The 70,132-nt window shown below is 41.8% G+C and overlaps 1 protein-coding gene across 1 annotated transcript; it reads left to right on the top strand.

Moving 5' to 3' along the window:
* Positions 1 to 12,476: 12,476 nt before the first annotated feature.
* On the top strand, positions 12,477 to 67,485 carry pcloa (piccolo presynaptic cytomatrix protein a; the record flags this gene model as incomplete). The annotated part of the gene is made up of 27 exons (XM_080051047.1): positions 12,477 to 12,691; positions 14,710 to 15,916; positions 17,654 to 18,649; positions 31,836 to 32,033; positions 35,244 to 39,306; positions 39,665 to 41,208; positions 42,275 to 44,333; positions 45,978 to 46,025; positions 46,789 to 46,871; positions 48,045 to 48,120; positions 49,569 to 49,694; positions 53,379 to 53,487; positions 53,993 to 54,057; positions 54,882 to 55,069; positions 55,693 to 55,743; positions 55,988 to 56,118; positions 57,928 to 57,954; positions 59,061 to 59,154; positions 59,743 to 59,814; positions 59,917 to 60,157; positions 60,770 to 61,018; positions 62,206 to 62,394; positions 63,463 to 63,604; positions 64,177 to 64,238; positions 65,086 to 65,220; positions 66,124 to 66,269; positions 67,342 to 67,485. The coding sequence occupies 27 exons, from the start codon at positions 12,477 to 12,479 to the stop codon at positions 67,483 to 67,485; spliced, it is 12,660 nt and encodes a 4,219-aa protein (XP_079907173.1).
* Between the last annotated feature and the right edge of the window lie 2,647 nt (positions 67,486 to 70,132).

The following is a 70,132-nucleotide window of genomic DNA, read 5'->3' as shown; positions in this document are numbered from 1 at the left end:
TCCCCAAACTGAAAACACGTTAGCTGTGAATCTCTGTAAGAAATAGTGGAGAAACATTTTAAATCTAGTCTGAAGGAGAAGGAGACGCGTTCTAATGCATGTGAATGCTAACTACGGTATGTGCATCTTTTTTTATCGTCTCTTCTATGTGTTTTGTGTGAGAGGTAAAAGTTCCCTTAAAGCAAGGTGTGAATTACTTCTGTCCTTTTGCCAAAACAGTGATATTAATAACTCTGGCCCAAAAGCTGTTTTTAAGATCCGAAGCTCCTTTAATCTTTCGACTCAACAATGGTCTCCCCCTGTCCTTAATACATGACAAGAGTAATGTGTCAATGCAATAAATGACAGCAGACAGTGTTCTCTACCGAAACTCCAAAGTTTGGTGTGTGTCCCTGATCTAGGTCTCTCCCTCAGAGTTAGAAGAGTGAGAGAGCTGAAAGTTACCGCTGCTGTAACACAGTTCTTTCTGGCATGCATTCAGTTGTCTAAATAAACATCTCCGTTACAAAAAAAAAAATGTCCCTTTGTTCTCATTTCAGTCAAAAAAAAAAATTCTGCACATGGTGTCCTCAGCCTCACTGTATGTTATCTAAGGTGTTAACACAAAGGCTTTTAACCATTTTTATACTTGCTAGTCCAGTGATAAAACACAGCTGTACAGACAAGATCCTACGATGTGCAAATAAAACACACATTCCGTACAAAGAAAATACATCCATGGATCAAGGAAGAACATAAGCAGATGCTTTAAGTCGGTCTTACAGGGGGTCCAGCTCTATATGTATTATGGAAGACAGCGGCTGAATCCAGAGGAAGCAATACTGTGGAGCGACACAGGCGTCATATGTCCCAGGGCTCAATGTTCCAAGATTATATGGCACCAAATGAGATGGTTTATTAATGTCATGTCTAGTTGTGTGGATAAAATACAGCTGTGTAAACAATACTGATACATTCATGATTTGTTACCCGATCGATTCATCTCTATGCCACTTGGTTGAGTAATGTTATGCAGAAGAAGAAAATCCACTAGATATCACTGTGTCTTTAAAAAGTAGGCCTTTGCCTTTTCAGTCCACCGGCACCTCCTATCAGGAAGTTAACAACAAAAACTCTCTGGAACTGTGTTGGAATTTTTCAAAGGTAAGCCTAGTTTTTCCACCTGACATATTATCCCATTCAGCGCTGGGCACATTGATACGCTCCCTGTGACACAGGTTAGAGATGTGTTCTAGGAACGTGGTATGGAGTTGAACATAGGGCCCTGGAACTAATCAGTCCCTGATAAACCTTTTGAAAAGTTAAAGTATGTGTGTTAACAGGATTTTGAACTGGGAAACAGGGCCCTGGGAACATACACTCCCCTCAGCATGAAAACATACTGTTAAGCAGGTATAATATTTACCATGTTAACCACCTTGGTTTAGCCTATTAGCAGGCTAACATGTGCTTGTTAGCACCAAACACAGCATGGCTTAACTTTTTTTCCCAGTTACCATGGATATTCCACAGAACAACATAGGGAATATTTCTCTGAAGGAAAATAAATTCAGTGGCCCTTTATTGCAGTAAGCTACTGTATATCACAAACAACATACTTTCTTCACAGCAGGCATTTTGGCACGTTGTGTAACAGGAACGCACAGGTGTCTTTTTTATAGCAATAAAAACTCATAAGTTCCATTTAGGTGAGCTTGTCTCAGGGATCTAGTATTGTACATGCTCGTCTCTATTTTGGCTTACTTACTGGGACTTTGGATGGAACTGATCCATTGTGAACACAATTAACTTTCACCGGTGTGTTTTGTTCTATTGCAAGTCAAGATGTCCAACGGGATGGATATCTCAACAGCTGGGCTAACACACGTGCTGAAATACCAGTAGAGGTAAGCAATTTTTCTTTTAAGTAGTCTAGGGTACACTCTGAGCTACTTTTACTGCATGAACACTGGCTCTGTAATACGAAGGCGTATGAACTCCAAGCAATAAAAGGTGAATCTTGCCGATGGAGAATATTCTTATGAAGAACCACCACTAGAGGTCACTATTGTTGACATGCCTTTGCAGTCAGCAGAGGCTTGCAGTGAGGCCTGTAAAGTGGAGTGATATTTTTACAGAAAATGTCCTCCTTTCACAGTCGAACACAATTATTGCCACTCAGACTCTATGTGCGTGCTTGTACATGCGTGTCGGCTGAAGTGATTAGAGTGCTCCAATCATGTTCCCCTGTCATCAAGTTTCTCACATGCGTTATGAATTCGCTCAGGCCTGTTACTATGGCGATTGTCCTTGAATGTCCCTTGAGTCTTAAAAACACAAACATTTTCGCTGTGCAATGGACTCGGCTTTACCATTATTACTTTGTCCTCTGGCAATAAGGAAGCTTCCTCACTGTCTGAAGTGTTTTCCTCTTTATAACGCCCCCTCTCAAAATTGCTCCTCAGAGCTACATTTGTTTTGTGCAACATTTCTTTTTTTTTTCTTCTTTTTTAGAGAAGATTCATTCAATCAACCACACGAGTCAACCTCCAATATTAGTTGCTACAGGATGCATGAACATATAGGCGTTATTAATATTATTCAATTATTCCAAATCATATGCTCTTGATTTCAGAAATGTTTTAAATCCATTCCCCCAAAACCAGTGGGCAGCATACAGAATTTGGTTGGTTGAATTTATTTAACCGAATTTATTAACAGTTCAGAGGACATGAGTTCCCTTTTCATAACCTGACTGTTTACAGTATTTGTCACAGTGTGTATATATGTGTGTGCTCATTCGGGTGGAGGTAAAATACATTGGAGAGAGAGAAAAGAGAAAAAAAATGGTATTGGACATATGTACATTTTGCCTTCAGCCCGACACACATCATTCAAATGGTGTGTGTGTGTGTGTGTGTGTGTGTGTGTGTGTGTGTGTGTGTGTGTGTGTGTGTGTGTGTGTGTGTGTGTGTGTGTGTGTGTGTGTGTGTGTGTGTGTGTGTGTGTGTGTGTTTTATCCTGAGCTCCTCACGACTCTTCTAAGTGAAAGTTGTCTCTACAGTATACAGGAACTCTGAGTCTTTCCTTCTTTACCAGGAGCTATAGCCCAATGGATTGTGGGAAGTCTGTGGGCAAGGAGAGAGAGGAGCAGATTTAGGTCAACGGCAGGACATCACACACCCCAGCCCACCCCCTCCGCACACCACCACCACAACATTCAGCTTCCTCCAGCTCACTGCACTCTGTATGAAGACACTAGCCTACGATTTTTCTTTATTCTCTCTGAATTTCTACTGCTTATACTGTAAAGTGCCCTGTACTAATCCTCAAGTCATCCCATGATTGGAAACCTTGCAGGTGAGTGGCAGGTGCCTGCAGAAACCATGGCAACTGGTGAGAGATCTAACCCAAAGCAGCCCCCCAAATGAAAGATAACTTTTTCCATCAAGGCCGAGGCCCACTGAGTCACGTCAGGTGCAGCTTTCTTTTCTTATCACCTCACTGGATTTCTCCAAATTGTATAGAGAATAATGTATATTGTTAACACACTGTACTTTTTGGAGTACAGGACTTTGTGTGAGTGAACCCAGTGGTGGGTCAGATACGTTGAAGCAGTTTAAATTTGTTCACACACTCACACACACACACACACACACACACACACACACACACACACACACACACACACACACACACACACACACACACACACACACACACACACACACACACACACACACACACACACACACACACACACACACACACACACACACAAAGTGGTTACAATTGATGCAACAGAGGCTTTGATTTTGTACTGGATAACTGCCATAGATACAGTATATTTTTATTTGAGTACCAAACATTCCCTCCTCCTTGCTAGTATTTGCTGCTATCCTTTATCTTTTAATATCTGATGACGTCATTTTGAGCTTTAGGAACCTTGTGACGGGCATATTTACAATTGTATTGACCAAATAATGTAAAAAATTATCTGAAAATGAATTGATAAATGAAACAATCATAAGTGAAATCCTTACTATAGTAATGTTGTACAGTTTTTAAAATGTTTTATTTAAACACATGGTTTGAGGCTCCCTCTTCCCACACTAATCACTTGCATACAGTCCCTTGAAATAACATTAACTAATCCACAGTTTGACTTCCAAAAATAAGAACAGCAAATAATGATCCATGACATTTCAACACATGTTAATTTGAACTCAAATTAAAAGCTACTCGGCTCATGTTTACCTATTCATTTTAAAATATCAATCACATAATCAAGCGCTGCGTCTCGTTGCACAGAGTGTATATTCCAATGGGTTTCACTCTATATACAGTTCCCTCTGGGAGTGCTGTTTCCCTGTTCTGTCGTTAAGGAACCATGATTTATGGCTGTGATCCCGCCTCCTCAACACCGAGTTACAAGGATGGCGGTCGTAAAAACGGGGAGACACCTTACACAGCTGCACGGCCCTGCTAGTGATGTAGGGACGGATATATACACCCACTCACAGCAGTTTGACCTCACACACTTCTCCATTCACTGATTGCTTGGGATTGACGAGGTGATCGATGACCTATTCCTGTTCTGTCTCTGGAGAGAATACTGATTCACACACTGGGCTGCAGCAGCAGCAGCAGCAGCAGCAGCAGCAGCAGCAGCAGCAGCAGCAGCAGCAGCAGCAGCAGCAGCAGCAGCAGGGTTGGTAAATGTTCAAGGACTGCCAAAGCTTTTGTGGTCGACACGTCACCTTTAGTATAACATTACAAGCCAAGAACAACGTTTTTATTAAAGCTAAAGGGCATTTGGAATAAGGCCTACAGAACAGAGACACTTGGCTTCGGAGTATTTCTATGTGCTCCCCTTGTTAGCCTCCTAAAACCGTGAACACATTTGAAATTAATAATAATAATAATAATAATAATAATATTTATATAGCTAAAATAGTAGGTCAAATAAATAGCATAACCTGACCCCCCCCCCCCCCCCCCAATAAAAAGCCCTGCAAAAAAGTGAGTGAGGAAGAGATTTAAAAGAGGATATAGACTGAGCCTGTCTGAGATCTCAAGGCAGGCAGGGAGTTCCACAAATTGCCTTCAGTGTGTGTGTGTGTGTGTGTGTGTGTCTGCTGTGTTAAGATTAGCTAAACTCAAGGGACTTACCCCTTGGTTGCGAGGCGATGACGCCACTGGCAGTGACGCACTACCTTGACAACAGGTGTGCACTGTTCCATGATTCATGAACCACAGAGGGTGTGTGTGACTGGATTGGCATTCAAACCCACACAACACTGACATTATCTCTCAGCCTCCTCTTTCTAGAAATCATTTTTTCCCCCGCTTAATCCCACAGTCCTCTTCCGCTACTGATGACTCAGCCCATGAGATACCAGAGCAGCATTCGTTAGGATGTCAACTGCTGTCAATGTGCTAAAGAAAAATTAAAGTGGAATGCAGAGTGAGAGTGAGAGATGGGGGGAGAGGAGGAGCCATCACAGATCCATTATACCATATGAGCCATGACCTCTGAAGGTTTTATTTTTTTCGATTGCCACGCATTTCTCCACAGAAAATTAGATGCGTGAAGGAATGTGTGTAGCACGATTCAGGTGTGAACTACAGCGCCATGACACATCGGAAGCACAAACATGTAGTTGCTATTCAAGAAAGATGTTGCTCGACTATAGAATGATATGAGAATATTTAAGATTTTAAAGGTATATTTATGCTACACTCGAAGGGATAATCAACCTTTTCATATAACTTTTTGTAAGAATGGAAAAAAAAAATCCCAAACTGTCAATCTGTTCATATACAGGTACTAATTCACAAATATACCTTAAGGCAAGGCAAGTTTATAGCACAATTCAGACACAAGGCCATTCACAGTGCTTTACAAGGGCATACAATATATCAAGATTAGACGTTCGAAATTTCATTTAAGAAATAGTAAAAACAGAAAATACATCAAGATTCAAGATTAGCCTACATTAGACATCATGTTGGCTGATCACATCCATGTCTGTTCTGACTAAAGTCTCTTTCGCCAGATTGGAATGTAAATGACAGTTGGCAGCAATTATTAAATATACCAGTTGACACAATTATTCAAGTTTTCAAGTATACTCTTTGTGTGTCCCAGACTTGAGGCTAATGTCTATTCATGAAAAAAGGTTTTTAACTTTCTCTCAAAAAACTTCTGCGGTGTGTTGTGTGTTATTTCTGGCAGCAGTACATTGTTGGAAAAACCTTCCTAATTAGAGTGAGCCGTCTCTATTGAACAAATTGACAAGGAAAAAGAAACAGCATAGGCCTCAATACTCACAGGAGTTATAACTTCCAAGGAACGAGATATCAGAGAACTTTCGCACTTATCTGAGGGATCTCTGTGAAAACAAAGGGTCGACCGAGCACAGAATGGAAACTGCTAGGATCTTGGGGGGGGGGGGGGGATGTCACTGTGGCCATTCACTTATATAACCATGATTATTAGCTATATTTGTTCGCCAATATTTTTTTTTTTTCCTTTTTCTCACCTCAGTTATACCCCCTTGCTCCTTTCATTGGCTCTAGCCTGAGGGGGTCATGCTGCTGTTACATCAATCAGCCACTGCACTGGTGGCTTTGGAGATTGGCTTCCCTACACACTGTGACCAGTAAATCCTATTAACAGTCTTGTTTTCCAGTTAAAGTCTCCTTCCGGTGCCCTTCACCCCTTGCACCATAACAACCTCTTTGAAATAAATCCTACAGACAGTGATTTCAGATCCCAAAAAATCTAAGGTGATAAAAATGTTCCCAGAGACTGGCATTGGAGGTGACTTAGTGACTCAATGCACATTAAAAAAAAAAAAATCCACCTCATAAATAAGAGATGCAAATGAGGACAGGTGATGTGTTACAGAGAGACCGTGTTAAACCATCAATCAACCTAAGCATGTCAAATAATGTGGGATTGAGGTATGGGCACATGTTGGTGATATTTCACTCATGATGTTAAATCATGAGAGGCATACGTTAATTTGAGCTCCTTGCCAGTCCAACGCACACATAGATCTTAGTCACTCTTAGTACGCTCTCGGCTTTTGTGTTTGCGCCGCTGACTGTGTATTTGTATGGAGGAGGGAAAAAAAGGGGACTTGTGTAACTCTGACATTGTGTGGAGTCTCTGAATCAGACGCCTTTTGTGTGTCTACAGGGAGCGAGGAACATTATTCACAGACTAGTCAAGCTTGGAAGGAAGCTGAGAGCGAGGAAGAAATGAGGCCCTATTTCTCAAACACTGCAGATAAATCATATATGTCTTGCTGTTATATCATCCACACTCCCCATTGTTGGTGTTTACTGGCTCCGACAGATGCCTGTGTTGTTGCTTTTCAATACAGCTTAAGGCGGGGTTTGTGGCTGTTGTGAGGGGAGAAAGTATTCTTGGGGTAAAATGTGGTTTGACGAGGGATGAATCAATTTGATTGGTAGGCCTTTTTCTGCTTTTTTGGACTTGTTTCAGTTGTGTGCCAGTGATTTGCCATAGCCCAGAGTTACTGCAGGACCTTCATGCCCTGTGTGTTCACAAGAAAACAGCTTACAGTGTCAGAGCAGTGTGTGATAGGCCCATCTCTCAGGAGAAAAGAGGATTAGAGAGAGGCCTCTTTTACTGTATGTCTGTGCATGAGTGTGTCTTTGTCTGTGGCAGTGCTTATGTTGGTGCGTGTGCATGGCAGCAGGTGCACACCAGCACACTTATTATGCCTGCATGCCCGTACACACATGCATGCAGATACCAGATAGTAGGACTGAGTGAGTGAAAAAAAGGAAAGGGGGCCTCTGTGACTTTAAAAGGTATTTATAGTGCTCGGCGTCTCCGTGGTCAGGAGAAAATTGGCGTTGAGTGGCGGAATTAGGCACGTGCCAAGACGCTAATAGGGATGAGGGAGGCTCAGTCGGAACTTACCAGAAAATTAAACGTCACATGCAAGTACAACAGCACAGGGGAGCTCCCTCATCACAAACTGACTTCAAGGATATCACCACATACAAACTACACCACATTAAAACACCAATGTAAAGGTATGTAGCTCTTTTTTTGTGCTTGTTTTTTCCTTTTAGGCGATTATCGAGTTAAAGCTCTTGGGAAGGTTTTAGTAGTATGTTTGTTTGGACAAGAGCTCTCACTAATGGCAGTGGGGGAAAAGGGCTGCCATGGTTCATATACTGCCATGTCTCAAACGTATCATAGGTTCATTGAGGTGTCTTTGGTGAATTGTTTTATTGTGTAAAGCTGCAACTTGATGTATTTAGGAAGATATTCTTAGTACTTTACAGCGGTAAAGTTTTGTATTCCTATTGCAACTGATCTGTGCAGCAAAATGCCTTTTGTTAGTGCCTCTGTCTCGCACCCTAACCGAGTATTCAAATTTAATGAACACAGTGCAGTGTGCGTTATCTGGTTACCAGACTCAAGTTACAGTGGCAGGCTGAACAGCACACTATCTCCCACACACTGCAAATGTCAATGGTACACGTTATGAAAATGGGAATTCAGTGGTGGAAAGTATACTAGGCATTCTAAGGTACTCCTGATTTAAATTATTATTAAGATTTTTTTTCTACATTTAATAAGGAAATAAATTATTTCCTTTACTTTTTTCTGACTGCTGTAGACACTAGTTACAATTCACATTTTTACAATAAAGAAAAAACCTGATAAGCTGAAAAATACAATGCATATGCAAAATATGTATTATTGATGTTTCTTTAACATTATACCCTCTAAACCACTGGGATGTTTCATTTAAATAACTGTGGAAAAAAAGATAAAACTATTATAAATATTTTGCAAAAGAGCAGAGAATACCGAAAGGTAAAAAGTTAAATGTTTTTTTTTCTTTCCTATTCCATTAATCATCTCATGAGAACCACTCCGATTTATCTTCTGCCATTTTGAAAGCTGCCTCGACCCTGGGTTTGGCATTCTTAACTTTGTAACTGTATACAATAGTAAAAATCAGCTCCACTGTAACCTTCTACAAAACTTAAATGCCATTTAGGACGCATGAGTTATCTAATAATGTAACTTATAATGATACACATTATCAGGGTCATTTATTTGGAGAATGAATTCCTTTGCCTCAGATATTTTATATAGATTTTGCTGATACGTAATACTTCACTGCATTTATGATTTTGAATGCCTCCTCCAGGATCTGGGTACATTTCAACAACAGAAAAAAAACTCAACACTGTGTTTAGCTGATAACAGCAAAATGCTTAAAGAGCACAGACAGCAATGTACCAGGGAGTCTACTATGTGTACACTGCAGGTGTGTGTGTGTATGTTTGTGTAAACTGCTAGCTCTGCCCATGCCTCGGCCTGTAGAGTGCTTGTCCCAAGGCCTGTGTTTGATGTTGTGTGTTTACACCTGTGTTTGTGTGGCTGGCTGGCTGTCCGTCCATCTGTCTGTCAATGCATTCGCTTTGCTTGACTGGACGCTTCAGTCAGTGTGTATACTGCATGTGAATGTGTGGGAGAGAGAGAGAGAGACAGAAAGAGAGCGAGAGGGAGACAGGGTGAGGGAGAGGAAGTGTGCATGTGCGAGCTGCTTCCGCCTCACAGAGTAGAGACAATCAGGCCATGCTCCAGTGGTCAGTGGGGAGGAGGAGAGAGGAGCAATTGCTACACTACCATCGTTTATCGCTGAAGACGGAGCCCAAAGCTCACCTCTGCCTACACATACACATAGAAAGTGCATGGGAGAAATAAAAAAGGGAGACAACTGTAAAAAAAATGTATATCTATTCGTAGCAAAGCCAAGTAGATAAGTTAGAGGTGCAGGAAATATGATTCTAAATGTGCAAATAAAGATAAAAACAATGAGAACTGTTCTAGGACTGGGCTCCATGCGCGATCACCGAAGGCTTACTTCATGTAGATGCGCCAACAGCTGTTGTTGTAATACCTCAGAATTACTCATGGGGGACAACATAAGTTACGCCGTATAGCTTTAAATAAATCTGCCCACCAGCACTTAAGCGCACAAATTAACATGTTACATTTTGGTTGTTTAATCTGTATAAAAGCCTATGTGAAAATGGTTATTTTTCCCCCCTTCTCATTTAAATCTCTGCAAGAAATCAAACATTTCCCAAAATGTTGAACCATTTTCCCCCTATTGATTCAAATTCGGATCATTTTAAAAAAAATACCTCAAATCAAATGGCTGGACTCTCAGCACACAACATGCAGAAACCCACAGAGAATACTCTGGTATATCCAACATCACGCTTGCAGGAGCTGTCATCGCATCTAACACGATTTTAATGATGATCTTTTGTGTCACTTGGTTGTTGATCCTTTTATTCAGAAGCGTTTCCCATGTAGTAAGTAAAAAAAAAAAAAGGATGGAAAGGCCTAAATATTGGTCTTTGGCTGTGTTTTCCCCTCGGTAATGTCTGCCAGGTACAGAGGGCCCTGAACTGGGTTTCATAAAGGACACATCTGCCCCAGAGCTCCACAAACAACTCAGCAAATGAACACAACACTCGCTGTCATTCTGCAACGCGTCTGCTTGATGTACAGCTGAGGGGACGTATTTTTAATATCCTACTCGCTGGATATAGTGACTGATTGTGCATGCTCTCAATACAGTGGAGCTGTATATATCCTAGGGGGTTGTTTTGCCAGGATTTTCAGCAAATGCATTATTTTGATCTCATGTTCATACGGTATTAGTGCACAGGATCTTATTATGTTTGCTGCAACACACACTTGCAGCCCTTTTTCATTTATTTATTTATTAGTGAGCTTATATTGCACTCATTTCATCACATGCCGCATTCTCCCCCAAGATAGCTCCAGCAATCAAGTTTTCACGAGAGGAGAGGAGATAAAGAATTCATTTTTATTTATCCGGCTACAGTCAACCTGGTTTCCCCACACAGGCTCCTGCCACAGCCTTCGGTTGCACATTAACATATTTGAGAGTATGCTATAAAGGATTGGGATATGAAATGTGACATCCTACAACTGTCAACTGGAGAGAGAGAAAAAACAACAAAGCATATGAGACATTATTCATGCCATGAGTCATCAAGAAGACAGATGTCTGTGTTTCTGAATATTTGATGGTGGAAATTTCCTCTGAAATTAGATGTGTAGGCTATTGCATTTTGAAATCATACTGCATTTAGGTTTGTTGTTGCTCTGTTAGCTGATTGGCTGATCCAGCATCGATATTCTAGCTATATTAAGCATGAAAAGATTTTCTTTTTCTTTCTGATCCTTTGGTTGCAAATACTGACAGACTTTGAATGTATAGGGGTGTGGTGGTGAGTGTTCACAAATAGTCTATATGAATATGAGTCCCATATACAATTGACCCACAAACAATATTTTCAAATCTTTCTCCTTTTAAAAATCAGAACCACAATACAGGTCTAAGAGAAAAACATAAATGGTGGGATACTACCCGTCCTCCAATTCGCAGCTCAGCATCATCGACTATTTTAACCATCGAGCCAAATGTTAAGACACATTTAGCTGAGTTAGTCCCCTTTAAAAACACATTTTCCTCCGCCGATGTCTTCTGATCACCTGTCACAGGCAGAACATGCGCGGTAGTGAGCAGGAGGAGAGTGGAGAAGTTTCTTGAGAATCTGTGTCAAGATAACCAGTGTTGCATGAAGAGTAAGGGAAGTAAAGCAAGTTTGGTTTCAATATAAAAGCTTTGAAATGTTAGGGATAACATGAAGCCTTGCCCCTCTTTCCACTTATTTGGTACATGACGAACGTGGCCTAATATATTTGATAAGTAGCCTGTTTGATATTTGAATGTCAAAATGTGTAATGTTTTTTTAAGCCGGTTAAGGCGAGACACTGCAGGAAAATACATCGTTTTATATATTATTTTTTATACATAACATGAAAAACACTGTAAGCTTAAATATCAAATGTTTAAAGTCAAACATATACATTTTTAAAGAGATGCCAATCCAAGCCCATATGCGTAATAAATTGGATATTGCCGAATTTGCATAGGTAATATTCATTTCTGAAAATAAATTGACATACAAAATTAATATCCTTTAATGTTAGTAATCAACTGGCAAAATTTCTATAAGTCAAAACATACACCTCACTCACCTCACCTGTCTGCCCTAATTAGGAAAATTATGATTTTATTTTGAAAAGAAAACCGGAAACCACCTGGTGTGACTGTGAGCAATAGTAAAACAGAGACCCCCTCACGGAAGACAGTGGTAACTGTGGTGTACAGCTGCGGAGATGCGCGACACAGAAAAACAAGAAGGAACGATGGCAATGAAAAGACACGGATCAGGGAAGTGAAGTTACCGCTAAATAGCCATCGTTTGAGATGCACCTACTCACCGAGGGACGCCGTGTTCGCTGCGCACTTTGGACATAAAGACGCGGAGAGCTAGGGCTCGGATCGGCGCATTGATCCCAATACGGGGGACGGGAGGGGTCGATCATGGGGAACGAAGCGAGCCTGGAAGGAGGCGAAGGGCCGCCGTCTGGTGGGCTGCCAGAGGGGCTGGCACCTGACGGCAAGGGTGGCTTCGTCCGGGTCTCCGATGGGACTCCGGTCAACCTGAGTGAACTCAGCGAGGAGCAGAGGAGCCAGCTCGCCGCGGCGATGTCAAGGGCGCAAGGCAGGCAGCCCGCAGGCGCAGCAGCTGCACGAAGGCAGGGTTTCTTTAAAATAAAAAATAAATAAAAGAGAATAGCTTTTTCTATGTTCTCGAAATACCCACTGCGACCAGGCAATGATGCGTAAGAGAGGAATGAGCCAGTGGATGTGTTGTGGTTGTGAGAAGCATCATTGGGAAAGATGCTCTAAGGAGGCAGTTCACGCCCATTTGTAATCCTCCCAGCCGCACTAAGAAACGATGCCATTCTTCGAGCTCACTGTAGTGGATTATCATTAATATTATCATTTGGATCTGATAATCTGCATGACAGAAAAATAGCCCAATGTTGTCTGGCACGTTCAATTGATAAGGGTGCAGCGTAGAACGTTGTGTATCAGCTGTCGTTTTTTTACATGGATATAATCGATCGCAATATAGATTTTCTAAGGTGTAATGTCAGAAATGAGTCAGAATTGGTGAATTGTTTGCCTCTCTGTGTGTGTGAGATCAGAGCGTAAGAGACACACCTCCAGTATTTGTGCGAAATTTTCGAAATGCCTGCTGGGTAAGAGAATCTGTCGTGCCCAGTGTGCTTTTTTTCTTTCTTTTTTTTTCATCTGAACGACGCCTCAAACACCCACCAAAACACGCATTCGTCACCTTTGCCAGCTGTGTGTCCGCTCTCTAATATTGCCAATTACACTTGTGCATTCGGCTAAATTGGATTTTAATCGGTTGTGTGTGGAATTTGCTGTGTTGTGTAGGGGGATGCAGGAAAGCTGCCAATGAAAACAATATGCTGCCAGTTCCATTACGCCTTAGATTATGAATATCATTTATATAATCGTGATACATTTCCTCAATATTGGATATTAATAAGTGGCTTGGTGGTGTGCTGTAATACTAATTGGCTCCGTTTGGGGGATAATTGTTATTTATATCTGAGCTGGAGATGGGGGGAGGGGTGCATCAATATTAATATGACTATAAATAGCACAGCAGTGTTAATGTCATCACTCATAGACTTCCATCCTGCTGCTTTCTGATGTTCCTCTGTTTTCATGTAAAAGTCTTATATCAGGTTCTGCTGCTGTCATCTCCGGCCTGAGTCGCTGTCCGTGGTGCTGAAAAGCCACTCTGCAGTAGATTGACAAACAGCAGGCATTGCAATACTGCAATTTATAGTGTTTGCTGGGCTCTTATCCTGTTAAGTCATGTATTACTCAGTGGTGGGGGAGAAGAAAAGAAAATGAGTTGCTCTATTAATTACAGCATTAAACTTTATGGCCTGCGAATGTGATTAATCTCAAACGTATTGGCAGAAGCAGCAGGGACTTTCAAACAGCAACCCCAGGAAAACCAGTACGTCTGTACGTTGTTGCGTACAGACTCACATCATCATCCAATCAGCCCTTTAGTCCACTGATGCCTTTAAGGATCTAACGTTGACTTTCACGCTCGTGCCTGGCTGTGTGTGTAGGTTGTGTATGTGGCATGTCAGCCAGACCTAACAAAGATGTCTCAGCTTACCCCCATGGCGCCGAGCACCCCCCACTCTATCTCAATGATCTACACTCCATGTCATTCAGCGGTGTTCACTTTCCAGCGTTCTGCTTTTCCCGAGGGCTGCTGGCTACATGTTTTGTGTTCAGTGACGTGTTGAAAGGGCCTGAGATCACAAAGAGCTAGTGCTACGGTCTCATATTATTAGCACAACGATGCCGCAGCAGTGGCAGAGGAGTTACCAAATATTATTATTGTTTGAGTTGGAAATCCCATTTATTGGTTTTCTTATTATCATGATGGACAAGATGGTTGGTAAAGTCAATGTAATGTTTGTTTTATTTCAGCGTTGGTTTTGATTTGAGTCTTCCAACTCAACAATTTAGCCAAAAGAGCTTTATGTCATAGTCTTCATGGTTTTGAAATCGGTTTATTTTGGCACTGGGTCTGAAAGTTTGTGTGTAAAAACAGGATGATAAGATTTTAGAGAAGTTAACAAAAATGAACAATAGCAAAAACGGCTGTGCTACCTAAAATTAACCTACCTATGTTATTTCTTCTCTTTTCCAGACCATCAGTATCTGATGCCCAACAGCGTTCCCAACAGGTAGGGGCCTCCAAGGGCCCTACAGGTCTCAGTAAGAGCCGCACTGTAGACGCCTTCAACCAGGGTCCACCTGGTAGGCCCACACCGGGCCGCAGCCCCTCATCCCTCAGCCTTTTTGAATCCAGATTCCGGCAGGAGCCTAAAGACCCAGAGACCAAGTCATCCGGCATGTTTGGCTCCAGCTTCCTCAGCGGGGGCAACCCCCTCAGTGCTATGTCATCCATGACTTCCTCTGTCTCCTCCTCCATAACCAACATGGGGGATTCTGTCAACATGCCCACGTTTGGACTGTTTGAGGAGGAGGGAGATGGCAAGGGCCCTCAGCAGAAGCCAGGCCCAAAAGGACCACAACAGGGAGGACCTCAGAAACAGGGTCAGGGCCCTCCTGGACAGGGGCCAAAGCCAGGGCAAGGACCCCCTGGGCAGGGACCCAGACAAGGTCAAGGTCCACCAGGTCGGGGTCCCCCTGGCCAAGGTCCTCCTGGCCAAGGTCCTCCCGGCCAAGGTCCTCCTGGCCAAGGTCCCCCTGGCCAAGGTCCTCCTGGGCAGGGACCCAGACAAGCTCAGGGTCCACCAGGCCAGGGACCCCCTGGGCAGGGACCCAGACAAGGCCAGGGACCACCAGGCCAGGGACCCCCTGGGCAGGGACCCAAAGGAGGCCAAGGTCCCCCTGGCCAAGGACCCCCAGGCCAGGGTCCCAAAGGAGGTCAGGGTCCTCCAGGCCAAGCTCCACCTGGGCAGGGACCAAGGCAAGGTCAGGGTCCCCCTGGGCAGGGACCAAGGCAAGGTCAGGGTCCTCCTGGCCAAGGACCCCCAGGGCAACAGGCCCCAAAACCAGGTCAAGGACCTCCAGGTCAAGGACCCCCAGGTCAAGGTCCAAAACAGGGTGGCCCTCCTCAGCAACAAGGTGGACCACCTCAGCAAGGACCTGGGAAGCCTGGACCCAAACAGCAAGGGCCACCAGGTCCTGGGGCTCATCCTGGAGAGCCAGCTAAGAGTGGAGGGCCTCCTGGTCAGCAGGGAGCTGGAAAGCCTGGAGGTGGACTCTGTCCACTGTGTAAAACCACCCAGCTCAACGTTGGGTCCAAGGATCCTCCTAATTACAGTAACTGCACCGAGTGTAAGAACCAGGTCTGCAGCCTCTGTGGATTCAGCCCCCCAGACTCGGCGGTAAGAATGATTACTTTATTATCTATTTTTTTGTTTTACTTATTTTCCTCTGCTGTTTATCAATTCTTGATTGCAATTTATAATCTTCTGTAATGATTTACAACGGCTGAATAGTTTGTTTACGGGCTGTCGGTTTTCAAATGATAAATATCCAATGCTCAAACTAAATTCCAGTTGGCTGGCAGGTATACTGGCATCAATCTGAAAATGCACAAGGCACGCTATGTCAAACATCACACATTATTCAGTTGTCTGTGTGTGAAATATCAAAATGATCCTGTCAGTCAATCCACATTACACTGCAAAAATGTAAACCTTCAGGTTTACATTTTTCTAGTATTCAGACTTAAAATTTATTTATTTTTCAATTTTTATATTAATGCTTTTTTAATAAAGGGAAAGGATATTCTCAAACATGGTCAAACTGAATTGGAAACTATGGTAATTATTGAAGATTGGCATGTTTTAAATAGCTAAAAACAATGAAATGTTCCAAGCTAGGACTGTATTTTTACTGTATATTTCAGCACTGGCCTGTTAGTAGCATATAGCATATTGCTGTTCTGTTCTGTGAGCCTGGCAAAGGGAGTGCATCTCATAAGAGGGGCACATGATTTGAGAAACAGAGGGACCATATGGACCCAGGGGTTGTTGATCAAGGTGACTCATGTCATGGCCACAGGAAGTCACTGTGCCAGCCAGTGAGGGCACTCCGTCACACTTGGACGGTAAATGCTTGTGGGCCATGATTACAGCACAGCAGAATGACTGGTTCCTTCTGCTTTAGCTTCCTTTTGGGATTTGTTCCTATGCAGATTAATGTTAGGGTCATTGCTTTGGCAGAATGATCAGATCAGAAGGTCGATTTAAATGTTTATTTCCAAAGGACATCTCTACAAATGTAATGGTATTGAAGTGAATTATTACAAGTAGTACACCTTTTAGGTTAGTTGAATTTACTTCATATTTGCAAGAAGTACCATTACACATAACAAAATACACACATTGTTCTATTCTAGATAGTAATCAAATTGTCAACATTGGCCCATTTAAACACTGTGGTTTGCACAGAGTGGAAACCAAGGAGATAACCTGTACACTAAACAAAGACCACTGTGTGTGTAGCCACTGCCTGCCAGGCTTTTTTTGGGAACAGGTGTGGAGGTACACTATATTCACAACAAAGACAATAAAATGTCCCTTTTTATGATGGTCATACATAGTACTCAAGAAAGAACAAACAGCACTGATGCATAAATAGTATTTGCCTTTCTTCTAATATTCCATTGAAAATATTCCTCTGACTTACAGACTGATTTTTCTGAAAAAATTGAAAAAAAGAATAGTAGTCATAGTAACAGTTTTTTTTTAAATTCTAATTTAATTAGAAAGACACATTCAATATGCTAAATTGTCAATATTGTCTTCATATAAATACCCAGTGCCCTTTTACAACTAATTAATGTCTATGTTAATGTTGCCAGATTTGAATTCTCTCAATTTATAAGAACCAATTTGTCTGGGGAAAACAGGATTCAACGTCATTTGAAACACTAATTAATAGACATGTCTCTGTTTTATGCTAAACATAAATAGAATTGTTAGTTTAAGGGTTTTAATTGGTTATGCTCACATGTGTAAAAATACTGTAATTACTCATGTTATTCATGTCTGTGCCCATAACAGTGTGGAAATGTGTGCCACTCAATCCTAACCCGTCTTTTGTTTCATGCACAGGGTAAAGAGTGGCTGTGTCTGAACTGCCAGATGCAGCGTGCCATGGGAGGTATGGATCCTCCCGGTATGTCAAAACCCAAACAAGGCTCGGCCCCACCGTCACCCCAGAGACAGCCACCTGGCAAGCCCGGCAAGCTGTTGATTAAACAGCAGAGCACCACCGACCAAGGGTTAACGCCACCAACCACACCCAGGCAAAAATCCCCAGGTCCTGCCTCACCTGGTTCCTCAGTGGGAGGATCCCCTAAAATTGACCCCAAAACGGGACGCCCCATTCAGCAGAAATCCACTCCCCAGCAGTCTCCAGCTAAAGCCAAACAGGAGTCCAGCTTTTTCGGGGGGTTTGGCGGTATGAGTCTCGGAGGCTTGACGGACGCGGCCAAACCTCCTGCGGCTGCTTCACAAGCCGCCGCGGGACTGTTTGGCGGGTTTGGTGGTTTGATGGATTCGTCCAAGCCTCCAGCGCAGGCCGCACCGAAGCAGGAGGAGTCGAAGGCCGGGAAGTTGTTCGGTGGTTTCGGAGGGTTGACGGAATCGGCGAAACCTCCCGCCGCCGCCTCTCAGATGTTCAGCTTTGGATCGTCGCTCTTGAGTTCTGCCACCAATATTGTCACTGGGGAGGAAGAGAAGGCAGCGGAGTCTCCACCAGGGTCGCCGGCGGACTCTAGACCAGGTTCCCCTGTGGACTCTGGCCCTGGTTCACCACCCGACTCGCCCTTCTCTGCTCCGGGGTCTCCCCCTGATTCAGACTCTGCTCCAGACACTCCGGTGTCCAAGAAACCCCCCAGAACCCTTTCTGTGGAGCAGGAAGAGAAGGCCCCAGCAGCCGAACCTACACCCGCCCCAGCCACCGCGACAACCAAGGAAAGCTGCCCTCTATGTAACGTGGAGCTCAACGTTGGAACAGCAGACACGCCCAACTACTGCCTTTGTACCGAGTGCAAGAAGCAAGTGTGCAATCTGTGTGGATTTAACCCTACTCCCCATTTAGGAGAGGTAAGAAACCTTATCAAAACTACAGCTGTTTTTAGCCCCGCGGCTTCCCGTGCTTTCAACACACTGCACATGTTAGTAATTTATGCAGTGTGTCGTTCATAAATAGAACACAAACATACTCTAGATGTTTCATTGAATTAGGTCACTGTAAAGGTACCATCGGCAGAGTTTTCCCCCTCTAGCATTCAGCAAAGTAGATGAAAGGTTAATACTTGTACTAAGTACATTAGTTTACCCCAAATAGACGGTTTAATATCATCTGCAAATGTTTTACCACAGAATAAATGGATGTGGTCAATAATGTCAAAGTTTAAAAATGCCGGTCTCATTAACATCAAGCTTTCTTTGGTAGAGGGCAGCTACACATGTGAAGACAAATTAGGTTTTTTTCAAATGGTTATCTCATCACCAAGAAGCACTTCAAACAATTGACACTTGACTCTGAAACTGAATGCTCTGCATGTGCGTGTACAGTAGTGTGTGTATGCTTGTATTGGAATGTCTTCCTATTGAAGAATATTATTTTATCGCATTATTGTGTGTGTGTGTGTGTGTGTGTGTGTGTGTGTGTGTGTGTGTGTGTGTGTGTGTGTGTGTGTGTGTGTGTGTGTGTGTGTGTGTGTGTGTGTGTGTGTGTGTGTGTGTGTGTGTGTGTGTGTGTGTGTGTGTGTGTGTGTGTGTGTGTGTGTGTGTGTGTGTGTGTGTGTGTGTGTGTGTGTGTGTGTGTGTGTGTGTGTGTGTGTGTGTGTGTGTGTGTGTGTGTGTGTGTGTGTGTGTGTGTGTCAATTCATTGTCTTAGCTTGAACGATGACTTGGAAACTCGACACTTTTGGCTTCATCATCTCCCGAAGGTGTAGTGACTGGCTTATTGGTGCTGCCATTTTGTTTTGTCTCATATGAAGGAATGTCACAAGACTGTGAAGCCTTCCAATGAACAGATGGCTCTCTATGGTGTACAATCAGTATATTGTAGGTCTATATTGCTTACGGTTGAGTAGTTTCTATGTGTGCAGGCAAAACATATTCACATATGCTACATCCGCTTAATATTCCATGTGAAGTGTCTTAGTTATTGTCTTCATGCCATCATAATCTACAGTACACCTTTTTACACATTTAATGAAAATGATAAACCATGCATTGTTAACTTAACTTAAGCCATAGGTCACTTACTGTACAATGCTTGATCGTATCCTCCTGCCATGGTCACACGATCCAGGGCACAATCACGTGTTTGTTGACCAGCAACTCTATCCAGGCTTAACGTGTTAGCTACTTTGTTAGCCGGAAGTGAACTGTAAGTGTGTTTAGTAATCTGCTGTGTATTTCTAGAACCCTTGTGTAACAGGAAGCTGGGAAGTGAGCTGTCCCATATAGTGTACATGTATAGGAAATGCTCAATTTTCATAAGAAAAACTTCTTTGCTTGGATAACACACTGTATGTGTTTATGGAGTACATAGTAACTGCCACTCAAACAATTGTTGGATGTATACATAGACTTTTAGTACAAACGTAATTTAACTGTAGGAGAGATTTAGAGGTGATGGTAAGCTGATATTGTTATCTTGGCGTGACACTTCAGATTGGAGAATGTGTTTGTTGCTATGCAAAACAGCAATGCATGAGATGTTCCCCTGCTCCATTGCTATAGCAGCATTCCAAAACAAGGTGGCTGCCATTTGTTTCCAGCTGTGATGGCACTATGAAAGTACACTACACCGTTTTTCGGATTCTTGTCCTTTTCTTCTGGTCTTAATTGCACCTGCTTGCTGGGATAATGAGGAGCTGAGCTGCGCAATCACTTAACTGAGGCCAAGCATGGGAAAAATGTAATTATGCTGGAGAGATGGGCAGCCAAGCCACTGATGCGCTAATTGGATATAGATTAGTCCGTTCAGCAACTTCTTGTCTTTGAAGCCAAAACTGTCAGCTCAGTTTTGTTTTTTAAGAACGATGTAGCTAGAAGTCCAAGAAGGCTGAATCATATTCGACTCATCTAGTACTAAATACAATAACAGTGAACTGATACAAAAATAAATAAAGGCTTCAAACTACTGTAACTCAAATGAATGTTACATCTTAATGTGGAATATAGCTATAAAAGACTACACATACATGCACATATACAGCACAATACCTTGGTTGAGTCATTCACCCCCTACGTACCTTGCCTTGCCTCTGTGTCATTCACTGCCATAATGTTGCCATTCAGTAGGGGTTCCTTTGCTGACGCATGAGAGTGGGTCAGAGTGTGTGTGTGTGGGAGCTGAAAAGTACGTTGTATTAGCCGTTGACACCATTGAGTAAATTGTACTTGTACGAATGACTTTTCGTCTCTAAGATCTGTGTTTCCATTAAGCTAAATTTGTGTATGTCTATCCATTGAAATAGCGAAGGTTGAGAGTGCATGCGTACCGTATTTGTCAAGGCGTCTGCTTGCCGAGTGTAGACATAATCTGTGTTCTTGAAGAGGATTTTAAAGGGCAGCACGAAGCCTGTTAATTCTATCTAGGCTTGATCAGAGACTCAGGTGTCTCATGATGACTCACCTCCATGCTCTTTCTTTATTCCTCTCTTTCCCTCACAGTCCTACATCCTTTTCTAAACTTTTCCCTTTTTTTGTCACCTTTTCTCAGATCCCTATATCATTTCCCACTGTTTTATGCCTTTTTACTCTGGATCCTTTCATCTTTTCCTGCCTTCATAAGGCCTAGAGGAGATTCACTTAATACCACTGTTTTTTTTGTGTGTGTGTGTGCTTATCCTCTTCTTAAACACATTGTTGTTCTGTGAGTTGTCAGACTCTCCCTAAGTGATGCCATCCCTTCGCTTTCCTCACCATTGCTCCCTTTTTGATGTGGGGGAAAGTCTGCAAATGCGTGTCTGCGTCTAGTGCTGCTCAGTGTTGTTACCATAGCTCAGGCTCCATGTCATGTTGCCCTTATCAGTAATGAGCGTGCTTGTCGGAGAAAGTCTAACGTAATATGGGAGAGGCGCCGCTTTTCTTAACAAGCACGAATCAAAGAATCCGAGCTAAGAGAGGAGGCTGCAAGCTGCATCCCGAGTCCCAATACATTTCACTTTTTTCTCACCAAGCTCTGTGGAATATTGAGGCTTGATTTCAGCTGATTAATTTCCTATTTTAAGCTCACACAACAATCCATGGTTCATTTAAAAGCCTGGAGCTTAAGATCCAATCCAAGATACAGTGATACGGTGAAGAATGAACGCAACAACGTAACCATACCAAATTTGTAATTTTTTTTATGTGTAATCAATATAATACATCAGTGTACATTTTGTACTGATATTATATACTGAAACATGTGTCAATCATAATGATGTTTGATGCAAGGTTTACTCACCTTTTATCTACGTGGTTCGGAGTTGTTAGTACGATATCCGATAAGTGGAATGCAGCCATATCACACCCGATAGCAATATTGGATTGGATCTATTCCATCCCTATATTTACTTTGCATGTAATTCTTAGTATTGAATAATTCTATACTTTTAAGTTCACATTATTTTGAGGCACCTGGAACCAAACATAAGACAATAATGTGTTGGTAAACAGAACTGTAGGCCCTGCTGCTGTACCAGTAACAGTGAAACAGTAACTTTTCAGGTAGCTTCCTAAATTCAGTGTTCCAGGGATCTAATTTTCCTGCAAGGGAAGTTTGTTTATTCAGTTATAAGAATATACCTTAGAAAATGTTCACATCTTTGACAGACCTAAAGTTACACATTGCACCTTTAAAGCTGGGGTATATGATTTCTGATTGGTTAACATGAGCTGACACTTTGACCAATCAGAGCGAGGCTCCGATTCTCTGTTCTAAATGGCTGTTGGGACTGTCCATTCACTTTGGCACGACTTTGTTGGTGTGTAGAGCGGGAGGGACCATAGGGGAGGGATCAAAGAGAACAAGTGGAGCGGTTGAGGTGTTTGGATTCAAATCTCTATCCCAACTGCCATTTTCTCCCCAAATCCTCCACCACAGCTTTAATTAAAACGTAAATAAAGATATATATCTTTAGCCCACAATATAGTCACTATAACATTACGTTCATGTGGCTCCCTAAGTGTGTTTGTTCATGCATGTTGTTGGTGGTAGACCTATGTGCTCCTCATCCTTATGTCAGTGAAGACAGTGAAGACCCTACGTGTTTCCTGTGTCCTCCTCCCCTCATTGTAATTCTGTGGTGGTGCCCACAGAATAACAAAGCCCACCGACAGCAGGAACCCTCCTGAGTCTGGCAGATAAAGGCTTGCTCCGCGGTCATACGATACACACATGTGCTTGGAGAAAACAGCAATAGCCCTTGGTATCATCCGACCGTCACACACACGACACGTCAACACACACACAAGGCCCATTTCAAATATCAGCTGGTGTAGTTTGTTCTCCTCTTTACATGACCTCTTTACATGACCTGTGATACACTTGCTGTAGTTTGATTACCTTTCTTATGTAACCCAGGTTAGTCTGTATTCTGGACCGGTCCAGTCCACTTGCCTCACAGCTTTGCCATCCCTTGCCCTGGAGGCTAAAGTGGACAAAAATAGTCAGAGCCACAAAGAGGAGAACACACGCTGCTGCAGGGCAGCTCTCTCTCTCTCTCACTCTCTCTCGTCTCTTTTGTGTTCCCTCTTTCATATTTTCCTTTTTAAAAGGGTCTTTCTGCTGCACCAGGCAACCCACAGAGTCCCCCACCCCCCGTCCCATGGCCACCATGGAAGGCTTGAAATGGATGTTATTTATAGACATTAAGGTGTTTTGTGTGTGTGTGTGTTTGGTCCGTCTGTCTGTTAGTTGGCAGTGGGATGCCGGTAAATTAAAGGTCCCATATTATGCTAAATGCACTTTTTAAATGTGTTCTAACATATCCATGGGGCCACGGTGTGCCTAGAGACTACCAAAATATAAAAAAAAATAACAATCTCTCCTTTTCTCACTCTCCCCCTTTCTGAAACCCCCACCCCTCCCCCCAATTTACTCCAGTCAGAATTCTCGCCGGCTATGTCGTCACAGCCGGCACAGCCACATCCCCATATTTTCTTTATATGTCCATGCTTCCGATGCTTCCCCCCCCCCCACATTAGTAAAGTCCACCGTGCAGTTGTCTAAAAAAAAAAAAAAAGTCTGATAACCCCACCCCCCATTTCTTATTGGTCCACAGCTCCGAGATCCGATGGAAGTATGGCTTCGCTTCGGCCGGGTGTTTACCGGCCGAAGTCACGCCGTGTCCCTCTAGTATCGCGAGAGCACGGCAGAGACGGTGGGAGAGCCCATATAAAGAAAGCCCGGCAGAGACGGTGGGAGGGGCTAGCCAGATCGCACCAATATAGGTCATCCGGAGACCAGAGGAACATCAGGGTATAGAGGCTTGCTACAATAAATGATCTGAACGGGTTTTTCAGCAAACATTTAAAAAAATAAGTATTAGGGACTACTTAGACCATATAAAATTGCAAAGTGCATAATATGTGAGCTTTAACAGAAATGTTCTGCACATACAGTATTATGTGACTGCAAACACAGGCTCAACAATTATGATTTTGTTGGCCATATTTACCATGGTGCTGGACCTTGTTCAACCTAACTAGTGTTTTCTCATTGTTTTTTCATAAATGATCATGATCCTCAGGCGCTGCAAACGGCCTCTTCTCTTCCTTCTCATTCTTTGCCCTCCAGCTCCACTACAGAATCATTTCCAATTATCCCCCTTTCTAATTTACTAGTGTTTGCATGCTTAGCAAGGGCCGCGTTTTAGCCACAGGGCCTTTGTGCCCAGAAGGGGACTGACAAGAGCCAAGATATCGTGTGTGTGTGTGTGTGTGTGTGTGTGTGTGTGTGTTTGTGTGTGTGTGTGTGTGTGTGTGTGTGTGTGTGTGTGTGTGTGTGTGTGTGTGTGTGTGTGTGTGTGTGTGTGTGTGTGTGTGTGTGTGTGTGTGTGTGTGTGTGTGTGTGTGTGTGTGTGTGTGTGTGTGTGTGTGTGTGTGTGTGTGTGTGTGTGTGTGTGTGTGTGTGTGTGTGTGTGTGTGTGTGTGTGTGTGTGTGTGTGTGTGTGTGTGCCAGCTCTAAAACCCTGCTGAGACAGAGAGGCAAGGACAGACAGGCAAACAGACACTCGGAAAACACATACATTCTGGCACCAGCCTCATCTAGTTAGCACAGGCTGTTGTATTGACATGCAGCAAACACACTTCACTGCACTGACGGGTGAGTCTCTGATTGGAGTAGAAAAGGCAAGTTGCCTCATTTTCCCACAGGAAATGGTTTCACCACCTCCAAAAATAAGTGGAGTAACTTGTTTTCCCCATCTAAAGAAATGCCTTTCATCCTTATTGTGAGATACAGAGACGATATCCTGGCCACAAACTGCCTCTTGTCATTCATTAACAATTAAATAGTGTGGTGTCAAATCAGGAAATACACAAATGTAGAAGAGCCGTGAAGTGAGTAACAAGCACAGAGACGGATAACATGTGAATGTGGAATGGAGGAGGACAGAGAGGGAAGACGTTGACAGAAAAAGGAGTCTAGAGAGGGGGGTGTGGGTTGTCACAAAGGATATGGGTGGCAGCCTGATCTGCCCTTAGCATTGCGGACCATGACAACCTGACTGTTGTGGTTTGCTTTAGCACCCGTGACTCAGGCCTGTGATTCACATTAGCAGCACCTATTGGCTGAATTCACTGTCAGGCAGAAACATCTGATGGAGCAAGACTACTATATATAATATTTTGTGAGCGTATAGGAGACGGCCAACACTTGAACTCAGCATAGCAGCGGTTCTATGGCATGTGGCTGTGTATCTCGGCAGTGATCTGTAATGTGTGTTTGTCATGAACATTTTTGGGACTTTTTCCCCCATTTAGAAACAAGGAGGAACATTTGAGGGCTTCCTATATAGGTCAGTAATATACTATAGAAACATGATCCTATCAAGCATTGCTGCCAATCCAAGACTCCCCTGTGTTCTTCATGCTATTGAGTGCCTGCATTTGTGCACGTTTTTCCACACAATTTTTTTTCTTAAATCACACATGTACTTTAACCATATAGGTTACTTTTGTTCTGTATATGAACTGTTAATATTTCTACATTTGGTTTTACATAAAAACATTTCATGCAGAAATCAAGGACTAAAGCATACATTACGTGGTAAATGTACAAAGCACAGCCACAGTAATTAGTGTTCTGCGCTAATAACAGTTGAATGGAAACATCCCCTTTTCTCGTCAATGTATATCTCCACCTCTTAAGGTAATATCTTGTTAAAACAAAATAAAGTGTTCAAATATTTGTGTTAACCAAAGCCCAGTTTATTAGGGCTGACCTTTACACTGATTGGAGAAGTGCCCTGAAAGAAATATCTCTCTCCTTAATCCCTGGTCTTAGCCTGCATATAGGCACCATCTCACACCTATTCCATCGTGTCAGATCCACTTTGCAAAATAATGACTTAAACACACGAAAACACACTTGGCGGGGAAACATCATTCCACAACACAGCGACATAGCATTGCACTCCTGTCAAGTATATAGTATAGAAAATTGGATAATTAACTTTTATTCAACCTTCATTTACACAGAGTGTTTGCTCAGAATGCTTGCTGTGGTTTCCTACAGCAATCTGCTTAACTCACATTCAGATACATTTCCATCTAAGATCTGACCATTAAAACCACAGTCCTCTGGTAACCAAGTAGCGTGTGTGTGTGTGTGTGTGTGTTAAAAGAGCATCTCTCAGAGGCTTTTTGATGGCAGCATTTCGATTTATTCAACTAGCCTGCTCAGATTTTGCTGCTTATTTTAGGAATAAAGCCAACAATCTCCTGGTCCAAAGCCCAGTTCTACAACCTTAAGGCTGTATCTACGCACATACTATTTAATGTAATGGTACAAACGAGAATTACGTCAACACAGTAGCATGGATCACTTGAGAAAGGGTGCATACAGCACATAGAACCTGAGACGGTATGTCTACAACAGTGAGACATTTATTAGGACAAAGATCCTTTTTGGCTTGCAAACGAGCTGATGCTGTGATGTTCTGCTGTAGTGCATTATCATTAAATTGGCCACTCAGCAATGCTCATTAATGAGAAACCGACATGCGGCCTCCAGACTATACTTTTAGCAAAAGTTTTAGCTCTGAAAGATGATATGAACAGTGCTGCAGAAAGGACAATGTGTTTAATGAGATGAGAAGACTGATAACATGCTTATGTTTCTGTCATAAATATCAAGCTAAAACCATGGACTAGGCTCCATTGGAAGGTTACACAATCCGCCTGCCAGCATTTTGAAAAATCGCTAATAAACACATACCTCATTTGTTTAATATTTTAAAACAACAAGATGTGGTTTAACAGGGGTTTAGGTTGAATTTTTTATTACAATTTTTTAAATAAAATATTTCCTTGCTGGGAGCTGACTTCTTGGAGTCTGGTTACTATTGTGTTGACTCCAGATGCTAGTAACCCACCTTTGGACTGTTATTCCCTGTTTCCAGTCTTGCTTAGTTGCTGACATGCTTAACTAACCAGCATGGCTGTAGCTTAGTCAATTATGAATAAAACTCTTGGCGAGGAAGAAAATACACAAATTTCCGACCAAAATAAACACTCATTGTGTAATAAAAGCTAGTCAAACAGAAGGTAGCATGGCAGAATGCCAGATGTGTAAATGGCGTCAACTAAATGATCAATGTAATCAGTGGTGGAAAGGGCCAGGTTTTACTGTAGGAACCCATACTTGCAGTTTTACAGAGTGATAATGTTAAGCTTGTTGGCAGGAGCTTGTGTTGCGTCACCTCCAATGACCATCAAGCTTAAATTCTCCTGCTTTAACCTTTCCCTTACCACTAAATGCTTTGTTTTTCTTATTGCCTTTGTTTGGTCCAGGTTATATTTTATGCCTGCATCTTTTGTTTATTCTCTCTTCTTCCTCCCCTTAATCTCATTTCCGGTCTTGCTTCTCGCACATGTCCTCATATTTCTACTACTCATGTCCTTCTCCATTCTCTATTTATCCCTCTGTCCCATCCTCCTCTAGATCCTCTTCTCCCACCCTTAGTGCCAGACTCAAACTTAATTTAGATGGGAAAAACGCTCGTAGGATCCCTTGTCTTAATCAAAGTGCTGCACCGACCTTCACAGCACTACAATTCCCAGTTGGAAACAATAATCGTTCATCGGTACGGCTAGAGCCCACCTTCTCACAATATCTGGTTGCTGTCTGCGGTTTTGAGTTTGTCTTCTTTCTGTGTCCTTGGAGGAAGTTTAGAGAGCATTGGAAGTAAAGAGAGATGGAAGAACTCAATCTGTCATCATTCATTTGTGTATGAGCCTGTATTTCTGTGAGAAATGGCATGTCATTTCCTTCCAACGTAATTCATGCCTTTTTATAAGTACGTGATCAACACCGTCACCAACTTATATCTGGGCATGTCGATGTGTGTCACCTTTTTGGTATCCGCGCACATATAGGTGACATGAGCGAGTGACTCCATTGCTTTGATGACTCAGTCACAGCAGACATACAGTTGTGTTGCATTTACTTGAAAGCTTGTGGTAAGAAAGGTTGTTATATAAAGAAAATACACCTGCCTCTTCTGCGGTAATTATAAGGCAAGGCTGCAAGAGTAGTATGTACCAACTCTGCTAATTTAGACCCTGTGGATTCACTGTATATTTGACATGAGGTGTATGTAGTACTGGTTATACATGTGAGAAGTCCATTCTTAGACCAGGGCTGTAAGTTATCATCAATGAAGCTGTTCATTGATTTTTGCCATGCTATCAGCATGGCTTTACGTATGGCAATGTCTTTTTGTGGATCGGTCGATCCACCAGTAGTATCCCACTGGCCTTTCCTGCAGCTCTAATATGAGGTTGACTTTTGTGTTTTTTAATTAAATGTTTGAACAAGAAATTTGGACTTTCACATAATCAATCATTTCATCACTGTATCATCGATATCATCTTTGCATTGTGTACTCAAATACCTTTTGAACAAAAACTCATAAAGAGCATGGTGAGATAGCGTGCCGTAAAGCTGTAGGTATGAAGGGACTAATTGGCTAACTGAGAAGGTAAACACAGGCTCACATTGTTCACACCTCTGAAATGTATTGATTTCTGGTTGTTGAATTTAGAGCTGACAAAGTTGCCTTGCGTAGTTTTAAATGAAGCCAGGAGGACACTTAATGACTCAATGGCCTTTCAGGTTGATTGCTGTAGGACATTAGCCTGGCTCCGCCCGCCTACCTACTTCCGCCCAAATTTAATTTTCCCTTCAGTAGTCAGTCTTGGGCTGCGGTGAATTCACATGTTTGAGCTCAGGAAAATTTTCGGCCGTCCAATCAGCGAACAGAACGAGTGGCTGAGAACGATGACGTCGAAGTCGCGCTCCAGTTTCAGTTGAATGCTGCGACCAAACGTTATGCGATTGGTTGGCTGATCCAGAGTGGCACTGGGCAGATCCAATAGTTTTAAACTTCAACAGACACCTGCCTCAAAGTGAGTGAACATTTGCCAAATAGAGCAGTTCCAGACCTTCTGTACAAATGAAATGAAGTACGATGGTCTGGTAGCACCAGGCTAGTAGGACATGTCAGTAGGAAATGTATTGGAGAGGGCCACTTAGCAGTTGTGATTTAGATCAACCTGTTTGCTTTAACAGTGACATTATTCCTAATGACTTAAAAATAAGTGATTTAGTTCTGCACAATGGCTAAGAAACACACTGACCTAATGGTTTTTAAACGTGCTGTAAAAGCTTTAAGAGTGCCTGTTGTGACTTGTTCATAATGTTGGTGATGACGGGCTCGGAAGTGGCTGAAACTTACTCACTGAGTGTGTTTTCAGCCTTTTGTATCGGCGGCCATCTCTCCGACTCTCAGTGCCTGCTTTCTCAACTCCTATCTCAAGTCCTCCAAGCAGGGACGGATGGGATGGGTCAAGCTGATAGCGCGTGCTTGTTCATGCACATACAAACACACACACACACACACACACACACACACACACACACACACACACACACACACACACACACACACACACACACACACACACACACACACACACACACACACACACAAGCACTAATGCACTCACATCTGCACTGTGTCCATCATCATGTCTGTTGCCTAACTGTATATCTGTCGAGTTTGGGACGTAATTCACTAACGTCAGCAAACCAAAGCAATCGGTGGAGCACTGGAATCCATCTGTTTTTTATTTCTTACTCTGTTTTATTTTCTACTTCCTATATACTACAAATACTATCAAACATTCACCATGTCAAAACATTTCTGTCCCTTTTTTAAGGTTAGCTAAATGTCACTGATACTGTAGGCAGGTGTGCATTTCCCCTGAAGTCTTAGCTTACTGCTTAGGTACAGGTCGGAACATGCCTTTGTTCTTTCATCCTTCCCCGTCTCCCTCTTTCTTTTTGTCCCTCTGTGCTTTGGGAGAGGTGGCTTGTCTGCTGTGTTGCTTAATATGCAGGCTGAGATCTTCTCTGTAGCCCACATTTAGCATAAACCCTCCTTTTAAGCCAGATGAAGGAAGTCACAAGAGGGAGGTCACAGAGGAATGTTGTACAATTTGAAATGTGGAGTGGAGGATGGCCGAAGACATGCTGACTATTACCTCTTCTGACAGCCACTGTGTACGTGTGTGTGTGTGTGTGTGTGTGTGTGTGTGTGTGTGTGTGTGTGTGTGTGTGTGTGTGTGTGTGTGTGTGTGTGTGTGTGTGTGTGTGTGTGTGTGTGTGTGTGTGTGTGTGTGTGTGTGTGTGTGTGTGTGTGTGTGTGTGTGTGTGTGTGTGTGTGTGTGTGTGTGTGTGTGTGTGTGTGTGTGTGTGTGTGTGTGCAAGTGGTATGCAAGTGGTATGCAAAGCATCTACGTGTTTGTGTGGTTCCCCTTAAACATTATTTTGGTCAGGTGTGGGCATGGGATAATATGGAAACTTAATTTCATGATTATCCTGGCCAAAATAATTGCATTTTCACGGTAGTATCCCAATAATCATTACATTACTTTTTAAACTCTAAAGCTCTAAAAATACTGGAATCACTTCACCTTACATTTCGTGATGAAACAAATACTTTTATTGCATCACAGAAAGTACACTTTTTTTTGTGGAAAACAATCGAATAATCTTAAAAAAAAAATGATTTTGTGTGGGGGTACAATGGGCATACCGAACATTCAGCCATGGTAGCAGGTTTATGATTTAGGAATGACTGGAAAGATGCAGCGACCCTTTAAGCAATTGAAAATAGTCACTCATGTTAAGATATTAATGATTATTCAGTTATTAGATTTACCCTGATGATGAAAATTCACAGCAATCAACATTTTGTGAGTGTTATTTATCGTGATTTGTGAAAAAATCTTATATCGTCCCATCACTATTTTGGTTTTCCCACATGATTGGATAGGTGTGTGCATGCAATGCTTATCCCTAAAATATAGAATTTTTTCCTCAAATCCCAACATGCTGTTTGTTAATAATCATCACTTTAATTTTGGCTTAAAGCAACGCAGTACTGGATATTAAGCTCAAATAATAGTTGCAGCTCTTAGATTTTAGCCTTCAGCCTAGGAATGTTTTTCTAGAGCTTTGTGTGTGTAAGTGAGTATCTGGAGGATATGTACACCTTCTACTGTCGTGTTTAATAGGTGCAGACATATGGACATCAAGTTATACATTTATTATAACACAAATACATGTTCGAATACAGTCTCTCTGTTAAGTCTGCTGCATTGAAATGTTTGCACACTGCCACCCAACCCTTTCTGACATGCCTTTGTAACCCCTGTCCCATTACCATGCATTATACATGGGTCTATCTCCTAAGTCCTAGAGATGTAAAAGCTTTCCTTGAAATATGAAGAAGTGACGTTGGTGCCTTGTCACAGTGACGTTTTAACTACCTAGAAATGTTTTTTCACTTAACTGTATAAGATTTTTTTAATGTATTTCTAATAATGATTATTTAATTTTGAATCAGTGTTGTTAAGTCATGTTGTACAATTCAAACCAGTAACCATGCCATTTATTTATTTTCTAGTTTAGGTTTAGAAATGATATCGTAGCAAACATTTTATAATAATAAGTATTAATTACAAATTATTTGTTCTCATCTTTGTCTTACAGAAAGAATGGCTTTGCCTGAACTGTCAGACCCAAAGAGCCATGTCAGGACAGCTGGGAGAGACGCAACCTCCAGCCATGGCTTCCCCAAAGAAGCAGTCATCTGATCCTGCTCCCTCCTCTACCCCTGCCCCTGCTGCTGTAGATAGCAAACCTGTAGTAGACGCAGCAGACCTAACCCCACCAGCTCCCGAGACCAAGGTAGTGCCCGCAGACATTCCTACATCTGGAAATGCATTAATTTCTCCTGATGTCCCACTTTCTGTTAGTGCACCTCCTGATTGCACCCCTCAGGAAACACCAGAGACAAAAGAAAAAGAAGAACTAGCAGCAGTTGAACCGGTGTCTGAGCCTGTAACTCAGCCTGAACAAGAAGGTCTAATTTCAGAGAGTCTAGCTGACAGTATCCCAGCAATCCCACACGTTGAGCAACAGCAGAACGGCTCAGTGAAAATAGCAGAGGACCATCCTCTCCCTAAGACTGAGCCATCTGATGCTGATCAACAAACACAGGGTTCAACTGTCAATGAAATCCCAGCAGTTGAGCAACAACAGAGTAGCTCTGAGAAAGAGTACAACTGTGAATCCAAGACAGAACAATCTAGTGTTGAACAGCAAGCACAGAGTGAACCTGTTCCAGCAGTTCAACAACAACAGAGTAGCTCTGAGAAATTGACTGAGGAGCATTCTCCCCGTGTGGAAAGTGAGACGCAAAATCTATCAGCTAGTACAGGTTTGGACAAGACAACAGTCTCTAATGAGGTAGAAATTGAGCCAAACTCTGAGACAACTGAGAGTAAGTCTGTGGCTCTCCACACAGATAATGAGAAAGGGGAGCTCACCCTAGAACAGCTCCCTGAATTGACAACACATTCTGTTGAGCCAAAGCCTGCCATGATCCCAGAAACAGTATCAGAGCAAGTTAATGTAATAGAGGATCCAATTAAAGAGGCAGAACCTTGTAAGCCACGTGAGGAAGCCCAGATAGATGAACCCCAAGCTACTCTAGCAGGTCAAACTCCATCAGACACTGTAGACACAGCTTTTAACGTGGAGCAAACAGACATCACAACAAAACTTGAGGCCAACGGTGTAGCACCTGGCGTCAACAATGAATTTACTGCAGAAATAAAGGTACAACCAGAACCAATAATAGAAAAGCCAGACTTTATAGAAGGTGCTCCTACTCCTTCAAGTGAGGTTGTAGAAGATGTAGCCCCTGTTGACAATGTTGAGGTCCCTAAACCCGAGGAGACCCAGCATGAAAAAACAGAGCCAGCAGAACGTGTAGAATTGGAAATTGCTTCTGCAGCATCAGAGAACAAACATCCTGTCACAGCTTCAGAGGAGGAAAGTCAGGCTAATAAAGAGGAGAACAACCCCATAAAAGAGGATGAGGTACCTACTCCAATCGATAAGTCACCTCATGTTGCTCTAGTTGATGAAGAAACCAATGCAGTGGAGAAAGCAAAAGAGGAAACCCCAGTTGAGAATAGAATTGTTGAAAAGAATATATGTGAAGTGGAAATAGATGAGCAGAAAATACCTAAAAAGTCTAATGAGGAAATATCAGTTGAGGTGAAAACAATAAAGGTTACTGCTGAAGAAAAAAATGCTGAGTTGAAACCGGTTGAAAATGAAACCGTTGAAAAGAGCACAGTTGAGAAGCCAGTAATTGAGAATAAATCATGTAATAACAAAGCCTTTGAAGAGGAGGGAGTTCAAATGAATGCAGTTGCAGACACTTCTATTGACGTAAAAGTTGACGTAGGGAAAGCTTTTGAAGAAGAGGAAACTAAACAGAAAACAGTTGATATAAATGACCAAAAAGCTCTGGAGGAAAAGGTTAATAAAGCAGAATCAAGTCCAGCACCATCCTCTACTGAAACAGAGAATGTTAGTCCTGCAATAGAGACAAAAGAAGCAGAAAAGTCAAGCCAGCCTGCCCCAACTGTTGCTGAAGAAATCCAGAGAGAAGAGATACCAATACGTAAAGAGATAGAACCAGAAACAAAGTGTGGGCCATTACCTGTGGAAAAAAGTCTTATTGAAACAGTATCATTAGCAGAAAAGTCAGAGGAGAGAGAAAATCCTGTAGTGGAAGCAGAGTGTGTAGCAAAGAAAGAGGAAAAGCAAGCACTCGTAGAAACAATTTTCAAAGCAGATGATACATCTGAGAAAGCTGTGGTTACAACTGTTCCCCTCACTCCTGATTCCGAAGAAAAAGAAAAGGTTAAAATTACCGAGTCAATGCAAAGTGTAGATATTTTGTCATCCTCAGCTGTCATATGTGAGACACAAGTCAAAGATAAAGCCAGTGAGGAGAAAATCATTCAGGATGAGACAGAGGCTGGTTCACACGACAAGACCAACAGTATTGCTAAAAAACAAGATGAAATAGAGAGAGACACGTTACACCTGACAGGCAGTGATGCGAAACAGCTCAAGAAAGTTTCAGAGCACAACGAGGAAGAAGAAAAATCTCACAAAAAAGAGGTTGTATCCCAACTTGATGCTGACACCATGCAAAAGCCTATTTCAGGATCGGAGTTGAGCACAATAGGTGACAAAGAGGACACTGCACAGTTTGATACAGGACAGGATATCAAATCAGAGAAGGATAAAGAATCAGAGGCAGCTTTTAAAAATGGAGGCGAGTCTGAATCCGAAGCTTCAGTCCTTGTAGTAAAACATGAAATCCCAGTTTCTGTAGTTAGTGAGCAGCCCAAAGGCCCAGTCGAGAACAATAACATGGAGGAGAACAAGGAGGCTAAAGCTCAGCCCCTGGGAAATCCCAGTGATGAGGATGCTGTCGCTGAGGTGACTGTAGTATTTAGCAGTAGTGGTAGTTGCTATAATTATCTGCATACATAATTTGCTTTAATTCTGCTATATTTACAAATGTACATGAGGTCAGTTACGTACTGTATATGCAAATCGCTAAACTAAATATTGTACCATGTTGAAACTTAATGTATAATATACCTTAATATATACTGAATATATAACATTTCTGAAGAGTGAAACTTGTGTAGTTGCTGACAATTGATGTAAATTATGTACACAAATATTACTATCTTCCATGCTGCTCCACATGCTTAGTACTTAAATTACGTACAATTGAAATGATATCCTCAACATAGAAATTAAATTAAGCTAAGCTTCCCAGGCTTTGCTGTACATTACCATTACTTTTTTATTTATTTTTTTAGGAAAGAATACACTATTTTTAAAACTACTTGATAGGGTTTCAAGGAACACATTTTTTCTTCCCATTTCTTATATCCCAATTATCTAGATACACCAAAACATGCTACACATGTATTAACCTTAATAATTCCAGTTTATATATGTAATTCATTTTAATTGTGATGTCTAAGGTAATTAATTGTGTCTTATCTAATCCAACAGATGAAAGCTGTGGAGACCTTGAAAGAACCTACAGAAAAAGAAATGGTTGCCAACCAGGGAAGTCCTACCAGTCCATCAGACCTGGCAAAGCTGGAAAGCACAGTTCTTCCTATTCTTGAGGCCCAGGCAAGCTCTCAACCAAAGGATGATGAGGAGAAACTAACAGACACTCTAAAGACCAGACGCAAATTAGAGGTTCTTCCACTATCACCTGACTCACCTAGCTCAGAAGATGACAGAGAACTCTCTGAAAAGAATACCAAAGGTACCACAAAGAAAAAACTCCTTGTGCCAATGGATGTCAGGGCAGATTCCCTTGATGACAGCAGCGAAAGCTTTGGAAAAGAGAGCCCAATGTCAGGTGATGATGAGGAATTTATCCGAAAACAGATCATGGAAATGAGTGAGAATGAGGATGCTTCCCCATCTGATGAGGAAAATCTTATCCGGCGGAGGATCAGAGAGGATGAGAAGAAACAAATGGAACAGAAGAAAATAGAGGCTGTAGAAAGGAGTCCATCAGGAAAAGCCAGGCGACTTACTAAGAAAAGCACTATAAGTCCAGATGATGAAGACAATAAGCAACTCTCCAGCTCACTTGATAAACCTGATACAGACAAAGTGGAGGGGCCAGATCCAAAAAAACAGGATTGTCAGTCTGGTACTGCAGTTCGGAAATTCCAAACTATGGAACTGAATGCAACCAGCAGCCCTATGCGTATACCTAATGATGATGGGGAGCCTGAAATGGAATGCCTGACAGACTCGCCAGATGATCGGTCTAGAGGTGATGGGTCATCCAGTCTACATGCATCAAGCTTCACTCCTGGGACATCCCCCACATCCGTCTCATCACTGGATGAAGACAGTGACAGTAGTAGTCCAAGCCATGTTCGTTCTGGTGAGGGTAAACAACATAGGAAAGCAAAACACAGACAACCTGGTCAAATGCTGCCAACTATTGAAGACTCCTCTGAGGAAGAAGAGTTACGGGAAGAAGAGGAGCTCCTCAGGGAGCAAGAAAAACAAAAAGGCTCTGGAAAAAAATCCAAGAAAGACAAAGAAGAGATTCGAGCACAGAGAAGGCGAGATAATCAAAAGACACCACCAAGTAACCTGTCCCCTATTGAAGATGCCTCACCAACCGAGGAGCTGAGACAAGAAGCTGAAATGGAGGAGATCAGACGATCATCCTGCTCTGATTTCTCCCCCAGTATTGAATCAGATCCTGAAGGGTTTGAAATACATGCTGCAAAGATTGCAGCAGTTCAAAAAACTTATCAACTGCCTACATCAGTATCTCTTCACTCACCGACAGATGATCAAAATATTAATAAACCACAGAAAATTACTCTCAAATCTGCTGATGAGGCTTATGAGGAAATAATGCTGAAGGCTTCGTCTCCAACAGTTGACAAAGGTGAGATTCAACCAGGAAAAGAGTCCCTTTATGGAGGCATGCTTATTGAAGACTATGCCTTTGCATCCCTTATTGACAATTCCACAACAGATGTGGGGGAGCCGGAGAAGATTGTTGTTCCTGCTCAGCCGAAACAGCTAAGATCACCAGATGAAGTTTATGAAGACATGATAAAGAAAAGAAAAGAATTTACTAAGTTGGAAGAGGAATATCAAAATATGACGCCAAAAAAAGAAAACACTTATCCAGAAATTGTGTTGCAACCTGCTGAGAATACCTTCTCCAAAAGTACTGAAGTAACTTTTGACAAAGACGGGAAGCCATTGTTGGATGCTGACACTGCCTATGAAGAGCTAATGAAAAGAGTGCTAACTCCCGGAGCAAGTCCAACCCAGCAGGAGCCAGAAGTAGAAGCCATTGCATCTGGAAAAGCACTTCGTCCTATCCCGGACTTAAGGGTGACGCAGTGCTCTTCAGGAGAGTTGTCTTCTGATGATGAAAGTATAGTTAAAAAGGAAGAGGAGATACGTGCAGTATCAGACATGACATCCACTCCATTATCCATATCAGATCAACAACCTGAGACAATAGTCAGAGAATCCCAGGCTGATGTTGTGGACTTATCTAGTGCACTCCCAGGGATATCAGCCCATGTGATTTCCAGTGTATCACCCTTGCCCACCGTCCCACAGTACACACCCAGTATTCCCAGTATAGTGTCCACAGCACCACCTGTGCCCCCTAAGCCAGGCGTCCTGCACAGGGCTAATTCTCAGGAAAAGGCAGAAGTACCTGTTGCTCCACCACTGCCTCCTCCCACCCCACCAAAACCTACTGTTTTCCCCAGGAAACCTCCAGTTCCACTTCCACCTCAGACTTCAGCATCTCCAATCAGGCCAGAGACAGTGGCTATGAGTGCTGTACCAGGACCACCTACAAGACAAGTAGTTTCACCAATGTACAAACCTCATGTCCCCCCTCCTGTTCCCCCAAAGCCATCCATAATTGCTGGAATGGGGGATAGCCACAGGCCAGGACATGGTGTCAAACCACCAATTGCACCAAAGCCTGGCTCACAGCCTTCTTCACCTGCCCATGCGCCACATTCACCAAGGCCCAATGTACTTCCCACTGATTCTGCTGAAATAGCGTTGAATCTGAGCCCTACTTCTGAAAGTAAGCCTCTTCAACCCTCACCAAAGTCTCCTTCTTCTCCAAGATATGCCAGAAATCTTCGTGACACGTATGTGGTCATCACACTGCCATCTCAGCCCAGCTCTCCAGTAGACAGTGTCTCAACTCAAGCTCCCTCTAGCCCTGGCCCAGTATCTCCTTTACGGCAAGCTCAAAGGCCTCAAAGTTATCACCAACCACAGTCTCAACCTCAATCATATCCACAGCAGTATCCACATCCATCACCTCCTCAAACAACCAGGGTGCCTCTGGCATACACACGTTTCACAGAATCCATTGAAAGTCAAGAGATTTGTGGCCCAGAAAAACATGTGTCTAGTTCTTGTCACATAATTGAGGCTATATCTGCCTCAGCACAGTCACCTGTGGTTATGCCTAACCTCATCTCTCAAGTGGTAACCACAGAACTACAAAGGACCACGGTCTCTGTTGTTCATGAAAGGACAACACCACCAGTGCCAGCTCCAACGGCAAATGGTGTCCCAATCTCGATGGAAAAACCTAAGCCCCAGTCGCCAGCGCGGAATGGACATGCCTTTCAACCTTCTGAGGTGGTAGATCTTAGGACTATGAAAGTTGACCCAGAATCAGACATGAAGGGTGTAAATCTTTCTGCTGTCCAAGACCCGAGACGGCAGCTTATTGCAACTGAAGTCAGTCGTCAGAACAGTGCAGTGCAGTCATCTGTGGTCAACCTCAGTGCTGAATCGTCCACTGTTTCTATTGTGACTGATAGTATCACTATTGTGACTTGTGCCGCCACAATCCAGAAATGTGACAACATAGACGCCTCTCGAACATATTCAGTGCCACTTCAGCTAACAAAAAACAAAGCATTTGAGCCTGTTTCTCAAATTATATTTCGGCCATTTGATTCTCAACCTTCCACTAATGCTGGTACAGAGATTCCTATTAACCTCTCAGTTGGAGCAAGCACAGGTGGAGGAACATTCCAGACAACCCCTGTCACTATTGCACCTCTTTCTGTTTCAAGTTGCGCTGCCAATGGGTTGACTACAGCCACAGTGGCAGGAGCTGTTGACCTTAGCACAACCAAACCCTTCAACACGTTTGTATCAGTGGATGCTGCATCTGCAGAAGTGGCCACAGCTATAATAACAGATGATGATGGCAAACCAGTGGATCTGACTGCTGGAAAAAGAGTTGTATGCTGTGATGTTGTGTACACGCTCCCGTTCGCAGGAATCTGTACTAGTCAGCAACCTACCACACCACTGCCTGAAGATCGTTTTGGATATCGTGATGACCATTACCAGTATGACAGATCACCTTATGGCATGAGAGGGTTTGGTGGAATTAAACCATCAATGTCAGACACTAACCTTGCAGAAGCTGGTCTCTTCTTTTACAAGAGTAAGAACAGCTATAATTTCAGTGTCACAACAGAGGGAGCAGTAGATCTTACCTCTGCAAAGATTTCTGATGCAGGTCAGTGCAGTGACATTTCAGACCTGTCACTTAAATGTCACTTTGAACTGCTTCCACTCATTCATGGCTAACGTGGCATATTTTTTGGTTTGTTACTGCTTTTCTTTTGATTTTGCATGGACAGTCAATATACTGTATATGTATATTTTTTTATTTTATTCTTTCATCTCACTATTTTTGCATGTGCCTGCATGCTACTAGTGTACGTCTTGTGAATGCGTGTTGCACTTCTCTTTATTGGACTTTTTTTTTCCCTTTTTCCGCAATTTTTTCAAAATTTGGATGAGGCATGGCTTGCTGTCAACATTAAATAAGTCTGCATTATTTGGACTCAATTGATATTTCTGACTTTTGGCAGGTGAAGCTGTTGACTACTCCAAGAAAGGGACTTACGCAGGAATGACAATTCCACCCTATTCCCAGCCCAGAGTCTCAAGTGCTGTTGGTACACTTTTTGGTACAAGCAATGTCTTGAGGTCATCAAATGGGGTGGTCTATTCCTCTGTTGCAGCACCAATCCCTTCTACATACGCCATTACCACCCAACCTGGGTCCATCTTTAGTACATCATACAACACCCTATCAGGTATGCATACCAGCGACACAATGCCTTCCCTGTCCAACCTGCAGAATTTGCCACTCACACGGTCCCACAGTTTCCTGTCCACCATCTCCACTACTGGAACTGAAGAGCTAGGAGATACCCCACTCAATCTGGAGATCTTTAAAGGGGGCACAACTGCTGCCCATGCTGTAACCGCAGCAACAACCGCTTTATCCCTAGACACCTACACTGATGCATCCCTAGAAGCCATTGCTGCTTCACTCGAGGCTCTGTCTTCACCCATGGTTCCTGGGGATGGCCAGTATCTGGCAGAGCGTGAGAGGCTAGAGATGGAAAAACTCAAGCAACAGCGACTGGCTGAAGAATTAGAGTGGGAGCGGCAAGAGATCCAGCGTTTCCGTGAGCAAGAACAGTTCCTTGTACAGAAAGAACTGGAGGAGCTGCAGGCCATGAAGCAACATATCCTGAACCAACAAGAAGATGAAAGACAAGCTCACCTCATGATGCAGAAAGAAACCTATGCTCAACAACAGCAGCAGCTTGAGCAGATTCAGAGACTCCAAGAGCAACTGCGACTACAACTGGAAGAGCAAAAGCTTCGTCAGATGTACCCAGGAGGGGACATACTGGGGCATGGTGTGCAAGAGGCAATTGTCATAGGACCTGATGGCACAGTTCTGGCCCGTAAGATCACGGATAGTGGGTGCCAGACAGATGAAGAAGATGAAACAGTGAGCAAAGCTTACACAGCAGGGAGAAAAAAGAAAAGTGCTAAAAAGAGTGTTGACAGTTGTGTGCAGACAGATGATGAGGATCAGGAAGAGTGGGAGGCTCAGACCAGAAGCAGACAAAGCCGTCCACGCACTTCCAGGGGTGATAGGGGTGGGCAGTCAGATATATCTCTACAAGCCCACACCGAGATTTCTATACAAACAGATTCAGAAGGAAACATTACAATGGACACCAGGATGGAGCTGTCTGACTCTGAAAGGACCTCACCAAAGAAACGACCAACCCCCTTAGAAATAGGCCAGTCTCCTAACCTTAAAGTTGATTCCTCTACACTTCAAGCCCCTCCAAAATCTCCTAAAGTGCTCTACTCCCCGATATCCCCTTGTATATCCCCTAGCAAATCCCTTGAGTTTGTGTCCTATGAGAAATCACTCTGTGATACAAGCCCACAGAAGCTAAGAGGAAGTACGGATCCATGCAAAGCTTCTCCAGCAAGTCCCAGGGGACCAAAAGCAATGCAGAGATCTATGTCAGACCCTAAGCCAATGAGTCCAACAGGAGAAGAAAGGGCAACATCTGGTACCCAGTGTGGTGATAGCTATACTGTGAGTACCATAGGTTAAGCTTAATTTGAGCTCCAATAATGGCACTTTTCTTAGATTTGGTTTTCAATGGCATTAAGGTTTTGCATGATTCTTATGGTGCTTGTCTTTTAAAATAATGTGATCCACTTGTGGCTATATTTGTGACAGAACATGTTACTTACCCATGATAACATATGTGTCCTGTGCAAATAAGAAACGGAAAGGAAAATCAAATATTTTCTAGCAAAGATTTAATTTTAAATATACTATTTAGGTGAGTTGGTGCATCCTAATATATACTTATCTGTGTGGAACTAACAATAAGTGACTTGCTACACCAACAAAACTATCCTTTTTCAAGTCATACTTATGTAGCAAAGTGTCAAGATGGCTAAGTGATTAGCATTAATGCCTAACAGCAAAAGCGTGCATGTTCTCTTCATGCTTGCATGAGGAAGCATATGACATGCACGTTAGGTACTGAGAATACTCCTCCCATATTTCTTCAGAGCTAGCATAACTACATTCATTTTAATATGTTCAGTAGATTGTAGATTGAATAGAATCCCTACTTTGTCAAGTCATTGAGTCTGAGCCTGGCCCACAAGCAAAGACAGTTACACTATACTTAAGTCAATCTAATGCTAGCGATAGCAGAATTGAATCACATTGAGATCAGTGAATCAAGTATATTTGCCCTCATGAGGTATGGAAGTCTTTGCCTGGGCATTTCCTTTTTGAGAATCCCAAACCTAATAGGATGAGAAATAAACTGAGTTTGCAGGAAAATGTTGAAAATGTCAGAAATATATAAATGCTTAATGCGTATAAATGAGTTGTTTTGAAACAACTACGCCAGTGTACAATTGAGTGAGACTAGTATTGATGCCCCCTACCCCTTTTTTAATTTGATACCATAATACAAATAAGGCAGCATTTAGTAATTCTCTGAAGTGATTTTTAACTGAGTAGTGTGACCGAGAAAGTATATTTTCAAATTCTGAGGTCTACATAAACCGCTGAATCATTTTTGGGGGGATTGAATTCTTACAATCCTAATAATATTTATTTTGTATTTATCCCTCAGGGAAAAGGCTCAGGTGGCACACCAACAGGCACCCAAAAGAAGGTAAAAAGGACTCTCCCAAATCCACCGTCAGAGGATGAGTCAACAACAAGTGGCCAAACAGCATACAGCACTGGTTCTGCCCGCCGAAGAATGTGCCGCAATTCCAACATGGCACGTGCAAAAATCCTACAGGACATTGATCGGGAGCTAGATCTGGTGGAGCGTGAGTCTTCCAAACTCCGCAAAAAACAAGCAGAGCTAGATGAGGAAGAAAAAGAGATTGATGCCAAACTGAGGTACTTAGAGATGGGCATTAATCGTAGAAAAGATGTGTTACTGATGGAGAGAGAGAAGAGGGAAAGGGCTTACTTACAGAGTGTTGCAGAGGACAGGGATTATATGTCCGACAGTGAGGTTAGTAACATCCGAGAGACGAGAGGTGGTCGAGGAGGTGGTGAAGATGAGGAGATTGAAAGTTATGGTCTTGAACGTCCCAGGACAGCTCCCCAGTCAGAATTGGAAGACTTTGTCCCACCTCAAACCAAGCATGAGTATGGAAAATATTCCCAATACCAATACCCTGAAAGCCAATACCAGCAGTCTCTCTACCAGACTCCCCAGTCTTACCAATCCCATTCTATCTACTCCTCCGTTCCATCGCTTACTAGCTCCCAGCAGCAGAGTTACCACCAGATGCTCCTGTTGCAGCAGAAGGCTGCCAGACAAGCAGCCCTCCTCTCCGAACTGGATGCAACTAAATATGAAATCATTAGCCGCCAGCCTGATCCCACATCATCAGCTTACTTGGGAGTCAAGTATGACAAATATGGCAACCACCTTGACCTAAGAGCCTTGGATGTGGGGTCTATAGCACGTAGCCCCATGTCAGCTGTTTCTGATTCCTATTACTCAGATGTAGATCACCATACACCCCGTAGCTACATGTTGCTGGAAGATGCTGCAGAACTTGCTAAGGGCTCGACAGGTATGTCTTCATCTTATAGTTTGGCTGAGAGGGAGCTAGCTAAGGCAGAGAAGCTGCTGCGTAGGAGTGCTGCAGACTTGGGGTCTACTGACTATCTGGGATCCACGTCTAGACTACATACTTATGGAAAGACCCCCGATGAAGAGGATACAATGGAGGAACCCTATGAACTGAAACTCCTGAAGCAGCAGCTCAAGCAAGAGTTTAGGAGAAGTACGTGTGGGACAGAAAACTTAGAACAAATGACAGGTCTCTCGCAGCACTACTATACCCCAAGCTCTGGCAGCTCTAGTTACTCCCAAAGACACTATCCAAAGTCAGACAAGTACAGCATCAGTCGACTTACTCTAGAGAAGCAAGCAGCTAAACAACTCCCAGCCCCCATTTCGTACCAAAAACAAAAGGCTCCATTGGTAGATCCCAAAATATCCTCAAAGTATTCATCTGACAACAGAGGTTTGGAGACAGACTACACTAGCTATCTTGGATCTACTAGTGCATCCCCGAGATCCAGCCGGCTTATGCAGGATGAGATAACTTTCGGCCTTCGTAAAAACATTGCAGAGCAGCAAAAATACCTGGGGTCCACATTGGGTGCCAACTTAGCTGGGTCACTAAACTTGGGCCAGAGCTTAGGTTTGGACTCTGCCTATCCTAGTGGCAGTCGCTCAAGACCTTCATCTAGGCCCACATCTTGCTATGGCCTGGACTTATCTCTTAAAAGAGACCATTCTAACTCTAGGCTAAAAGGAGACAGTGAGGCATCTGGAGATGGACCAAGCTATCAAACCCCCTCTGGTCGTACAAAACCCACCAGCCTTCCCATTGTGCAAAGTGGACGTGGCCGATTACCCATAGTAGCCCAGAACTCTGAGGAAGAGAGTCCTTTAAGCCCTGTTGGGCAGCCTATGGGCATGGCCCGTGCATCTGCAGGTCCTTTGCCGCCGATCTCGGCTGATTCAAGGGACCAGTATGGTTCCTGCCTGTCATTGCAGGACTCCCAGCAGCAGCAACATTTCAGGGAAGAACCAACGAGGGGTAGGGGTTATGTGCAGCTGGATGACCTTCAGGGCACCATGTCAGATAGTGAAGGTAAAAAACAGACTGATCACATTGTCACTCTTTTCCTTCTTAATGTTTCATCCTTGAGTTTGTCTTGCTTGCATTATCACTACTGTGTATACAATTTATGTGTATTATTAAAAGACTGCATGCATCTGTTGACATTTGTCATGTCTTACTGTGGTGAATATTCTTTCTGTTTTCTGGGGTCAGTACTTTTGGTCAATCAGTTGAAATATTGTGTGCATGCATTCCTTTGTATATTTTACTCTCCATACGTCTTATGCTTGAATGTATCTCTATGCATGCACTGTGTTTCTGTCTGCATTCAAGATTTTATTTAACGTATTTCCATATTACTTCACTGCATGACACTGTACCGTCTACATTTCTGTTACAGCTACATTGTGTGGGAGGTTTCTTTCCCCAAATAGCAATTGCTCACTTGTGGCAGTGTGAATTTTATTTAGAGCATGTTGTTAATTGTAGCCGTTTCAATCTTGAAGAATGTTTTCATATTATTTCAAATCCTGCTTGTTAAGCATACAAAAGCTTGAACATTTGGTCAGATTTAGAGCATATTTTTGTCCCATAAATGATACACTGAAGAGTGCCTCCCCCGCTTGAGAAATGTACGATATTGGTGCAAATTCTGTGAGTTGGGCCAGGTCTTTTACAGATACTCTTTAGAATGAGAGCATACTGTACTAGCATAGTCCATGTATTATATTGTTTTGATTCTATGATCATTAATGTCTTATGTGGATAATGGATAATGTTAAAGTACTTCATTATTGTATTTAAGTGTATACATAATATTTGTCGGTTAAACTATGATACTAAAAAATAGGCAGGATCAAAACATTATACAATAATAATGACATTTCTATAAAAATAAATATTTAAAGGATAGTTTTGTCAAAGTAGTGGGACCTTGACTGTTTTTTTTTAAATGCATGATGTTTGGTTTGCACTTAGTGTGTGTAATAAATAGATAACTTTAACCTGCATGCCTTGTCATAAATGCTTGCTTGTATGTATTGTGATACATCAGTGACTTTATGTTCCACGGAAAACAATGTATGCCTATTAGTCTTCAATTACTTTTTCTCCACTTCCGCATGTATTACTGCCTCACTTAAATCAAAATGAACGTGCTCTACTTGCATGGTCTATTCTGATTATTAAACAGTAAATAATCTGATAAAACAACACTACTTAAAATCAGATTATTATTATTATTGTTAGTTACATTTACAGCAAGATCATCACATTTGGGTTAATCAAACTTTACAGCAATGTCCTCCTGTTATAAAGAGAACATGGGATATGATTGGTAAAGGCCATAACCCATACATGCAATGCCTACTATTAGTCATGACAAAACATATTGTATCCCAATAGTTCATGTGTTTTATGGAGAACCTAATTAAAGCAGCAACGACCATGACAGTTTCCAAGCTGAGGACAGTGGTATCATTAAAAGAGATGCAAAATGTGTGGGTTTTAATATGTTAAGTTTCCTATACTGCATGTGGATACAATTGTTTATCTTCTGATTTAAACATTTAAGGACCCCACTTCTGAGTTGTCTTGAATGCAGTATTGTACTTGCTAATACATTCATATTGATCCCATAAGTTTGCAATGTAAACCAATTTGCCTTGATTACAGCCCTAAGTGATTCCCTGATGGCTTTGAACAGAGAAGATGCAACCAATGGTAGAGTATTAGTTCAGTTTTTTAGTCATCCATTAGCTAACAAATAAATCTACACTGCAAGTCTAATGCACACCACCATAAAATAACAAAATGTTGGGGGGGGGAGGGCTTAGGAGTCTAGTAAAACGTCAAGGAAATACCACTTGAATTTTCCATTCTTAAAACAATTCAATTATTTTATATCGCAAAATTGTTTAATAAGACATACATACTGCACTGTATGAAACACATTCACTTCACTAACAAATCGAATTAGGGAATATTGAAAATAAAAACAGTACATTCCCAAGATTTGTATTTATAGACAATTATACTTAGTTATGCTACGACACATACTGTACTAATACTGCTGTTATTCCCTGTAAAACTGTCTTTTTTCTGCCTATTTTACAATACCCGTTAAATATGTTTCTTGCTTGGCATCTTTGCAATTTTTCACAAGAAATTTAAATAATTAAGACTTTTTCTGTCCCTTATTTACCTCTTATTTATATTTCAATGGCTAATTAACATAGACTTTTCACTACTATAACTATAATATATATATATATATATATATATATATATATATATATATATATATATATATATATATATATATATATATATATATATATATATATATATATATATATATATATATATATATATATATATATATATATAATCGCACATAATCACCTTAACATGATGGATGGTAGAATAAATAAGTGCAGATTCTCAGATTGTTTCTGAAGTAGTGCTTTTTTTTATGAACTTGAAGCCTACCACCTTAGACGAGAGGAGACGGACTGGTTTGAGAAACCTAGAGATGGACGGTCAGAGAACGGACAAGAGAAGAGACAGGTGAAACATGAAAAAACACACACTTGTACCAAGTCCAAGCAGTAATGAAATACATGCACTCACTCAAACCTGGACATTTATACAGTATGTGGTATTTATGCTCATACGTTAACACAAGGCATTTAAATGCCACATATACAGTGCTGCTTGAAAGTATGTGAACCTTTTGGAATTTAATTAAGTTTAGCCATTATTAATTCATTTTTATCAATCCCAGTATTTTTTATATCAAATAACAGGTTTGTGTTTATCAATTCAACATCTTTTTTTTCCCGGAAATTAATTGTGTAGTCAAAAGACTAAAATAAAACAAATTATTTTCCAACTTTTGTGTCCAAAAGTAAGTGAACCCTGAGCTGCATTGCTTAAATCAAGCAGGTAAACACAATCAGGTGGGACAAATTGAGTGATGAAAGGGAACACTGTAATGAGAGATCTTTAGGGAAGAAATTGGGCGGCCGTAGATAAAGCAGAGATCAAACCAGTTCAGTTTAGGCTCACCAAAGTGATCCCATACAGGTCAGACATGCCCAGTGGAAATAAAATCTCAGAGGATCTCAGGAATGGGCACTGCTATAAATTAATTAAAAAAAAGTTTGTGCTCAATCGGTCCCCCATGAGGCAAATAATCTACAAATAGAGATCTCCAGTGCTGCAAGAAAAGTGATTTTTCATGTAAAAGCCAACCCTGTGCAAGTACATCTATTGATGCTTCTGGACACATCTTCAGTGATGATTCCTGGAATCATCGGGTGTTTCGGGTCTTTCAACATCATACACCCTCCTCCAGGTGACCCAGCTACATCTGGAGATTTTTATTTTTTTTTCATTTCATCACTCAATTTGTCCCACCTGATTGTGTTAACCTGCTCAATTAAGCAATGCAGCTCAGGGTTCACTTACTTTTGCACACACAAATATTGGAAAATAATTAGTTTTGTTTGTTTAACAATTGATTTCTGGAAAACAAATGTGGAATTGATAAACACACATCTGCTATTTCATATACTGGTATTGATACAAATGAATTAATAATGGTTAAACTTAATACAATTCCAAAATACTCAAGGGGTTCACATACTCGCAGCACTGTATGTCATATATTACAAATAATCCATTCTTTACTGTTTTCCGTTTATATGACATCTCGCCATTGTGTATGGGCCATCTCAGGGAAAAGGTCCGTACTACCCCTTCCCTCACCTCAGGGTTAAACTGCAGAGGGATCCCAAAGACCGCAGTGTCTCAGGTAAAGTACCAACGTTTACGACATTTCATACAATAACATTCATAGCAGCATGATAAGAGTATGAATGATATGCATTTAAAGAGGTATGTATACACGTTAACGCATTATGACTGAGATGCATCCATTAGATTTGATTGACCAAATTGCTTACCGACTGCATCAAATATATGTTGTTTTTACATCCTATACATTGTTTTCATCTTCATGATTTTGCATAGTCATGAAATAAATTCAAAATCCTTCGCGCAGATTCAAGATGAAGGCATACATGTTAATATGGATCACAATGTCTCATTCAATTTAGAGAGCATGACTAGTATGCATCATGCACTATATTTACTTGATATTCATGCCAGATCTCAAGTAACTGGCAAGTCACCTTCCCTGCCATTCCATTCCATCACACCATTCCTCCAGGCTCAAGGCAGGCAGACATTTCCTTTCCTGGCTTCCCTTTTGATTTGGCTCTTCTCCATGCTCATCAGTCATCGCCACGCTCAAAATGGCATATCCTTCACACTCAGGATTATCTTGCGCAAATAGCAAACAGCCCACAAAGGAAGCATTTTGTTTTTGAAAACCCCACAGTGTTGATCTGAAATCATGTCTCAGTCATTTTGTTCATGCATCTGTAACAGTGTTAGTCTTCCATACTGTTACATAAGGGTCCTGTGTGGTGAATATCTTTTTTATGGAGTAACAGATAATAGATCAACATGTGATGTGTTGATAATTGGTAGAGAGGTTGGCATATATGCTGTTGTCCATACCATACTAACAAAGGCAGAGAGACGGAACTACAAAAGCAATGAAATTGAGAAAAATGGTAATGCATTCATGAATGCCTGTTTAGGCCAAGTAACTTACCTAAAGAAATGTCTTTTAGACAATAGTCTGGGGAATTCACACAGCCAAAACATTTTCTTTTTGTTTTTAAATAAACTTAATTTTGATTTTGATTATTTGCAGTCCATAGTTATAAGTATTAAATGATCTGATTAGCTAGTTACTGTCTAAATCACTAATCATTCTGAGACAAAGCTGACATGACAATACTGTCTGCTGCTGTGCTACGCTACGTTGCAATTTACCTTTAGTAGGAGTTTTGCCTTAATTTTTTTCCATTATGATATGATTTCGCTACAACCTCATTTAGTTACGTGGAGTAATGAACAAATGAAACCAGCTGCTGATTCAAGTAAAGATAGATTTCAACTACAGGTAGGAAACACAGAGTAATTGTAGTTATGTAAGGCTTTAGCTGAAGCTGGGGAGATATCTCGCCAGCAATTTTTCAATTGACGAAGCTGTCATCTTAATTTTTTTATAAGAATGCAAGTTTTATATGGAATTTACAGATTTTATTGCCACTATTATTTATGTATGGTAAAAAGTCTAGGCTAATTAATATTGCCACTCACCTGTGTCTGTTTTTTGGTCCTAAACAGGAAATGGTCTGGGTATCCGGGTGGTTGGAGGGAAAGAGGTCCCTGGCTGTAATGGAGACATTGGAGCGTACGTTGCCAAAGTGCTGCCTGGTGGAGCTGCAGAACAAACAGGAAAGATTCTTGAGGGTAAGCTCTTTTACAAAATTACACTTCCCTTTGTGCAAAACTCTTATTTTTTTTCTTTGTTTTAACAGTTTTTTAGATATTAAGGAAATTAATTAGAAAGAACTTTCTGAACATGATGACATTTTTATGTTTTATTAATTTTCTCTGACAGATGTGTGTTTATCTCAAAAATACCTGTTAGAGATATAGTAAGGTAATACAATTACCATTCTGACACTCTCCCTATGTTCCCCACTTCAATATTCACACATTACTTTCACTTTTCAAAGGTTTTATGTTGATAGGGACTCATTTCCTCAGGTCTCTGTGTTCACCTCCATGCTAAATGTCTTCCCATATCTAACTTGTGTAATTTTCTTTGCTTCCATCTTCTGGTTTGAATAGACAGTAAAGCAACTGAACTGTTGAACTTCTAAGCTTACACATAGACCATAGGTAAGGGATAATGTGCGACGACGTGCCCATTATCTGGAATTAATGGATAATTTGGAGGCCTGTGAAGCAGGTTTGCCTCTGCTGGAATAATCATTACAATCCCATAAGGTTTTTATGTAATGAAAATGTACTGTGGTTCAGTACCCCAGTAAATAGGACAGGCCATAGAGATACAACATAGCAACGGGAGATAAACTAGTAGCTTGAACCTGTAGCTTGAAACTGCAACAGCTACACTTTTTTACCATCCTGCACTGACCCATAGATATATGACCTGTGATCTCACCCTTGCACACCATTCACTGACACCACCTCGGGATGAATTGCCATGTGGTGTATTAACAGGAACACATTTCATGAGGTGTTATTGATTTGTCATGGGGGAGACTGGGAACAGTTAACCCTCTCAACCTCCCTGTCCATCCGTCTACTCATAGCTCCCTTTAATGTCTGTGTTGAGTCACATTGAGGTTGTCGCACCACTGGTAAAGCTGTGGCCCTAGCCTTTTTAATGCTGCCAAACTGCTGATCTATGGAATATTGAGATAGTGAGGGAGGAATACTGTATATGGCCTAGGTTAGACCTGTGTGGTGTGCTATCCATCTGTCTGTAAGCTCTATGTAGATCTAGTGTGTGTGTGTGTGTGTGTGTGTGTGTGTGTGTGTGTGTGTGTGTGTGTGTGTGTGTGTGTGTGTGTGTGTGTGTGTGTGTGTGTGTGTGTGTGTGTGTGTGTGTGTGTGTGTGTGTGTGTGTGTGTGTGGTTGGTGTGTGTGTGTGTGTGTGTGTGTTTAAGCAAGTGCAATTAATTTGTGTTTTTTTCCCTCCTTCATGTCTCCTTTAATTTCCTTTGATTTATTTTTTCTATTGCATCCTGTCTGTTGTATGTTCTATGTGAAAACTGCTGAATGAAATGATAAGACATTTAAAAAAGAATACAATTGGGAGCAATAGTGCAGAAGGTGTGTCTTAATGTAGCTTAGATGTCTTTTCTTAAATTTAATTGAAACATATGTGCTTAACAACATGATGGAGTGACTATATCCCCACTGTAACTTGTTGAAAAAAAATGTATGCAAATTTTATTTTATTGCAAAGCAGGAGAATATAAATGTACATCATGTAAAAAACAAAGCTAGGAGTCATGACACTGCTAACATGCAGATGCTAAGCAGGTGCAACGTTCAAAATGTTCACTGTATCAGTTTAGTACTGTTTTTGAAATGAGCTAATTAGCACACAGTTACAGTTGAGACTGACAGGAATGCCACAAGCTTTGCAGGTGTTGGCCACATTAGCATTCGATCAGACGATGTTGCAAGATGAAAGGCATGAGGATTAGCAGAGCCATTAGATCATGGGCTTTCTACCTGTAGCAAATCTGAGCAATTCACACCTGTTGGCTATTGCCATCCCTAGAGCCACATTGCACGCAAATACTTTTAAAATGAATGAAGAGAAATCTGCTTTGTATCACATCATGAAGATGAATCAATTCCGATCAAATATGAAAAATCAAATAAAAACCAAGGTTGTTCTGTGTTCTATTTAAGTACAGCAGCCAACAGATATTTACGTATTAGAAAACGTCAAGAATTAAGTAGCGAATTCCAGCTTTAATCAGGATATTACTTGATAATGGAAAAGCTTAAGGTCAGATACTTCTGCAAGCTGGGCAATTTATCAAACACCTTGTTTTTTTAATAAGCATAACTTTTTTTATTAGCATAACTTTTACGTACTGTACTTACTGTTGTCAATTGCTTCCTATCTCTGTTCACCATTCAAATTGTATTATACATTTTCCACAACAAACATACGACAAGAGGACATTACAAGGACATGCTATTGCACAGACAAGAAAAGGCAATAAGAGTTGGGGATTGGGGGTTACAGTGTTATATTATATGCATGTGTTTTACTTGTCATGCTGTTAAGACATGGTGAGACCATACAAACAAATGAAACACAACATCTTCCCATTATCTCTGCTTTTCTTTTTGCCATACCCCTCTGCTCCTCTTTAATGCAATCTCACTCCGTCTCAGCCATTTCTGTAGAAAAGTCTCTAGCATTTATATCGAAATAAGTCAGTGCCATAGGCCGAAACTGCTTCTGTCTAGGAGTCAAGATGCATCTGCGGTGTTGTCAAGCCGCGAGGACAACTCGACCAGGATAGCGCTGTCATCAACACTGAGCAGAATGGCTGTAAAAAGTGCTTTGCTTCTGCCAGTGGGAACACGGCGTCTCGCCCTACATGGTGTGATGTTGGAGAAATGTTGTCAGATTCAACAGGCACAGAGGCTTGGTGCCACAGGGGGACAGAAAGAGCGTGTGGTCTAAGAATAAGGGCTTGTTTGTTCTGATCATGGAAAATTCAAGTTTCTGATGAGAGAGAGAGAGTGTGTGTGTGTGTGTGTGTGTGTGTGTGTGTGTGTGTGTAGGTGTGTGTGTGTGTGTGTGTGTGTGTGTGTGTGTGTGTGTGTGTGTGTGCGTGTGCTCCCACAAACTGCAACACTCGTGCAAGCCACCGAGTTGCGAACAATTACACAAATTATATCAGTAAACTATAGCAGCTTCCCTGTCACTCACACATGCAGCTCGAGAGTATCGCCGCAAACAGAGGACCCTCCTGATGAGCTGTTTCAAGCGCTGTAAGTCCTGCCACTGAGTGCAGGGTGTGTTTTGGAGGATTTGCCGTGGGGTTTGCTGTTTGCTGTGCTGTGTGTGGATTCATTTAAGCTTTCACTGCTGCGTTAAATATAAAAAATCAACTCACAAACTCATAATGTTTGAAAATGCTGACCCGCAAATGATGAGTTTTAAACCTGAAAAAAGGTATAAGGCCATTTTCTATTTTAACCCAGTGCTGTGCCTGAGTGCTCAAGGAGCAGCTTTGTCACACAGCTGCTAGTTGGGCTGTCAGCAGCATTTTATCTCTCCACTTTTGGCTCGCAGTGTGACGCACATGACGTTTGGGTACAAAGAGTCATGACTTGTTCTTTCTCTCTCAAAAGATTTCTCACTGTGAATTGAATCATAGGAAGACCCTGAACTGGTCCCCTCTTTTGTGTCAACATGAATTTAGTTGTAGAATGAATTGATCCCTCTATTCATATAAAGGCTGACTCACTTCAATGTTTTGATTTGGTTTTGGTTTGAGGTGGAATGTTTTATACTGTATCTTTTGTGAAAATATGGCCTCAGGGTTCTTTAAGTGTACTGTAATTTTGATTTGTAATCGTGTACAGGAATGCAAGTCCTGGAGTGGAATGGTGTTCTTCTGACGGGGAAAACCTACGAAGAGGTCCAAGGGCTCGTGGGACAGCAGTGCAATGAGGCGGAAGTGTGTGTCAGACTGTGAGTATAACCATCCTGTCCTTTTCTATTTAGCTCTCCCGCTTTCTATTGTTAGCATGCCATAGCCTAGCCTACTCATCCCTATGTTGTTGTTTTTTTATTTTCTCTTTCATACTCTATAATCATCCCTCGAAGAAATGTACCTTTGATTCATTCATCATCATTTTTCCTAATCTAGTCGTTGCCCTTTTTACATTTCCGGCCTCTTCGTCTCCCACATCAGACTTCAAAGACGCTCAATTTTTACCCTTAGTCAACCCATTAAGTTCTATGAAACATCAACCATTAAAAATAGAGCCTGAATTTTCATTTAAAATATTTAAAAAGTCAAGTCATAATTGCTAGGTTTGCTGTTCCTTATTGAATTTATAATCAACCAGTCCTAATTTTCTCCATCCTCATCTGCTGTACACTGTTTTTAAATGTTTGCGTTCTACTTTTTTTCCCCTTCATGCCTGAGTTTTAATTTGTCAGACTTAATGACACACTTTTTCTTGTCTTTCAGTGATCTCAACATGCTGGCTGAGTCTGACGGTTCAGAACACTTGGATTTCCACGAGCACGGCAAAGGTGAGCTACAGTATCTTCTAAAGCTCCAACCCTCAACAACCCAATTTCTACTTCTCACTTCCCCCCCCCCCCTTACCGCTCATCCCTGCCGTCTCACTGTTTCCTAATTAACTTTTGTCTCTCACAATTTTTAGACCATTTCCATATGTCGCTTTCATCTAAAATTCTCTCTTTTCTCTCTCTCTCTCTCTCTCGCCGATACGTTACTTGTGGCCTACTTCATCTTTCCGTCTCTGCATTACACTGGGGACATTGGATTGTTCTCAGAAGAGCTGCCACACTGTAAAGCTTTGATATCAGACTTGAATTTGTCTGTTAACGGTCTTCTCTTGCCCCATTTCTCTATGGGATGTGGCCTAGAATAGAAGTTAACGAAGCAGATTGGTAACTAGTGCGTTATTGGTTCCGAATCCCTGGACAGCCCCGGCTTCATATAGAATGGATTTGACTCTGGTTCTTTAGGCAGCTCTCAATGAACTTACACACAGAGGCAATTTACAGAAAGGTAGTAGACAAAAAAGCTGAACAAACATCGCTTGTTGAAACTTTACATAGAACTTTTATGTACTTTCGAGTAGGTGAAACATTGCAGTATTTATACATTTGATTTTTATGAATGAATGAGTGTGGAAAAGGGGTCGTAGACTTCTTACTAACCATGTTACATTTGTTAAATATTTTGTTGGCGTTCTATATCTTTTTTTTGGTTCATTTACTTTGTTTCGTTCGTGTTCCTATTTTATTTTATTTCTTAATTTCAAAATAAAAAATAAACTAAACTAAACATATGAAAAGCATCAATGACCATGGTGTGACCCTTGTAGGTGACAGGCCTCCCAGGTCTCCAGGTGTTGACCCCAAGCAGCTGGCGGCTGAGCTGCAGAAGGTGTCCCAGCAGCAGGCTCCAACCTCCACCTCCACCTCCTCCGGTCTGCCCACCACCACCTCAGTCACCTCCAGCCCTGGTCAGCCAGGGTCCCCCTCCATCAGCAAGAAGCGCCACAGCAGCAAGGCCAGTTATTATCAATGTAACATTAAAGGTGCTACGAGGAACTTATTAATATTTCGGAAAACAATCAAATTCTTCCTTTGATGATCATGAATTACATGTAACAGCAAACGAGACCATCAGTGCAAAGAATGCTATTTTGATTTAGTTTTTATTAATGCCTTTGTCATGGGTACGCTCAACCCAGGAACAACAGCTGGCGTAGTAAAAACACTACCGCTTTTGTCCAAAGGGGGTGCAAGAATGAACACAAACTGACAGTTCCTCGGAGCACCTTTAAAGTAGGTTCTATTGTTTTATTAGGTCCCTACTCAAGTGCAGCTCTGAAACACATTTGGCAGCAAAGGATTGGAATTCTGCAGGGTGAGGGAGAAAACAAGTTAGAAAATGTAGCTGTTGTTTACCGTTCAAGATGAATATTAAAACAGCCGCACAGATCAATGTCAGGGTTTAACTGTAGTTTAGCCTTAAGCGCTGGCTGTGTATCGTGAGGTATACAGCAAGCACTGCGCACAGATCAGTACATGCCGTACAGTATGAACTCCCACCAGTAAACACAAAGTATATCCGCCCACAGCTTCTTCGCTGGCAGTATCTGAGTGTGTTGCTTTTTTTCTCTCTTACAGACTGCAGAGGGAACAAAGACTCAGACCCACCCCATCTCCGGAGAGATACAGGTCTGTGAAACTAAATGATCGGCTTTGTCATTTCTTTAGGTTTCAAATGTTGCTGTTTAAAGACATACCAGTATAGAATGTGATCACTGTTAGTTTCACCTGTGTCACTTAAGCATTTCAAACAGATTAGAATTTAAATAATGAGCTAATTTTGTTCACACAGTTTTCAGTATGCTTACACTGTGTCTCTTCCCAAATGCATTTGAATCCATTGCCACTCAATGTGCTTCTTTTTTTTTTGCAGCTTCAAATCCACTACGACAAGCAGCTGGGCAACTTGATCGTGCATGTCCTGCAGGCCAGAAACCTTGTGCAGCGGGACAACAATGGCTACTCCGACCCATTTGTTAAAGTGTATCTCCTACCAGGGAGAGGGTGAGTCAAGGTTATGTAAAACTGCAAGCACACCTTAAGTACGGTCAGTTTAGGATAATTGAAAAAAAAATTAAATCAGTTGTAGCTGTGCCAATTGTATTGATATAAAAACATAGAAGTGTGTGTAAGATAATCTACTGTTTTCATAGTTTTCTGTCTCTTACAGCCACTTTTGGAGAAGGAATTTGACTGATGTACCTGCTTAGATATTCCCATTGACATCCAGGCTACAAAGGCAGCTAGCTGCTTTATTAGGCTCAAACCTAATTTCCATTCATTTTAAAATCGATTTACAATTGATTTTGGCTTGCCATGACATCTTTCAGTGTGCTGCACATGACCCCCCCTTTGGTATCAGTTCCATAGCACCTACAACACACTACACATCAGGTCCATCAAATGTTAGGTTTTATAATGTAGTTCTAGGTGCTCCATGTGAGATGATACGTGATCATGTTACAGCACTCATCAGCCCCTTATTGCTGCTGGATGACACATATATTATGTAAATGATATTGCTTGTTCACTTGTGATGATGTTGCCCCTTTAGATGGGTGTTCTAACTGTCGGTGTAAGTGCAGTCAAAAATCAATAGCTCTCATATTTACCTGCTATATGATCCACACTCCCTCATTAGTCCAGGGCTTCTCACTGTAATGCAATTGACTCTCCCACTTGCTCTGCTGTATGAGGTCCCTCGAGATAGGATTTTTTTTTTTCCAGGGATCGTTTCAGATAAAAGCAATGATATATGGCTGTGGGCTTTGCATCTGCCACTCTCACAGGGCTTCAGTTTGACACATGTGCAGAAGCAAAGCCCACTTTTTGTTTGTAGACGGGGTTAGGATTACGCTAAAGGGACTGGGAGAGAAGTGGCACCCACGAGGCCTTCAGCTACCCTACTGAATGAGGTTGCAGAAGAAAAAAAACACGCACATATAAGCAAACGTGTGCAAATATTCGATGTATATGTGCGATGACATACATGGACACAATCACAGCATTCAGGGCACCGACTGCAATCCATACAGCGGCTCTTCAGTTGCCTCACAGCTCCCCTGGCAACCACATGTAGCGCCTGAAAATATAAAAAGTTTAATAGACAGCAACTGGGAAAGAGGAAAACAGTCGTGAGTTGGTGAAAGTAATTTGTATTTACATGTCGCTGTGTATGAAGATGTATTTACGGATCGGGGGTATGACGTTTGTGTCCACTATGAGGCAGTGTTACATTTGGCAAGCAACAGTGTAATGAAAATGTAGAATAAATCAATTACACACTGGAGAAAGTGCAAGCAAACAAACAATTTATCAAGGTGAATTGACGGGACACTGACAAGTTGGGCACTGAAATGTGTACGCCCAAACTATAGAGAAAAACTTTACAGGATGTTGGATCAACCACTCAGCTGCGCACTATGCGTCATTGATATTTGGGTGGTGTACACACACCAGCTCCTCTGTGACATACAGTTACCCATAATACCCTTCTCCTTTTAAATATAACGTTATCATGAATAAATGCAATCAGCTGTTCACTTGGGCCCATGCACAGCAGAGCTTCACTACGGTTGCCAGTGGATGCATTACATCACCTAAAAAGCCCTTTGGACACACATACTGTACACGCTATGCATGAGACACCAAGGCACATATTTAAACCACCACTGCAACACACCAGCGTTTCCTGCCTTTGCCCCTTTACAATTCGTACAATTAATAAATCCACACACTCAGTCCACACCCTCCCTCTGACTATTGTTTCTGTATGTTGTTCTCTATATTTAATGCATGCTGGACCCCTCTCAGTCAGGTCATGGTTGTCCAGAACGCCAGGTATGTGATTTGCCCACTTTGGTTCTGTTTTGGTTGAAATTTGGTTGTCAGTTTTGGTGAAGGTAATACAACGTCCACATTATGTTTCTACCCGATTGGAAGGCTTATTGATACAAGCCAGTTCCACTAACTCCCTTAAACTGGTCATTTCCCCTGGTGCCCATATTCTCATGACGTTCCACTCACCTGGAAGCTTAGTCCCTTGCCATTGCATTTTAGAGGAGTTGAATCCCTTTATATTAACATCTTCCCATCTCTCTAACATGTCACATCACATATAAAGCTATAAACCCCTGTCCTAAACAATTAACGTTTTCCGAGCTGTCTGTTGTGTTTTCCTGGTAGCTGGTCTGTCCCTAACCATTGTAATTTGAAATGCTGACATTGAACCCGACACCTTTTAGTTTGCCCCTGTTTTGTGATTAAAATCCCCCAGCAATGTCCTACATTGTGCCCTGATAACTGAGTGTACCTTCAATGCCACGCAACATCTCCTATTATTTTGCTCTGCAGTCCTTCATCGTTCCATCACATTAGTCCTTTCCTTTACCAAACTAACTCTTAGAAAACTCACTCATAACCTACAATCTAACCTAACACACTGCAAAAAATATCCATTTGTTTCCCATGATGCAAAGTATTTTTCCCTCGAAACAGGTGAAAATATTTGTCAGTGAAGTCAGATTGTGATACTGTTCTTATGCAAATTTAATTCTAATAGCATTTTTTTAACTATCAAAAGTGTTTTCTTTTCCCCCTTTTTTGTAATTCAGAATAATGAATTGACAGAATGTCTTACCTGATTGGGTCCTTGGAACTGAACAAAACAAGAATCTGACCAGAAACAAGTCAAGCTCTCTTTTACTGGCCCACATATTCACTTGTTTGAGGACGTTAAGAGTCAAAGCTTTGATGGGCATCTAAATGGACTTTTGTTTTTGCAGCATTCCATCGCACCCTGCCGAACATGCATCACATTCACCATCTCCCTTCTGCCGTCACGTTGTGCCCTCCTCCACTACATTGTCCTGACTGCATTGTGGTGGGCCACTGATCCTGCGGGACTTTTGCGTGTCTGTGACCAATGTTGTGATGTGTTTCCCCAGTGCTGAAAACAAGAGGAGGTCCAAACACGCAGGCAAGAGTCTCAACCCCGAGTGGAACCAGACTGTCATCTATAAAAACATCCTCCTGGAGCAAGTATGTGCTCATACACTCATTTTTCACCTACTAGGGCCACATTTTGAAGTGGTTTAAGAACAACCTTTACAATCTAAAAACTGTTAAGTGTGATATAAAGAGTAGCTTACAAAATGATGTTAATATTGTGTGTACTCTTTTAAATGTGCGATGGTATATTTGGCACAAACATGAGGACTCACAATGGGCTTCCATGATAAAAAGATGCTGGCATGCTGAGTCGCCTTGCGGCCATTGGTTTTAGCAGAGCAGATGGATATCACATTGGGATTTAATTATATCATGTTTGATCTCATTTTTGAGTTATTGGACCCATAACATGGCAAATTTGGGGACGTAGAGTATGTTTTCTGTCTTTTTAAGCCTGAATGCCTGCTGCCACTCGAAGGACAGAAGGTTTTATTTTAACATTTCATTTCAAGCATTAAACTCTTTTGCTGTGTGTGTGTGTGTGTGTGTGTGTGTGTGTGTGTGTGTGTGTGTGTGTGTGTGTGTGTGTGTGTGTGTGTGTGTGTGTGTGTGTGTGTGTGTGTGTGTGTGTGTGTGTGTGTGTGTGTGTGTGTGTGTGTGTGTGTGTGTGTGAATCAGCTAAGGAAGAAGACCCTGGAGGTGAGCGTGTGGGACTACGACAAGTGCTCCTCTAATGATTTCCTAGGCGAGGTAAAGCTTCTTTTTTAATAAAATTGATTTTTTTCCTAATACTAATTCCATTTTGATGCCGAATGCCCATTTTAAACTGTTGCGACTGTTTGTTTTTCCCAGGTCCTTATTGACCTGTCCAACACGGCCCAGCTGGACAACGTGCCTCGGTGGATCCCCCTGAAGGAGCAGAGTGAGGGGGACCACCACAGGCGCTCACACCAGGGCAGACACACCTCCTCTAAGCCCTCCTCCCAGCACCCCTCCCCTAAAACCACCGGCTCCTTGCACGACATTCAGGATTCCCCCAAAACCTCCGTCAGCAAGAGCCGGAGCCACGGCATCTTCCCGGATCCGGCCAAGGGTAGGACACCATGAAACTCAACCCCTCAACTCACCCGCTTGACTACATCACCGTCACCAACCCCTCACAACCGCCTGTCCTCTGCTGCTCCTGCTATCTCTGTTTCCCTCTTCTCTCTTCTCTGTTCTTCTCTCTTACTGTCTCTTTTTCTCTTGTATGTTTCGTCACACTATCTCTGTGACGATCTCCTTCCACCTGATGATCTATTCAGTCTGCAGTCTACTTCTTTCTACCATCACCTCCCTCTATCCATTTTTGCACACCCGTCATAGCTTAAGCTTCATGCTTTTTGCTTTTCTGTTTTCTTGGTTGCCATGATGTCACCCAGCTCAGAGGCCCTAGCCTTAGCTTCCCTCTATCTTCCTTCTAACACAGAGGGCAACGTGGCCGTGGAAGGCTTTGAATTCTCCCCTAACTTAGAAACAATAATCATCAAATTTAATGAGGATGTTTGAAGACCTAATAAAGCAGTTACCATGCTGGCTAAATGGAGTTTCTCACCAGCTAGCTTCTCATCCACCATAGGTGGTTTAACAAAAGGTAACAGCCTTTGAGTTAAAGTAAAAAAAAATAGTATTTTTTTTGTTAATTTGGTGAATCTGGTTGTTTTAGACACGCAGGTGCCCACTATCGAGAAATCTCACAGTAGCCCCGGCACATCGAAGCCTTCCTCGTCCGAGGGCAAGAGCCAAAGCCACGGACACAGCCAACACTCGCGCTCGCGCTCCAGCAAAAGCGCTGCACGGCAACAGCAGCATCAGGACAGCAGCACTGGAAGCAGCAGAGCCGCTGCCGTAGCAACGGGCGATGCCCCGCAGCAGCCACAGCAGCAGCAACCGCCGCCGCAACGCCTCCAACCAAGTAAACCAAGACGCAAATAAAATCCCACGCAGCATGGCCTCCTCGCACTCATCTGTTCTACCTTCCGTTCAGTTCTTCTACTACTTCTTTTCTTTCTGTTCTTTTCGTTTCGTTTTTCTACGCTTGGTTTCCTTCACCCTTAACACCCTCTGGTCTCCCCCCTCGTATTCACAGTGTGTGTCAACCTCTCACCGCTTGTCTTCTGTACCTACTCACACTGTGTGTAGAGCCAGCATCTCACCTGTACTGTAGCACACTGTCTTTGACCTTCCCCCTTTTTCAAATGAACCCAAAGAGGTGTAATAGTGAAGGCCAGTTCTAAATACTTCAAAACCTTTGATTAAAAAAGAGTAAATAGGCTATAAATCGTATTTTCTAATACTACTTTAACATGGAATTAAACTACTTATAAAATAACTAACACTTAAAGTTAGGTTTCACTGTTTTGAATAGTACTTAAATACATTACCTTTACTGAGGATTGGTAGAAGTATGACAGTATGGGTAAAAAAAGTGAAATCTGAGAAAGCAATTGCAAAATCTGACAATTATTGTCAAACCAAAGTCACTCCTACAACTCTCTCAAATGTCAACACAAGAACATCATCAACTCCTGTTGCTACAACTTGAGTCAATTGAGATCAGCACAGATAGAGAGAGGTTTTTGCTGCCACATAGCAGTTCAACATTTTGGATCAATTGATCCAACAGTAAAACAGAAGAAAGTTGCAATTCCACCCTCCCTCCCTAAAATATCATTAACCTCTTTTGGCATTTTTTATTTAATTTACTTTCCGTTTCCTTTCTGTCAACAAACGACGAGCAGCTTTTCTGAAGCTCCTCCACTGAGATGGCTGTGCATGCAGTCCGCTAACCCCCCTTTTTGTTTTATAACAAACTACCGGACCCACAATGCACCTCAGTAGATGCTGCACACCCCGCCTCTTAGTGACATGCCGGAGGGGCGAATGTGCACTGCACACTGTGGCTGCATGTGATTGACAGTCAGACTGGTTGCCATGGTGAAGATAAACCGCTCTCTGAATCTCCATCTCGCTCCCTCCCTCCCTCCATCTTTAAACTTCGACCCCATGACCTTTGTTTCCCGGCGTTGACCCCCCCATCCCCTCCGCCCCCCTGGCATCTGACCTTCGCCTGCAAAAAAAAAAAAAAAAAAACACATCCAGGCCAAAGAGGCCGCCTCTCACTGAGGCACCAGAGGCACAGCGTAGTGGGCGTGCTCACCATTCAGAGGGCCCAGTCTGATTGGCTGCCTGCACTGCCGGCGGTTGTGTCGACCAATGGGAGCAGAGCAGACAGCAGACACCTGACCCTCAGGAAAGCCGTGTCAGAAGAAAGGCCAAGGTGCATCGGAGGTGAGCGTTTTCTGCCCAAAGAGTCTCCCCTCTGTCGTGTGACTGAAGCACAGATGGAGAAAGAGAGTGAGAGAAAGAGAGAAAGAGAGGATGTGATACTACTAATGCACACCTGCAGGAAGAGAGAGGGAGGGGAGGTTTTTAAAAGCTAGTGAAAGAGAGAAAGTTGCACTCAGCCACATCACCACAGATTCATGCAACGAGACACACTTTTTTTCTTCTAAATGGCCACCAACACAGTTCACTAATATCAGGAAATCAAATGAATGTTTCAAAGTGCCGTGAAGTTCACATCGCTTCATTGAACTGGTATTAGTGAGCGTTTGCAATTCTGGCGATGTGTTGAGTGGACTGAATGAAAAAAAAAACATGTTTTGACATGGATTCTGTTCTGCACCCACATCCACGCATCCTCACATCATTCATACTCTATCGCACTGCCCGGTCAGCTATTTAAGAATAAAATGTTAAAAAAAACAATTTAAACATGTTTTACTATAAGAATCACTTCTTAAACATTTTGCATAAAAACAGGTTTAAAAAAAAAACTAAATAGTATAACAACACACTCATAGACACACTTAAAACGCCTCCAGATATGAGACTATATTCTATGGACTATAATAAGATTTTTTAACCTATACTCATGCTGAGCTTGAGATATTACATTATTCTTTAGTGTTGAAAGTTCATATAGATGACTAACAATGTGAATAGGGTTTACGTGCCTCTTGTATTGGTCTGCCTTTTTGCATAAACATGTAATATTTATCTGGATGTATGTGTCTGTTTCACGGTAAAGCTTTATATGTGAGTCTTGTCTTTGTCTGATATAGAAAGATTCTAAGTTTGTTCACATGCTTCTTGCGAGTCCCGAGTGTCTGTGTGCTTTTCATTACAAATCAGTCTTGTGTGCTTTCGAATAAGCTCCCCGTTTTGACTGTGACATAAGTGGATATTAACTAATACTTCTTGGCCCTATAGTTTCAAAATTCTCTGACCTGGTAGAGGTGCCATTTTGTCCTCCTGTCTCTCTGTTTTGATGGGTGTGGTCTAATCTCTGCACAGCTCGGTCCAGCTACAGGTCCGGCGACGCCCCCATCACAGCAGCCTCGTTGGACAGCGGCCTGAGTGGCAGCGCCTACAGCCTATTGGACGAGGAAGGAGAGGCAAACGAGGTGGACAGTGCCATCTTCCAGGTGCCTCGATTGTGAGTCGGCCCGTGCAATACTTTTATTTTGAAAAGCCTCGAACTTTGTCTGAGTCTAAAATACTACTTTTAATTTTGCCCAGACACTTGCCGCCATTGAAAGCAAAATATATACAATACAATATTAAAAACTATTTAAAGGTGCAATACACAGTTTCAGGGGAGGGGGATTTGTTATCATTTGCAGTGACTGCAGTTAGTTTACAAAACATATTTACTAGACATGTACTTCTTAGTATTGAATAATTCTATCATCATACATTAAAACTAAATTATTTTCAGACAACTGGAACCAAATGTAAGACTAGAATAAGTGTGTGAACTAACTGTGGGGCCTGCTGCGGATGTTTACAACAACAGTGAAACAGTATATTTTCAGGTAGCATTCTAACTTAATCAGTGTTCCAGGGATCCAAAGTTCCTGTGAGGAAAGTTTGTTTATTCAGTAGTGAGAATATACCTTAGAAATGTTTCATTTCTCTGACACACCCAAAGTTTCATAGTGCACATTTAAATACTTTTTCTACTGTGTAGTTTTGTCATTTCCAGGCTTCTCTCTCCCCTCTCTTTAGTGGAAAGATCCCAAATGGCACAGACGGGATGAAATCACCAATGGGACACGGTGACATTGAAGGTCAGACAGTGTGTGTGTGTGTGTGTGTGTGTGTGTGTGTGTGTGTGTGTGTGTGTGTGTGTGTGTGTATGAACAATGTTTTGTCTTAATGCGTTGTAGTGTTAAAAACCACTAAACATACAACATAAATGAATACCTGCATTTTTTCCCAATTATTTTTAGAGATGAATACATGATCATGGATTGAATGTGTGAGTTTTAAAAACTAAATTGTTGAATTCCATCACAATCATTTCAAAGTAAAGCCTGAGGTTCTCACTTACCAATTTGCAATAAAATGTGAGACCGAAGCGTAGCCTACAACACACACAGATGAACACACGCTTACACATTTATTCTCAATTTTTTATGAGCTCTGTGCTCTATGTTCCCTCAGTCGTTTTGTGTCTCTCTCTCTCTCTCTCTCTCTCTCTCTCTCTCTCTCTCTCTCTCTCTCTCTCTCTCTCTCTCTCTCTCTCTCTCTCTCTCTCTCTCTCTGCCGGTCATAAACATAGACACACATACACAGACACACTCAGTTTGCCAAGATCATGTTGACCTAGCTTTTTGAAACTATCATTTCCATTCAGTTGTCAAGGCAACCGGAGGCCAGGCAGAGCTCCTCATAACTTCTCTGTCCATTCACATTAAACCAATAAATGGGAATGCTCGCAGGCCATGTTTGATATTAGTCATCATGAGAGTACGCCCAGTGTCCAGCAGAGGGCAGTCAATGCCTCATTCCAGAAAGGGAAGTTAGAGAGCACAGACACTGGGAGACAAATGTATAGCATAGGTCTACACACTAAATATTTGGTATGTATTTCACTAGGCCTAGCTGATTCAAATATGTGTGTGTGTCATTCAGGTAAGTCCCAGGTAATGGGGGAGATAAAGATCGCTCTGAAGATGGAGATGAAGACGGAGGGTGAGCAGCTGGTTCTCGAGATTCTTCAATGTCGCAACATCACCTACAAGTTCAAGTCTCCAGACCACCTGCCTGGTAATAATGGACACTAACTCAACTAACTTATTTGACTTTCATTTTGTAACCGCCCACTTTCATCTGATTCTATGACAATGTTACATAATACATGTAATTTTTTAAATATGTGACAGCTGGCAAGGCCCACACAGGCACTTGTTTAGAAAGACTGGCATCTGACACACCACACAATCCTTGCCAGTTTGTTTTTATGTTTGATGCAGAATCACAGGTGTTGTGTGATAGTGTTTACCTGCCAACATTCCCTTGGAAATAATATATCAGTATATACATATATATATACAGTATATACCGGTATATGGAAATACTCATCTTCTGTCGATAGGAGGACCAGCTTGCGGCCCACCTTGCCTTCTCTTGTGGTATTTATCTCCAAATACCCAAGCTGTGTGCCAGTTGTGATATGATTGGCACACAATTTTGTGACTATTTCTATTGCTTGTTTTGGTGTTTACATGTATCTTTAAAGTTTTTTTCCTCTACATGTTAAGTGGCTTTTCAAAACAATGGTCTTTGGAGTTACATCTCTCTTAATGCCCTCTAGTGGCTGGCTGTAGAATTGACTTTATTCATCAGCACAATTGCAAATTGGGTCACTATCACTAATGTTTCCCTCTATGGTTAATTTTTCAAATTAAAATAATATGTCATAAGGAAGATGAGACATGAGTGCTTGTGGTAGGTTGTGGGTTTGCTTAATTCACTGTGCAGGGCTTTGTGTTTGATGTCGCTTTATGACAAGATAAAAGGGTTTGGTTGGAGTTTCTGTGGACAGGATACTCTAAATAAAGTCACTTACGGGTGAAATAACACATTCATAGCTGTATCATGTACATCATTACATTGTTGTGTGTGTGTGCGTGTGCGCGTGTGCGCGTGTGTGTGTGTGCTTGTCAACAGATCTTTATGTGAAGCTGTATGTGGTGAACATCGCTACTCAGAAAAGGATCATCAAGAAGAAGACCAGAGTGTGTCGTCACGACCGCGAGCCGTCTTTCAACGAAACCTTCCGCTTCTGTATGAACCCAACCGGACACGCCTTACAGGTATAGCTTCATGCTTTAGGAAATATGTGTCATTCATACACTAACAGCTTGCTCACAGGAAATGCTTAATTATGCATAATTATAATTATGAAGATTCATACCCAGGGACTTGAGTAATTTACTTTACTTGAGTATTTACCATTCTATGCAACTTGTTACTTCTTTTTCAGAGGCAAATATTGTACTTCTGCTTAACTGCCTTTGTCTGACAACCATAGTTACTCATTATTTTTGAGAATGCATATTTCTCTTGGGGCGACTGTGGCTCAGGTGGTTAAGCGGGTTGGCCAATGATCCTAGGGTTGGCGGTTCGATCCCCGCCCGGCCACTTGTGTCATGGTCGTTGTGTCCCTGGGCAAGACACTTCACCCACCTTGCCTCGTGTGAATGTGTATGACTGCTGTATGTTTGAGGTGGTGGTCGGAGGGGCCGATGGCGCTGAATGGCAGCCTCGCTTCTGTCAGTCTGCCCCAGGGCAACTGTGGCTACTATCGTAGTTTACCACCACCGGTATGACTGTGTGTGAACGTATTGAACCTGGAACCCTGTAAAGCGCTTTGAGTACCAAAGAAAAGCGCTATATAAATCCAAGTTTAATAATAATAAAAAAAAAAAAATAATAATTATTTTTGAGAATGCATATTTAATATGCTTTCTCGTTCAGTGAAAACCACATATTTTCAAATTTAGTGACGTTGAATTCAAATAAAAACTGAAAGTGTTCCTTATTGGGTTGAAAAATATTCACCTACTTCATAAAGGTGCTCCGAGGAACGTTCAGTTTGTGCTCATTCCTGCACCCCCTTTGGACAGAAGCGGTAGTGTTTTTACTACGCCAGCTGTAGTTCCTGGGTGAGCGTACCCATGACTAAGGCATTAAGAAAAACGATATAAAAATAGCATTCTTTGCACAGATGGTCTCGTTTGCTGTGACATATCATTGATGATCATTGGATTTTTTTTTAAATATTTCAGAAATATTGAAAAGTTCCTCGTAGCACCTTTTAACCTAAACAAAATATTGAAATTAATATAATACTTGACCAAGCGTATCCCGTTCTTTCCACAAAAGCTGTTTCTGGTGTCCAACGGCGGCAAGTTTGTAAAGAAGACCCTGATCGGGGAGGCTTACGTGTGGCTGGACAAAGTGGACCTACGCAAGCGAGTGGTGAGCTGGCACAAGCTGACAGCAAGCACCGCCCAGATCCACTCATAGAAGGAGACTATGAAAAAACAAAATCTGAAGAACGGGATGACACGAATACTTTACTCTAGCATCTGGAGACACTTGGGTTCAGCATCTGTAACACTGTAAAAAGGGTTCGGTTTGGGTATGAGAGGGTGGGGGGTGGGGGTCTTCGTTTCAGGGGCTTGGAACAGCTTAAGTTTGGCAAGATGCTGTCCTTCAACGAGGATTTCCGTCGTGCTGGAAAAGTTATTGGAGGGAAGTAGTTAGTGTGTTTACAGAAAATGAAACGCTGAAAGTTTACAGGGACGTACAGTGTACAGTATAGGGTAAGCCCGGCGCAGAGGAGAGTTTCAGAGGTCAGTCACGGATCAACCAGGTATTACACACTTTATTTAACTACACACAAACACACACACACAAACACACACAGACACACACACACATACATGCACACGGTTATGTACTACGACTTGCACATAGTTATTCACACAGAAGAGAACTTTTTAATTCTACAGGGAATGGACACACTTCAATATTATAGTTTATTTATTTAGATGTTTTATCCATGAAAGATTTTTTTTTTCCTCATTGCTTTTATTACGACCGCAGAGTTTTATTGATTTACAAAAGCATTACGATGATCTCTTATTTATTTTTGTATTATGATATTAGCGTAGAGATCTAGCATTTGTCGTCTCCTTTACATTTATTTAAGTACCTTTAACGCTATCCTGGGAAGGAAGGATGCATAGTATATTTTATAAAAACACACTACCTAGCATTCCAGTTCAAGAGAAGAAAATAAATCTCAGCCAAGCATGACTTTGTTCACTTTGGATGCCATCTTTCCCATCCACATGTGTAAACTGGAATTCTATCAAATGATGATTATTGTTTGATAATAATCCATCTATATGGATATATTGTACGAATTGGACACTATGTGTATACAGTGTGTGCATGAGTCTTATTTATTTGGTATGCAATGCCACACAAAAAAAAAAAATCACCTCTAAGGTTCACTTTGTACATAGTGAAGTTTCATAGCTGGGAATGAATTCTAACATATATAGATAGATATATAGATATCTTTATCGCGGACAATCGAGTGTTGATGATTGTGACATTATAGAGGTTTTATTTATCCCCGACACCCCTTAGAATGTGACAAATGTACCATGAGAGATTGAAGTATTTTTATTTGTGAGATTCCAAGCACATCACGTAGCTTTTGCCAGTCCTGCTTTACGTTTGTTCGCAAAGAGCAGTCAACTTTGCACTTTTTTCTTCTTAGAATGTAAAAAAAAAAAAAAAAAAAAACTGGCGTCAACATCCTGCTTAAAAAAAACAAGACAGCCAGAGATTTTAGTTTTCGCCCTGAGGGAGGAAGTAGAGAGTTAAAGTAAGTTAAGGCGTTGACAATATCAGGAGATATTGTAGCGAAAGACAAACGTTGTCAGAAACTATCCATGAAGAAGCACTATTACCAATCTGACGATGCTATTACAGTAGCATATTGGTGTTTTTGTCCCAGCTTTTTTGTCATGTCCGTGTTGTCTCGATATTACCACTTTAAATCGTCAATGGTGTGTCCTTCTATGCCCATTTCTAAAAAAAATGTCATCCTGTGTGCTTGTTCAGTGGTCAGAAGGAGGCAGGGCAGCTGGTTCATTGAGCCCTTTCAGTCAATCTTAGCAGTGAAACCATGCCTAATATGGAAGTGATCTCTATGCAACATCTAACTAAAGGTGGAAGCTGCATATTGACTTGCCAGAAAAATTGTGGGGGAGGAAACATTTATATTGACTTTTTCTTTTTGCACTGCCATTTTTAATGTGTAATGGTTTTTATTATTATTTTTTTTTTGTATTGCTAAGTGAATCTGTATTTATTGCCTATGAGACATTTTCACATGTTTTATCATATTTGTTTACAGTACATATCAGTTGTACATATAAGGGGAAAAAAGTGGAGACGTTTGGTTTTTATACACAATGTAGGGCTTGTTTACAAGGTTTAGAAGGCCTGTATCTCAGAGGAACCAACTTTTTTTTGAGATTTTTTTCCCAGGATTTCCATGTAGTTATTCATTCAAGATAAAGAAAAGACAAAATTGTCATCAATGGAAGTTTTAAGTGTCGGTGTGTGATTTTTTTTTTATACCCATGTGCTTGTGTGTGTAGCATCTCCATACCACGTTCATGCATGTCATTGGCTCTAATGCATATCTCTTCTTTTAAGTGTTGTCTGTCTAAAAAAAATATCGACTCTAATATCTCTCGTAACATACAAAGAATTACTCATGCTCACACACACACACACACACACACACACACACACACACACACACAAACAACAGAAACACATACACACAGATGCCATCTCTCTATTTCCAACCTTGTAAATACATAGCTTTTTTTATACTGGGGTTTGGGGAGCAATAGGTCTTTAAGCAGACAAAAAAAAGGGCGTGTGATCATAGAAGTATAAAGGAAGTTGTTTTTCTCTCGATCAATGTACAGTGGATAGACTGCGAAACAAGCTTACTGTCTGTCTATAGGGACCCAGATTTACCCGAACCCTTTACACCAAACACGGAAGGTTTTACCAGAGTCTAACTACACAGAAGTCTATCTTAAACACACAAAGCAGTTGAAGGATAATTTTAAATGTG

The sequence above is a fragment of the Ammodytes marinus genome, assembly GCF_949987685.1.
Source record: "Ammodytes marinus genome assembly, chromosome: 22".
Lineage (NCBI taxonomy): Eukaryota > Metazoa > Chordata > Actinopteri > Uranoscopiformes > Ammodytidae > Ammodytes > Ammodytes marinus.
The sequence above is the reverse complement of the archived record's forward strand: the minus strand, read 5'-3'. Positions and strand labels throughout refer to the sequence as shown.